The 71,285-nt window shown below is 44.6% G+C and overlaps 3 protein-coding genes across 4 annotated transcripts in view; 2 read left to right on the plus strand and 1 right to left on the minus strand.

Moving 5' to 3' along the window:
* The first annotated feature begins 5,843 nt into the window (after positions 1-5,843).
* PLEKHF2 (pleckstrin homology and FYVE domain containing 2) lies at positions 5,844-43,626 on the plus strand. 2 transcript variants are annotated; one of them, XM_050941317.1, is made up of 2 exons: positions 5,844-6,220; positions 42,463-43,626. In XM_050941317.1, the coding sequence occupies exon 2, from the start codon at positions 42,477-42,479 to the stop codon at positions 43,224-43,226; it is 750 nt and encodes a 249-aa protein (XP_050797274.1). In that variant the 5' UTR covers positions 5,844-6,220; positions 42,463-42,476; the 3' UTR covers positions 43,227-43,626. The 2 variants fall into 2 exon arrangements, with proteins under 2 accessions (XP_050797274.1, XP_050797275.1); XM_050941318.1 differs by lacking the exon at positions 5,844-6,220 and adding an exon at positions 41,266-41,369.
* Positions 20,688-22,196, minus strand: LOC127045316 (uncharacterized). The gene is made up of 2 exons (XM_050941323.1): positions 21,970-22,196; positions 20,688-21,276 (listed from the first exon to the last, which is right to left on the minus strand). The coding sequence occupies exons 1-2, from the start codon at positions 22,163-22,165 to the stop codon at positions 20,747-20,749; spliced, it is 726 nt and encodes a 241-aa protein (XP_050797280.1). The 5' UTR covers positions 22,166-22,196; the 3' UTR covers positions 20,688-20,746.
* Positions 43,627-46,127: 2,501 nt separating the features above from the next.
* LOC127045320 (uncharacterized) overlaps positions 46,128-71,285 on the plus strand; it is a 25,420-nt gene continuing 262 nt past the window's right edge. Inside the window, exons 1-2 of the mRNA XM_050941330.1 lie at positions 46,128-46,418; positions 70,890-71,285. The exon at positions 70,890-71,285 is cut by the window's right edge and continues 262 nt beyond it. Coding sequence (XP_050797287.1) covers positions 46,226-46,418; positions 70,890-71,285 — 589 coding nt within the window. The 5' untranslated portion in view covers positions 46,128-46,225. The remainder of the gene's footprint in view (positions 46,419-70,889) is intronic.

The raw sequence follows: 71,285 nt of genomic DNA on the forward strand, positions 1-71,285 counted from the left end.
TTGACAACATGTTAATTTTAGCAGTCTCCTTCCTCATTGTGATAGGAAAGAGCTATCTCCCTTACTCACTAATTTGATGACTTTGCTTACCATTTATGTAAAAGTAACTTCAATGTCTCTGCCCAACAACCAGGCTGGTCAGACAAGCAAATACATTTCTTTGTCTAAAGCAGACTTGGCTTATACATTGCTTGCAAACAAACATAATTCTAGCACATATTTATAACTCTTTGTACACTCCCTGTACACATGGCTGACTTAGAACAACGCTTCTTCAGCTGTCGTCCCCTAGTGCCCCAACTCTACTTGTGCTACATTGATGACATCTTCATCATCTGGACCCATGGGAAGGAGGAATTCCACATTGATTCAACAATTTCCACCCCAATATCAACCTCAGCCTGGACCAGTGCACACAAGAGATCCACTTCTTGGACACTACAGTACACATAAGCGATGGTCACATAAACACCACTCTGTACCAGAAACCTACTGACCGCTATACTTACCGACATGCTTCCAGCTTTCATCCAGACCACATCACACAATCCATTGTCTACAACCACATTTGCTCCAATCCCTCAGACAGAGAAAAACCCCGATAGGATCTCTATCAAACTTTCTTAAAACTACACTACCCACCTGGGGAAGTGAAGAAATGGATTGACAGAGCCAGAAGGGTACCCAGAGGTAGAGTGACCAGATGTCCCGATTTTATAGGGACAGTCCCAATTTTGGGGGCTTTTTCTTATATAGGCACCTATAACCCCCCACCCCCTGTCCCGATTTTTCACACTTCCTCTCTGGTCCCCCTACCCAGAAGTCACCTACTACAGGACAGGCCCAACAAAGAAAGTAACAGAACACCACTAGCCATCACAACTAAGCCTACAGCCCCCAACTAAAACCTCTCCAGTGCATCATCAAGGACGTACAACCTATCCTGAAGGATGATCCTTCACTCACAGACCTTGGGAGACAGGCCAGTCCTCACTTACAGACAACTCCCCAACCTGAAGCAAATACTCACCACCAACTACACACCACACAACAGAAACACTAACCCAGGAACCAATCCCTGCAACAAACCCCATTGTCAACTCTGTCTGCATATCTATTCAAGGGACACCATTATAGGACCCAACCACATCAGCCACACCGTCAAGGGCTCATTCACATTCACATCTACCAATGTGATATATGCCATCATGTGCCAGCAATGCCCCTTTGACACGTACATTGGCCAAACCGGACTGTCTCTATGCAAAAGAATAAATGGACACAAATCAGACATCAAGGATTGTAACATTCAAAAATCAGTAGGAGAGCACTTCAATCTCCCTGGACACTCAGTAACAGACTTAAAAGTCACCATTCTTCAACAAAAAAACATCAAAACAGACTTCAACGAGAAACTGCAGAACTGGAATTAATTTGCAAACTTGACACCACCAAATTAGGCCTGAATAATGACTGGGAGTGGCTGGGTCACTGCAAAAAATAAATTTCCCTCGGTTGATACTAACACCTTCTTGTCGACTGTTAGGAATGGGCCACATCCACCCTAATTGAACTGGTCTTGTTAGCACTGACCCCACCCCTTGGTAAGGCAATTCCCATCTTTTCATATGCTGTATATTTATACCTGCCTACTGTATTTTCCACTCCATGAATCTGATGAAGTGGGTTATAGTCTATGAAAGCTTATGCCCAAATAAATTTGTTAATCTCTAAGATGCCACAAGGATTCCTCATGGTTTTTACACCACACAATGATTTTCAGGACCAGTGTGTCACCAGTTTGCATGTGATACCTTACAGTACACAACACCTTTTAGATACAGATTATGACAACAGTGAGTTGGAGTACATTGAGTATGTTAGGCCTGACCAGTGTTGCCAACACAGAATAGTAAACCACCAATAAGCCTCTGTGTCACAGATGGACAAGCTGCAATTTCTGCAGCAAGGAAGTTGATAGCAATGCTGTATGACCAGAGCAAGAAAGAAAAGGAGACTCTCAGAGACCTGAGTTGCTTGTGCTGCCATCTAGCCACCAAAAAGGACTAGTCACTGGCCAAACTCCCATCATGTGAGGGCAATTTTGAAGATCATATCAAAAGAGCATCTTGGCAAACAAAGATTTGGAAGTCTTCGCATACAGGCAAGCCAGATATTGGATCACCATTGCAACATGGATGGAAAAAAGTGGATGTCTGCTGTTCACCCACTAATAGAAGTACAATGTGGTAGAAACCTGGAACCAGATACTCACCTGATATGAACTGACCCACCTCCACTGAAGTTGGGGAGGAGCTGCTGGGGCTCCAGGGTTCCCCCCATCCACAGTAACTGAAAGTGTGGGGTCCCCCCTACCGCTGGCAGCAGGTTGGAGCTGTGGGGTCTACCCCTGGCAGTTGGCAGCTGAGGGGTGTCCCCAACTATGGCAGAGGCTTGGAGCTGTGGGGGTCCCTCCGCTACTCACAGTGGTGGCTTGGAGGGACAGGGGGCCCCTTGTGGTGCTGGCTGGGGACAGTGAGGGGGCCCCTGCTTTCCGCAGTGGCTGGGAGTTGCAGGTGGGCCCCACTGGCTGACAGCAGGTCCAGTCCTGCCACCCCGGGGCTGAAGCAAAAATGTCACGGAGGTCTCTGGAAGTCATTTTGTGACAAAATCTTAGTCTTAGCAATAGGTGCACACTCCCTGAGCAGCCTCCCTAATTCTGCCCTTCCACCTTAAGCCCATACAGCATAACAGACCAGGTTTCACTGTGGCCGCTTGGGCCAAGGTAGAATTTGTTCCTTTTAAAAAAAAAAAAAATGCAGTCATCTTTAAAACCAAGGCTCTGGGGGAGAAATACTAAAAACTTCCCTTTGGACACTCCACCAGTTAGTTTCTTAATTTGGATTGTTCTTAGATGAAGGATTTGGAGCCATTTCTTTTCTGCCAAAAAGCCAGTAATTTCACAGCCCAATAATTAGGTGAATATGAAAATTGGAGAACCCAAACCCTACTGTCTTCATATAAGTGAAACCTTCTTAATGAACCAAAAATGTTGTTGCTGTTTGTCTGAGTTTCTCTCACAGCATAAACTTGTACATTTTGATGTTGTGTCATTAGGCTGTGATACAATGTGGTCAAATCTGTGTATAACATAATTATATTGCAGGAAAAATATTATCAGCTCCCAAAGTGTTTCATAGGCTTGAAAAAGCAATTTCAGGGTCTGTGAACATCCTCTACTGCTTGCACAATTTACCCTATAAAAATAGTGAGGTGCTAGAAATCTTAGAATAGGTGGTAACCCTACAACCAAGGGATTCGCACAAATGGGTTGCCTAAAACAGTGGTTTTCAAACTGCGGGTCGCGATCCAGTACTGGGTCACAGTATGTAAGGCACTGGGTCACGGTCGCTCTGGTAAGCACCGCGAACCGGGCCATTAAAAGTCCTGTTGGCAGTGCTACCTGGCTAAGGCAAGCTAGTCCCTACCTGTTCTAACACGGTGCGCCCTGGAAGTGGCCAGCAGCAGGTCTGGCTCCTAAACGGGGGGGCCAAGGGCTCCATGCACTGCCCCCACCCCGAGCACGGGCTCTGCACTCTGACCAATGGGTGCTGGGAGGGGGAGTGGTGCCTTCGGGCGAGAGCCGCACAGAGCTGCTTGCATTCCTCCGCCTAGGAGCTGGACATGCTGCTGGCCGCTTCTGGAGCACAGTGCAGTCCACGGTGCCAGGACAGGCAGGAAGCCTGTCTTAGCACCCCCGCGCCGCTGCTGACTGGGAGCTGCCTGAGGTGAGCTCGTGCCTGAACCCTGTGCTCCAATCCCCTGCTCCAGCCCTGAGCTCCCCACAAACCCAGAGCCCCTTCCTGCACCCCAAACCCCTCATCCCTGGCCCCACCCGAGCCTGCACCACCAGCCCAGAGCCCTGACCCCCTCCCATACCCCAACCCTCTGCCCCAGCCCTGAGACCCCCCAAACCCAGAGCTCCCTCCTGCATCCTTCATTCCCCATCCCCCTAGAGCCTGCACCCCCAACTCAGAGCCCTGACCCCTCCCACACCACAACCCCTGCCCCAGCCCTGAGCCCCCCCAAACCCCTCATCCCCAGCCCCACCCCAGAGCCCTGACCCTCTCCTGCACCTCAATCCCCTACCCCAGCCCAGAGCTCCCTCCCACACTGTGAACCCCTCATTCCTGGCTCCACCTCTCGCCTCCACACCCCAACCCTCTGTCCCAGCCCTGAGCCCCTCCCACACCTCCACCCCCTCATCCCCAGCTCCGCTGGGTTGCGGGCATCAACAATTTTCTTCAACTGGGTCGCCAGAAAAAAAGATTGAAAATGTTGTACTGAAAAACTTGGGTAAGCAACTCAAGTAGTCATTTAAAACAGGAGAAAAGGATTCTATTGGGAAAATTAGATCCTTTTGCAGCATTTTAGTATACAGGGAGCAATACAATAGCTCAGGTTGGCGAGCTTTTATTCAAAATCAAAAATTTTCAGGACCCCTTTCCACTTTTTACTGTGACAGTAAATTTATCATTGACAACAGTGATCTGCCTATATAATCTGTGTGTGTTTCACAAGGTTGACTGACCTTGATGTGGAAGGATAAGGATGTGCAGGAAGTGAGGGAAGATGATTTTTTTTTGCATTACATTTGCAATAAAGTTTGCAATGCTTCATGTCCCACCCACTCCCAGTTGCCTTTCATGATTCTCCCTGGGGGCTGCTCTCCACCATCAGCTGAGAAACACTGCAATATATCATGAGTTCCTAGCTTGGGGACTGTGACTAGCTGTAAGGGTTATGCAACTACTCTCTGCCTTTCACATATTGCAAAATGGGAGGAGGGTGCCAGATAGATCCTGGCTAGATGAGAGCAGGATCCCAGTATGAAAAAGGCTGAAAACATTGCAGTTGATGAAGTGTGCTGAATAGTTAATAAATATCAGCCTCAAGAATCTTACAACCTAAGGGTTCAGCTTGTAGAACACATAGAATTGTGTGAGTGCTTCACAGAACAATTATTTCAGGGAAGGTGGCTGGATCACAGAAGCTTTACTGAAGAGGGGAGGGAGGTTGGCATAATTTAGTATTAGGCTGTTGGAATTGTATGCGCTGAAATGCAAGGAGTCTGAGTCTAGATCTAGAGTTGGCAAAAGACACAAAAAGAGCAGTCAGAAGAGAATCACATGGAGATCAAAGAAAGCAGGAGGAGATGACAGAGCTAAGAGCCTCATTAGATTTAATGAGGAAGAAGCCTGCATAGAAGTGAAGCAAGGGTAAGATGTGGTCAGAGGAGAAGATGCAGATGAGGTTTAATTTTGTCTTGTTTATCAAAATAATCCACTTTTTTCCAAAGTTTAGAACTGACTGAAGTTGTTCACACTGTTTTTATTTGCTCCACACTAACATCGGGTTGGGATTCAACTCAAACTTGACATTTTTCCAGGTATGAAGAGTCATCTCGTGAGCTGTGGGAACAACGCGAAACACTGTAAATAGTTCATTGACTCACCCGCATCAAGAGGAACCCTCCCTAAAGGAAAGCTTTGAAAACAATAAGTAAGAAGTTGCATCAACCAATTAGGAGACTTGGGGTAAAGTCTGCACTGGAGGAGTCTTTACAAGTGAGGGATCTGGGGAAGGGCAGCTCTGTACAGGGGATTCTCTCCAACGAGTGTAGGGGGGACACCCCAGAGAGTGAAGGGGTTTGGGGGCAGGAAAGTTTGGGGATGGGGACTCTCCCTCCAGTGACGTGGGGTGGGTGGAGAGTCTCCAGAGAGTGAAGGGGCAGGGCTAAAGGGGGGACTCGGGGGTGGGGGGGGAGGCAGGTTTGGGGACTCTCTCTCCGAGGGAGGGGTGCACAGCAGGCAGGTCTGTGAAGAAGGCAGAGACTCTCTAGTGAGCGTGGGAAGAGAAGTTGAGTCTTTCGTCCACTCCCCACAGCTCAGAGCCCGGTGGGAAGTTCCTGAGTTACTTCGTCCCCAGCCAAGGGCTGCGAAGCCCTACCCCTCCCCTCCCAAGATGGCGGCGGCCCCTCCCCTAGATCCCACGGGCTGGGGCGGGGCCCCTGGAGCCCGTCCTCCCGCAGCTGCGGCCAGGGACTGTTATGTGTGAGCGCGGCCGGGTGGGCGTGGGACGCGGCTGGCAGTTAGCAGGGGCGAGCGCAGCTGGGGTCCGAGTGGCGAGAGCTGCGCGCGCCGGGCCGCGCTCTGCCTGGGTGAGTAGCGCGGCTGGGGGTGGCGAGTCTCGTGTCCTCGAGGCATTGGCAGGCTCGGCTGCGGCAGGAGCCAGGCGGGCGGCGGCGGGCAAACTTTCCTTGCGGGCTCCGGCTGCTGCTCCGCGGCCATGTTGGGAGCCCGTGTCGCCGGGCTGGCGCAGGAGCTGCCCCTGTGGGGGTGGGCAGGGTGCGACCCCGTCTTCGGGCGCGGGATCTCGACCGACAAGCTTCGCCCGCGGGAGTTTGCTCCTGGGGGAGGTCGGTGCGGTGGGGACGCGTTTCCCCCGCATCTCCGCAGGGCAAGGTGCCGGCGCTGGCCCCAGCCCTAGCCCCGTGCGGGGTGGCAAAGGGGGGGCTCAGTGCCCATCCCGGGCCGGTGGTTACTCACCCCTAGCCCGGCTGCAGGCAGTGCCAGCGGGCGGGACTCCAGTCCTGCCTCCCCGTACGGGGCGTACGCGGGGCCTGGAGCCCCTGCTGCCCTGCCCGGCTGGCGCGTGCGGCGGGCCCGGCCCCGGGGTTCCGCGCAGTGGGGAGGCGAGTTTTGGGCTGCGGGAGGGAGGAGACTCCCTGTAACTTGGCAGCATCGGTTATGGGAGTGGATTGTGACTGGAGGGGAGCGAGCTCCCTTGTATTTATTGTCGTGTCGAAAGGACCCTGTGGTTGTGGCAGCCGCGGGTAAACCTCAGTCGCTGGAACAGCGTTGGGCCCATAGTCTTTAGTTGTCTGGTTTTGTTGTTTAACTTCACTTATAAATCGCCCTGTATTCAAACTGAAACCCCCAAATCCTGGGTAATTGTGGAAATAAATATTTGGGTTTAGGGATTTATTTGGGTTTTGTGCACCGTAGTTTGCAGGACAGGTGTTTTTCTTGAAAAAATGATTACTTTGGGTAATCTTGTTTTTAGTTTTTATTTTTTTGGGGTTGTGACAGTCATGTAGGGATTGCATCTCTTTTAAAGTATCCTGCTAACTCTTTAAAAATAGAGTGCTTAAGTATAGTGTGTAAAATTCATGATGCATGTTGCAACTTATCCTTTCAAGCAAATATATGTTCTATGACTCAGTAAATGCCAGTTGCCAGAAGAGGGATTTATTTGGAGCTGTGTGTGCCTATATATATCTATATATATACAGTGCCTATACAGACCAGCCTGCAGCCTGGTGTGTATGGACAGACCCCTGTGCAAATGTGGAATACCCTTGAATTCAGTGGGTCTCCATGTGAGTGTGGGGATCTGCCTGTGTGTCATGTTGCAGCATCTGGGCCTAAGCGCTATATAAGTACACGGATAGATGTTGGCTGGTCAGATCGGTATGAAGTTTCCGTTAAACACAATCCTTAATTGGTACGCCATTTATTGTTACTCTCATCTCCTGTGGGCTTCCATGAAGACATTTGAATAAACATAGCAAATGGAAGATAAGTAATCAAATATTTATCACTACTTAATTTGAGGACTTTGCACAAATGTGATCTGTTTAAAGTTGCTTTCAGTGTTGTTGTAGCCATGTTGGTCCCATAGATTTTAGAGACAGGGTGGGTGAGGTAATATCTCTTATTGGACCAGCTTCTGTTGATGAAAGAGACAAGCTTTCAAGCTACACAGCTCTTCTTCAGGTCTGGGAAACATCTTGGGGCTTTTCTTCACATACAGTGCTACAGCAGTGTAGCTGCAGCACGTTCGTGAAGATGGTCTTAGGCCTACCAGAGAACTTCCACTGTTTGTGTAGTTTAATCCACCTCCCTGAAAGGCGGTAGCTATGTTGGCGGGAGAAACTAAGTTCCACCTTGTATTTAGTTATATTTTCCCAGACCTGAAAAAAGAACTCTGTGTAGCTTGAAAACTTCTCTCTTTCATCAACAGAAGTTGGTTCCATGAAAGACTTTTTCACCCACCTTGTCTTTTTATTTCATCTAGGGCAGCTACTTACCTCTAATCAAATCTATGAATAAATGGTTAAATTTAAAGAGGTTTGAAACAGTTTGATAGGATTACTAAAATTTTTTTTGTAAAACTGTCTGAATCTTCCGTTTGTCAACATGACTAAGTATGTTAGCATTTCTGTAATTTGTATGTTGAAGTGTATATTTGATCTATTGAAACAGTCTAATTTTAAATGTGATGCGTTATTCCAAGAGTTCTCAAACTGGGGGTCAGGACCCCTCAGGGGATCACAAGGCTATTACATGGGGGGTCACGAGCTGTCAGCCTCCACCCCAAACTCTGCTTTGCCTCCAACATTTATAATGGTGTTAAATATATAATATATATCTAAAAACATTTGTAAGGGGGGTTGCACTCAAGAGGCTTGCTGTGTGAAAGGGGTCACCAGTAGAAAAGTTTGAGAACCACTGCGTTATTCTGAAAGCAATTCTTAACAATTATACATTTAAAATAAGCCAAAAGAGAGAATATTACTTTCAGTTGCTTTTTTCTCTTTTGGTTTTGTGAATACTTAGTGATATTTTTCTATGTTCTGGAACAATGAATTGCACTCCTAGTAAGTACTACTTGGCTAATTTTTTAGTCTAAAATGTCCCACTTTATTTAGAAATGTGGCTGCTGCCCAGCTACTGATTTTAATCCTTGACTTCATAAGTATTTTTAGTAAGCAAAGCTACTGCACATACCTGGAACTATGGATTAAGGATTTCTTTAATACCTTGACTAAATTGACATAGTAGTCTAGAAGCGTCATAAGACTTCATATTCATTAAATTTGCTTGGTTACTCTAGAGACTGATGTCTAATACTGCCAAATAAGTTATTTGAGTCTGTAATGCATCCAACATTTTAAATTAAAACAAGATGAATTAACACAACTAGGGAAGTGAGACTAAAATTAAACTGACAGATTTTTTACTACTTCCTCCCTTTTCCCAAATAAGAGATTCAAATACTTGCTCAACTTCAAGTTTTGTGCAGTTTAATTGGTTATTGTTAGTGATGGACTTCAGAGATGAGAGGGGAAAAATAGCAGAAAATGTGGAAATGGCAGAAGTACTAAATTACTTTTGTTTCAGTTTTCACCAAAAAGGTTAGTAGTGAATCTAATATAGAGAATGCCAATGAAAATGTGGTAGGATCACTGGCTAAAATAGGGGAAAAAACAAGTTAAAAATTACATAGGCTATGTCTACACCAGAGACCTTACAGTGGCACTGCTGTACTGATGCAAGGTAAGATCTCCCATGTATGTAGTTCTCCTGTTGGCATAATTTAACCACCCCCACTGAGCGGCAGCAGCTATAGCACTGGAAGAGCATCTCCCACTGATGGGGCGCTATCCACACCAGCACATCTGTCGGGGTAACTTATATCGCTCAAAAAAGCTTTACTGACACAAGTGCTAGCGTAGACATTGCCTTAGACAAATTAGATGTCTGAAAGTTCCTAAGGCCTGATGAAATACATCCTAGAATAGTCAAGGAGCTGACTGAGAAGATATCTGATTACACTGCTCTACAGCCAAATGCTTCTGAAATAAATGTAGTCCAGCTTTACTAATTCTGGGTCACTGAGAATGAAAATGATGCTTAAAATTGTTAATTGGCTCTAGTTTTCAAGATATGCTATTGGGTCAGTATATACGACCCTTGACTTGGGAACGGCGGAGGATAAGTGAGTTATAAGGGAAGGGATTTCAATTTAAACCAGAAATGACTAAAATACATCTTTGACTGGATCTATGAATAAATCTATGACTGGGTTTGGACAGTGCTTGCTTTTTAGGCAAAACAATGAATGATGCAATCTGAAGCTGGTATTGCGTCCTACATGATATGAATTGCATCATGTTATTCCTAGAAGTCATGGATGATGCAATCATAACGAAGCTTACATCACTCTGCTGAACAAATTTCCCTATATCAGCTCTAGAAATCATACAGTGTGGTGCTCGCTTATTTGTCAGTGTTTGATTTTGCAAAGGGACACATTTCTGTTTAGCCAAAGTGAGCAGAGATGCCTCGTACTTGTGTGAAGAGTGCAGATAACTTCTGCTATGTTTGTGGTGAAGTGACTTTTGCATCACAAAAGCGCAGTATAATCACTGTGGTTAAGAAAGCCTATCACCTTTATTTTGGTTGCAAACTTGGAGATCAGGACAAGAGGTGGGCCCCCCCACATATGCTGCAACACTTGTGCAAGAAATCTTCGCCAGTGGTTGAACAGGAAAAGGAAATCTATGCCTTTTGCAGTGCCAATGATTTGGAGAGAGCCAACAGATCATACCAGCAATTGTTCCTTCTGCATGGTGCCTCCAGTTGGGAAAGGTGTGTCAAAGAAGAAAAAGTGGACTGTGCATTGTCCAAATGTTCCATCAGCTATACGCCCAGTACCCCACGGAGAAGGACTGCCGGTTCCTGAGGCACCAGAATCATTCTAACTTGAGTCAGACGAGGAAGAGGATGAAACTTCTGGTCCTGAACCATCAATGTCACAGGACCCACATTTTCTCCCATCCTCCTCCTCTGAACCACACTTCATAACACAAGGTGAACTGAATGACCTTGTCAGGGATTTGGAACTACCCAAGAGTAAGGCAGAGCTGTTGGGCTCCAGACTACAGCAGTGGAATCTCCTGGCAGGCTATCAGGGCAAATGGAGCCCATCAATGCTTGCAGACTATTGCTGGACAGTGACAAGAGATGCTCTATTTAATGAATACGAGAGACAAGCCAAGAAGCGCCGAGTAGACACTGAATAGGACTAAACTATGTACATAATAGTTTTTTGCCTTTTGTTTCATAATAAATTTTATTTATATAACCCTTTTGCTGATTTTTAAAGTGTTGCATAACAGGACAGGTGAAATATTATCATGTAAAGCAACCATAAACACATGAAAAGACCTAGGTTTACAATTTATGATTAAAACTCTACTCTCTACACAATATACATAGACATAAAATGTAAAAACTTAAAAATATCTTAGAAACAGTAGCCAATCAGTTGTTTTAATTGTCATATTTGAATTCAGCACATCAGAATACATAATAAATCACATTTTATCTCCGAAGCAGACGACTTCTCAAAAATTGTAGACCAGTGTTATCTTTGAAATGTCATGGAAGACCAGAATGGTTCCAGAGGATCGGAAAGGGGCAAATATTGTGCAATCAATTTGCTAACACTTAGAAGATGATGATGTGATAAGTCAGCGTGGATTTGTCAAGAACAAATCATGTCAAACCAACACAATAGATTTCTTTGAGAGGCTTAACAAGCATTTTGGATGGGGGCAGCACTTGATGTGGTATATCTTGACTTTAAGGCTTTTGATAGTGTCTTGCATTGATCTTCTCATAAACAAACTAGGGAAATGCAATCTAGGTGGATCTACTATAAGGTGCATAACTACTCTCTGGGAATAGTTTTCCAACCAGTTATCAGTGGTTCACAGTCAAGCTAGAAAGGCATATCCAGTGGGGTTCTGCAGGGATCAGTTTTGGGTCCGGTTCTATTCAGTATCTTCATCTATGATTTATAATGGGAGAGAGAGTGCACTTAAAGTTTGTGGACGATACTGAGCTGAGAGGGGTTGCAAGTGCTTTGGAGGCTAGGATTAAATTTGAAAATGATTTGGACAAACTGGAGAAATGGTTTGAAGTAAATAGGATGAAATTTGATAAGGACAAGTGCAAAACACTCCACTTAGGAAGGAACAAACGTGCACACACAATGGGAAATGACTGCTTAGGATGGAGTACTGTGGAAAGGGATCTGGGTTCACAAGCTGAATGAGTCAACAGTGTAACATTGTTGCAAAAAAAAGCAAACATCGTTCTGGGATGTATTAGCAGGAGTGTTGTAAGCAAGACACGAGAAGTAATTCTTCCGCTCTGTTCTGCACTGAGTAGGCCTCAACTGGAGTATTGTGTCCAGTTACGGGTGTCACATTTCAGGAAAGATGTGGACAAATTTGAGAAAGTCCAGGGGAGAGCAACAAAAATGATTAAAGGTCTAGAAAACATGACTTAAGAGGAATGATGGAAAAAACTAGGTTTGTTTAGTCTGGAGAAGAGAATACTGAGAGGGGGCATAACAGTTTTCAAGTACATAAAAGCTTGTTACAAGGAGGACAGAGAAAAATTGTTGTTTTTAACCTCCGAGACTAGGACAAGAAGCAATGGTCTTAAATTGTAGCGAAGGCAGTTTAGGTTGGACATTAGGAAGAACTTCCTGTCAGGGTAGTTAAGTAATGGAATAAATTGCCTAGGGAGGTTGTAGAATCTCCATCATTGGAGAATTTTAAGAGCAGTTTGGACAAACACCTGTCAGGAATGGTCTGGATAATACTCAATCCTGCCATGAGTGCAGGGGACTGGGGTCGGACTAGATGAACTCTCGGGTTCCGTTTCAGTCTTATGATTCTATGAGGTGTATGTTTCTTTGAACAGTATTTTTCATGGGTCTCATTAGTATGTGGTGTTGCTACAGATGATCTATAGTGCTTGGGCACAACAATATGAGAGAGCATCTTTAGCTCTGAAGTTAAACTAACTTCAATTAAAGGTTAACTCTAAAAGTATAATTAAAGAGTGGTTAAGGAGTTGAGTGCAAAATGAGAATCTTATTTCCGTTATGACTGCCCATATGAATGGCTTCCTGTACTCTGGGTCGACTAATTAAAAACTGTATATTTCCAGGAGTTTGTTTTGAGTATTACAATTACTGGCTCTAAATGGCATGTATACTGAATCCAGCAGTCCATGGTGTGCTGAATATGAATCACTAATTCCATCAACCCTATGTTGTTTTTTTTACATGGAAAATATCACATGGCTCTTAAAAGGGTGTGATGGGACTTAGTCTCTGTCACCTGCAAGTAAGGGATAAAACACCAGTTAGTTATGCTGTTCACATTGGGGTGGCTGATTATTGCCTCCTGGTGAAACTAGGCCTTATAAGTAAACTTCGAGTATGTCTACATAGCAAAGATAAACCTGCGGCTGGTCTGTGCAGTCGACTCAAGCTCAAGGGGTCAGGTTGTGGGGCTGTTTCATTGCTGTATAGACTTCTGGGGTTGGGCTGGAGTTGTAGCTTGGGTCAACGTGTCTTAGGTCAAGTTACCGTGGGGTCTACGCTCGGTCGACTTCCCTTACTCCTCTTGTTGGGGGTTGAGTACAGGAGTCGACTGAAGACCGATCTGCAGTCTATTTGGTGGGTCTTTACTAGACCCGCTAAATCAGCCACCAGTGGATCGATCTCAGAGCTTTGATCCTGGCTGTAGTGTAGACCTGCCCTGAGTGAGCACTGCCACAAAGGGTTTAAGAGGTTAGTGTTGCAAACAAAGCTAGGCAGATGGAGCCACTTAAATTCTAAATCAAAACTGAGCTGTAGAGGCTTGGCATGAGGAGGAAATTGGATTAGTTTCTTCCCTTGTGTCATTCAGAATTGAGAAGGTAAGATTTTTTTTTTCTAATATGCATTGATGATAGGAATATTGTTCATTCTGTAAAAAGGACTGAATTCCATTTTCAATTGAGTAGTGGGCTGGGATATAAACTTAGGGTTACATACTTGTTTGATTAACAGTCAATCTCTCACTAATGCAGTGGTCCCCAAACTGTGGGGTGTGCTCTCCAAGAAGGGCCCAGAGAAACATTCAGGGGGGAGGGATGCAGTGGGGTCCAGGTCAGCCCTCACAAGGACAGGGGAGGGAGTACCCCCCAGCTGCAGCTCCTGGCCATGGCCCCAGCTCTGGGTTGGCCTCTGGCTCATGGCTCGCGCTCCAAGCTCTGGCCCCATTTCTGGCCCTGGCAATCGATCGTGTAACCCGGGGTAGGGGTGCAGACTGGGCAAGGGGAGGTGTGACTGAAAAAATTTGGGGACCACTGCACTAATGTCAGTGGGAGTTTGTACAAAGATCCGGGGAGAACCAACCTGGGCTTTATCTAGTAACTAAATTTTTATTTATTACCGTTTTTCAATATCTTATTTTCACATTCAGCATAGATTCCAAGGCCAGAAGAGACCATTAATCATCTAATATGACCTCCTGTGTAACACCGGCATAGAATTCCCCCAAAATAATTCCTAGAGCGTCTTTTTTTTTTTTTTTTTTTTTTTTTTTTTAAATCTAGTCTTGATTTAAAAATAGCCCATGTTGGAGAATCTGCTATGAATCTCAATCAGTTGTTCTAGTGGTTAATAGTGGTTAATTACTCGCACTGTTTAAAATTTAGGCCTTATTTCTAGTCTGAATTTCTGTAAATTCTCTTTCCTTCCTTTGCATTTTTCTCACTGTAGCAACTTTAAAAATTTCACCCATCTGTCTAAGGTGATCAGCAATGAAATAGTTAATGATTTATATTGTTAAGCTAAATTATAACTTTTAACACACACCAGTGTGATTAGTGTTGGTGAGGTGGCTCAGGGCTTCGCTCATCTGAGCCAGTGTTTCAGGTTGTCTGCAGACTTAAGAAGACAATGATAGCTCTGATACACATTTTCTTTTTTGCCATAGTTACCTGGATTCAAGCTAGCTTGCATGTAGTTTTGGCTGTGTAGCCATATCCTGGTTGTGGTGAACCCTAGAATTCCCTTAGGCCTGGTCCACACTACAGCTTTAAATCGATTTAAACAGCGTTAAATCAATTTAACGCTGTACCCATCCACACTACAAGGCACTTTAAATCGATTTTAAGGGATTTCTGTACTCCTCCCCAACGAGAAGAGTAACCCTAAAATCGATATTGCTATATTGATTTAGGGTTAATGTGGACGGAAATCGACGTTATTGGTCTCATTCTTTTACTGAGCTACCCAGAGTGCACTGCTCTGGAAATCGATGGTAGCCTAGGACCATGGACGCACACCACCGAATTAATGTGCCCTAGTGTGGACGCGTTAAATCGATTTTATAAAACCAGTTCTATAAAACCGGTTTTAATAATTTCAATTTTATGCTGTAGTGTAGACGTGGCCTTACATACAGTAAACTGCTGTTCAATCTAAAATGCTCAGAATGAAGTCCTGCTTTCCCATTGAAAGAAAAAGAGCAGTATTGTAAATAACTACATTCCATGGCAACATGCTTTTCATCTTTTCATTGACTTCAGAATAATTTAATTACTTTATATGATTTGTAAAAGCAGTAGCGATATCCAGTTAGGGCACTGTTGTCAACTGTATGGACAGGTAAATTAAATTTAATTTAATTCTGATTAAATTTTCAGAGTTTTTTGTTTGAAAAGAGAATAAAGATTGTTACACGAAACTTGCTTTTGAAATGGAACAACCTAAACTTAAAAAGTTGTCCCTTTTTTCTTAAACAAGTACAAAAATGTATAATGTGTTGTTGTATTACTTGTGCTTCAAATAATTTAGACAAGTAGTTGTTTTAATAGTGATGGGGGAGAAAAGGGATATTTGTAGAAAGTGTAGAAGAATATATTTATCACACTGAAGAATGTTGTAATGTTTTTATAAGTCATGATAATAGCTGTACTAACAAGTCAAGTCTTGCAAATACTTATTCATATGAGCACTCCTGTTGAGGTAAATGGGACTGCTTGAATGAGTATGAAGTGCTTACTTGGGGACTTGCAGAATTAGGGCTGCAATTTTGCACAGTAATGTTCTTTTTGGTTAAAGTGTTAATCAGGGTTTTATTTAAATCACTAGTCAGGAAAACTCGATGTAATCATGGTTTTCTACATAGAAGTGCTTTCTTGTTGGTTGTTATAACCTTAAAACATATTATTCACAACTCAGATGTAGGTTTCATTTTTAGAAGGTACACACTGTACATTTTTAAACAGTAATTTATTTTGAAAACTTTTCAGATTAGTTTTACAGCTATATCAGAAAATGAATGATTGGTTATTTCATTTACCAATGGTAATTGAAGCAGATTGTTCATCTCCCAATGACTTCATAAATATCTCCAATTCAACAGGTTAATCATTAATATTTGGAGGATTTTCTTGCTGTGCTGTATTAGGAGGAGAACATCACTAGACAGACATTTAAATTGTTTTATTTAACTAAAACAACAATGTTAAGTATTCTGGATTTTTTTCTTCAACAGCAAACATATAATATTTTAACACAGCAAGCATATGTCCCTCATGTCTCATTTATCTCTGGACTTCTCCTTGTCCAGCTCTATTCCGCTCCCGAGCAATCTTCTATTCATTGAACTTTTTGAAACTTTGCACTTTTAGAGAGGGTTAAGGGATTGGCTCTGTGTACACAAATTTGCGGAGGAGCAATAGAGTTGAGGTCTGTTATTTCACACCTTTATTTTATTTATAAATAAACATTTTTGCTGTTAACAAGCATGTTACCTGTGGAGACAGAAGCCTGTGGAACCCCAGAAGACTGGGTCCCTAATCCATGAACTACTGGAACTCATTTACAAAACTTTTCTTAAACATTACATGAATATATTGTCTCATACTATAGAATTAATATTTCATCATGGAATAGGGATTATCTTTAAGCTATACTGTATCTTAATTAAAACTATCTTTAGGTAGGTTTTTTCCTCAAAAAGCATTTTATAAAAAAAAAGATTTAAATAAAAAAATCTGATGTTTTTATTTTTATTTATTTTTATTTCTATCCACCCTGATGTTAATATTGTTTTGAGTATTTTTCTCCTGCATGGTCTTGATAGTCTTTAGTCTCAGTAGTGTTAGAGTAAATAATTAATTTCTCTCTAGCGTATTTGTTTTCACTTTACAAACAAAGATACACTCATCTGTTGAGTTTTAAAAAACTTTCTTGAAGTGCAATACTTCATTTTATAAAGGTAGTTGCTTGCGTGGAGTTTCTTAAAATCTGTAGGGCTCATTATCTAGCATGTATTTCAGTAGAATGTACCATGACTTCTGCATATTGTGTAAAAATGGAATTCAACCTCTGAAATTTGTGGACTTCAAATACTGGGGTTTTCCTTTTTCATACATAGTAATTTTGAGGCAAGACATGGAAAATAGTTTACTGGAATATTAACATATAGCAGAGGTTCTCAAACTGTGGTCTGTGAGCTCCATTCAGGTGGTCCGTGGATAGTTCCCTCTAAAGTATGCACCTAGGCAACTGCACACCTAATTAGTGGAGCCGCGCAGGTGTGGCTCCACTAGTTAGGTGCCTGGACCCTGGAGAAGATGCACATGTAAGGTGAGGTGATGGACTTGGGGGGTTGGGGGTAGATGGGAGGGGGCAGTGGGGTGAGAAGAGGGGGTGAGGGGAATTTGGGATGTGCAGGGCTGTGGTGGCCAGAGAAGGAGGCAACTTTCCCCAGCTCCAGGGCTGCAGCTGACAGGGACAGACAGCCATCCTCAGCTCTGTGGCTGCTGTTTGAGGGCTAGGTCCTCTCCCGCGCTCCTTCCCAGACTCAGGTTGCACGCTGCTGTGGCAGGGGAGAAAGAGCACATCCATTGTATTAGAAAGGTGAGACTAGTGATATTAAAATATAAGTTGTGTGCTTTTATTTGTAGAACAAAATAAGGTTTTTTTTTATATAGCGCTTTTATCCAAAGCGCTTGCCCATAGTTAGCTAATGGTACAAACAACATTTGGAAAGATCATTAAGTGGTCTGCCAAGACCCTCAGCAATTTTCAAGTGGTCCATGCACCCTGACCACCACCCCAACTCCCCTGCCCTCTATCCAACTCCCCCTCCCCATTCCCTGCCTCCTTACTGCGCTGCCTGGAGCACCAGTAGCTGGTGGTGCTACAGCTGCGCCACCCAGAGCACCAAGACAGGCAGCCGCGCTGCCCAGCTGGAGCCAGCCATGCCACTGCTCAGCACAGAGCACCAGGTCAGGCCGCGGCTGTGCAGCTGCACTGCCTGGCAAGAGCTTGCAGCCCTGCTGCCCAGAGCATTGCATCAGTGGTGCAGTGAACTGAGGTTGAGGGGGCTAGCCTCCTGGGCCAGGAACTCAGGGCCTGGGCTGGAGGGTCCCGCAGGCCAGATGTGGCCTGCGGGCCGTAGTTTGCCCACCTCTGCTCTAGTGACAAGTTTACTAAAAATCAGAGAAATCCCCTTTCCTATAATCGTCTAACAAAAATGAAATAAATGTAATCAGAGTGCAATCTAAAACTGTAGACATAGTCTGACAAACAAATTATTGCTAGTGTCAAGATGTTGAGGGTGCTCAACAGCATGAATCTCATTGCCATTGGTGATGGAGCATTTTGAGTACATTCTGTGGAAATGGGAGGTGTAGGTCTCTCCTCAGTTGCATCATCCTTCCTAATACACATGCCTTTCCATTAATGTAATGAGTTATTTGCATGTGTTAAGTGGATGAGAGGATGAAATGCAGGACTCTTATGCTGCACTTCACATCTTGGAACTTTTTTGAACTTCTTAGAACAGAAGAAAACGGTGCAACATATTATACAACTAATTGTGTAAAAAAGGAAGTTAACTTACCTCTAGCCTTCCTGATTTTGTAATATGGGAAACAAAACTTGACACATTTTTCCTTTGCCCCTCTTCAAGTGTCATACGGAGTGAGCAGGACAGACTCAACTCTGTGAGTATGGTTGTGTTATGTATTTGATAGTATACAAGCACACAGGAAAATAGTCCTGCTCTAAAGACTTTCAAAATAATTTGAAATAGGACACAGCAAGTGAATGATAGTAAGAAATTAATATGATTAGGTGGGCTAGCTGTGTGCGCATGTCCTGAAGGTTCAAAATTATTGAAGTGGGTTTTCGTTTTTGTCTAAATCGCTGACCTAGCTATCATTAGCTGTCAGTGTTAAACTCCCACAGACTGACTTTCATTGTACACCTGTGCTGGAAATCTGTATATGGAAGTGATCTTAAGACTACTCCTCTTAGGGTATGGCTACACTTACATTTGTGCAGTGCTGGGAGTTTCAGCTGTGTTCGTACAGCTGTGTAGGACCAGCGCTGCAGTGTGGCCACACTGACAGCTACCAGCGCTGCAGTGTGGCCACATTTGCAGCATTTGCAGCTCTGTTGGGAGTGGTGCATTGTGGGCAGCTATCCCACAGAGCACCTCGTCCCATTTTGGCGCTGTGGCTTGTGGGAAGGGGACGGAAGGGTGTGGGTCTTTCCGCTTCCTGTTCCAACGCCCCGTGGTGCTTTGCTACACATTCCAAGCAGTTTGGCGCCATTGTGAGTCTGCAGCGCGATTTCTGTTACAAATGGAGCCCGAGCTGCTGAGGACCTTGCTGATGAATGTTGCCAGCACATCACGTTTGGCGGTGGAGCTATTCCTTCAGCTCCAAAGTGACAGTGAGGAGTCAGACGATGATATTGATTCGCCTGACGTGCAAGACACTAAATTGCTTGTGGCAGTAACGGACGTGCTCTGCACCGTGGAACGCCACCTTTGGGCTCGGGAAACGAGCACTGAGTGGTGGGATCACATCGTCCTGCAAGCCTGGGATGACGAGCAGTGGCTGCAGAACTTTTGGATGAGAAAAGCCACTTTCATGGCACTGTGTGCTGAGCTCGCCCCCACCCTGCGGCGCAGGGACACGAGATTGAGAGCTGCCCTGCCAGTGGAGAAGCGGGTGGCTATTGCAATCTGGAAGCTGGCAACTCCAGACAGCTACCGATCGGTGGCGAACCAGTTTGGAGTGGGAAAGTCCACCGTTGGAATGATGCTGATGCAAGCTTGCATGGCCATTAATCGCACCCTGCTAAGAAGAACCGTGACTCTGGGGAACGTGCAGAACATTGTGGATGGCTTTGCACAAATGGGTTTCCCTAACTCTGGAGGGGCAATAGATGGGACGCATATTCCTACTCTGGCACCACCCTACCTGGCATCCGAGTACATTAATTGCAAGGGGTATTTCTCTGTGGTTTTCCAAGCGCTTGTGGATCACCGTGGGTGTCTCACATTTACTCAGGATGGCCTGGAAAGGTGCATGATGCACGCATCTTTCGGAACAGTGCCCTGTTCAGGAAGCTGCTGGCCGGGACTTCTTTCCCAGACCGCAAGATTACAGTAGGGGACGTCGAAATGCCCATTGTGATCCTCGGAGACCCCACTTACCCCTTAATGCCATGGCTCATGAAACCGTATACAGGGAAGCTTGACAGGAGCAAGGACTGGTTCAACTACAGGCTGAGCCGGTGCAGAATGACTGTGGAGTGTGCTTTTGGCCGTTTAAAGGGTCGCTGGAGGTGTCTTTATGGGAAGCTAGATTTGGGGGAAAGCAGCATCTCCGCTGTTATATCCGCGTGCTGTACCCTCCATAATATTTGTGAAGGGAAGGGTGAAACATTCAGTGAGGAATGGCCCTCCGAGGTTCGACCCCTAAAGGCTGAATTTGCACAGCCAGAGAGCAGGGCTACTAGAGAGGCCCAGCAAAGGGCTTCAAGGATTAGGGATGCCTTAAGGGAGCAATTTGAGACTGAAAGCCAACAGTAATGTTCGGTGCCTTTGCAGTGCCCGTTTTTCCCTTGGGGTACTGTATTTCTCACTTTCTGCAATAATAAAAGTTTTAAAAGCCAAGAAATCATTTATTCAAAATACAGTACATAAAAGGGCAGGGGGGCAGGGTGGTGGACTGTACATTCAGAGGTTTAAATATGTCCTGCTTGGATTGCTGTTTAATGCCTGCTGCACTTCAGGATTAATATGCTGCATCGTGATGGGGGTTGAGTGCATAGGGTAAGGGTTGTAGTTCTCAGGGCTGGTAGGTGAACGTACAGGTGTTGGGGGCAGCTGATGGTAGTAAGAACCAGGCTGCTGGAGAAAGGTGTTTTGTGCAAACACTGGGGAACAAGGGAGAGAGCTTTGGGAGGGGTGGGGGTTACCACGGTACTGATCTGCCTGCATGGCTACGAGAGACTGCATACAGTCCATTTGGCGAGCCAGGAGGCTTATCAGCTGCTTTGTGCTTTTCTTGGTAGCCAATTCCTTTCTCCTGCTTTGTGTGTGCCTCCACTCATGCATTTTCTCTCTCCAGTCCTGCAGCCTCTTACTGTCTCTGACGTACTGATTCATAACTGCTTTGATCAAATCTTCTTTTGATTTTCTAGGATTTTTCCTCAAGTTCTGTAGTCTTCGCGCAGGCGGTGATAGGGCTGGAGTATTCAAGGACACTTAAAATAACAGAAATAGAAACATTTAATACAGAGGCTACATTGTTTGTTATCACAGTGAAGGAGTTTGTAGACTATTTGTAGCATCATTTACACATACCAAACATAGCACAGAGAGGCCACGGCAGCGAAGGCATGGCGAGCAATGGGGTGAGTGTTTCTGCCGCGACTTCACCTGGGAAGGGGAACTGCCTGAGGGCTCACTGCGGTTTCTGTGCATTGGGGAAAGCAGAGAGCAGCTACTTGGGGACCTGCACTAGGGAAAGCAGAGAGCAGAGACCTGCCCTGAACACACTATCCCTACATTTTCAACAGGATTTTCTACTGCCAGATATATCACTGCTGCGTGTTACCTGGGAAGAGAGGGAGGGTCTTCTACAGCAATGTGGATTCCGCCTTTGTCCCTGTGCAGCTTGCCTGTGTACAGCAATGGTCCCCCCACCCCTCGCGGCACAGTTGCGCGGACGAGTTAGTCTGACCGGGACAAGGACCACGGTGGCTCTCCCTATAAACTTGCGCAAACACATTGGCCACGCTCTGGCTGCAACTTTTGAAGAGATTACCGAGGCCAATTACAGAGATGTGATAGACCAAATCAATGGGCTTTTCCACATCTAGGCATGCATGCAGGCAGCCATAACCCCCACCCTCCTCTCCCAAAACATTTCCATCCTAAAAATAAAATCTCCTTACCGGGAACACGCTCCTCTGCTTCTTCTTCACCAACAAGTTCCAGCTGCTGCGACTGGCTAGCCTCCTCCTGGCTTGAGAAGAGCTCCTGGCTGCATGCCTCCTGGGACTCCAGGGTGTCTCCCTCCGCCCCAGTAGCCTCACTCTCGGCTTCCTCTACACCCTCCCCCAGTTGTCCCTGCTCTGAACTCTCCATCATGCTCCTCGGATTGGCAGTGGGGTCACACCCAAGTATGGCATCCAGCTCCTTGTAAAAACGGCAGGTCGTGGGGGCAGCACCTGAGCGGCGATTTCCCTCACGGGCTTTGCTCCTTTACCTTTACCCTGCACTGCTACACGTCCCGTTCATGGCCCCTTAGCAGCAAGAACTTTGATATCTGCCCATAGGTATCATAATTTCTACGGCTGGAGCGCAGCTGTGATTGCACAGCTTCCTCACCCCAAATACTGATGAGGTCCTGCAGCTCGGAACTGTTCCATGCTGGGGCTCGTTTGGGGCGTGGAGGCATGGTCACTGATTGATTGCACTCCACACCTGGCTGAGCAAACAGGAAGGGGATTTTTAAAATTCCTGAGGCATTTAAAGGGCGGGTCACCTGAGCCCAGGGCAGTGGAGTGTGAAACGATGAGCAGAGTGGCTGAAAAGGTATGCTGGGATAACTCCTAATATCCTGGAGGCCAATAAAAACGCTTTTGGTGTCCACACTTGATGACCAGCGCTGCATCACCAGCGCTGGAATCGCTGCACCCCAGGCAGACCAGGTGTACAGCCAGTGCTGCAACTAGGGAGTTGCAGCGCTGGCCGTGCTTTGCAAGTGTGGACACAGAGTGAGTTACAGCGCTGTAATCCCATCACCAGCGCTGCAACTCTCCAGTGTAGCCATGCCCTTAGGTCACAACAGTGCTCCTAGTCTATCTCCTGAAAAAACAGCTTATAGTCACAACTACCACTGTAAAAGCCCCTTATGTTGGAAGCCAAGGTAAGAGGCATTGAAAGCATTGTTGTTAGAGCTACTCTTTCAGTTGTTGTGAATAGTTGTGGCAGCTGTTGGGGTGTGTGTGAAGGACTGGAAGTCCCTGCAGTTACTCGATAGGCTGTTTTTGAGCTTCTTGATCAAGATAGAGCAGTACAGCGGTTGGATTAAGTCTTCTAAATGTTGCTAAATGTTCTTATAAGTAGGGATTGTGAAGTTTTGTGGTTGCAGCACTTGGACCTCTGCCAACTCACTAAAGTGAGGCATTTAATGGTCTCTGTTCAGCGGTCCAGAGTGAAAAATCATATGTGGTATGATACCACTGGCAGTCTGTACACTGAAATCATGACAGAGCTATCTATTGACCCCTTGCCTACCCTGGAGGAGTTTTCCATCTTGTTCAGTTGAACTTCGGGGAGCCCTGGTCTAGACAGGGCTTTTGTATGTAGACCTTTGTTTTTACCTCTGCTTTCAATAGGCTTAACTAAAATGGCAGTCAAATGGGATTGGCCATGGGAACCTGTTTACGTTATGGCTCTCACCAGGGGCGGCTCTAGGTATTTTGCCGCCCCAAGCACGGCAGGCAGGCTGCCCTCTGCGGCTTGCCTGCGGGAGGTCCCCAGTCCCGTGGATTCGGGGACCAGCAGACCCTCCGCAGGCATGCGCCAAAGGTAACCTGCCTACTGCCCTCGCGGTGACCAGCAGAGCGCCCACCATGGCTTGCTGCCCCAAGCACGCGCTTGGCATGCTGGTGCCTGGAGCCGCCCCTGGCTCTTACTGATGATTTAGTAAAAAGAAGAGGAGATGAATTCATGTTAGCACTGATAGATTTTTTGGTACCCATCCTTGGAGTAAACACTGCCACAAAATCATGTCCACACTACAAGGTTAATCAATACAAAGCGAGTAAATGGAATGCCCTGGTATCACATAACACTGCTTTGAAAGTTCTGCAACAATGCTTCAACAATATTCCAACCCCGTTAAGCAGATGATTAGATTAGCCATGTTGGCCATTTTACAATATTGTAGAAATACTGTACTGTGGCTGTTTTTGAAAGTAGAAATATTTTTTATACTGGTTCCGCTTTCTGTTACTGTTTGCAGCTCAAAAGAGACTGATCCCACCAGATCAGAAATGGAAGTTAAAATTGTGTTTTTAGAGCATTCTTGCTACTGCATTTGGGCCCAGTTTTGATCTGTGAGAATGTGTGGAATCGTGGGACTGATATGGTGGTAGTATCCTCTGATTATCATAGAGTTTTGCACCTTGAGTTGGTATGTGAACGGCAAGACACTTGTACACTTAAATTGACATGTGCACTGAATTATGCCCAAATCATTGTGTATTCATTGGTTTAGACATGCCCTCTCAACTTGCACTTCGCAGTGTTCTCACTATGTGAATTGTGGAACTGCCTGAACGGCTAAATCAGTTCTTCAGCGAATTATTACTGTTTACCAGGCTACACCTCTCTGTTTGTAACCATTTCACGACTCTTATCTGATCCGGCTATAACAAACATGGTTGAATTTTGAGGACAAAGCAGCTTCATCACAAAACTATGTTGAACCAAGTCAGGTGAGTCATGAAATGATTACAAAAACACTCTTGAACTTGTAGTGTGGCAGAGCGCTTACTGGTAAGCAACATTCTTTTGTCACAGAGTTGAGTTAGTCTTCCCTAGCAATCCCATGTTTCCTACAGCATAGTACCAGAGTGCAAGCCCAGTAAAGAACATCAGAAGTGTATGTCTGAAAATCTAGGCAATTCACAACATTGAGAGAAAGTAAGGTTCTCTGCATTATATTAATGTAAACAGCTGTATTGTTTAAAGTATTCCTTTACTATTAAATTATTATGGATTAGATGTCCGTTCAGGTGTCTGGGAAATGTGTTCTCTTGGCGGTAAAGATTAAAAACAGTCAAGTATTTTATTTTTAATATACAGGAAGCTTAGTTGAAAGTAGGTGTGTGTAGTTTAGAAGTGCCAAAATAAATAAGCATCTTCCTTGTATTCTAGATACCTGATTTTTGTGTATGAGTGGAATGAAAAGGTTTGTTTTAATAAGCATTTGTATAACATGGTACTGTAGAGAGATTAAAGACACTGTTCTTGCTTCAAGCATACAAAGCAGCATTATCTTTTACTTGGTTCATTTGGGACCAACTTCTGTTTTTCAATGACTTGGAGTCACTGAAAGCCTTTAATACGTTTAGTCAGTTTCTGACGTGAAGTACACGAGGGAAAACATAATTTGATTAATCTTTTACGTAAGAGGTTTTATGGTAGGCCTTATATTAATGGGTGACTTAGACGTACAGTAGAACCTCAGAGTTACTAACACCTTGAGAATGGAGGTTGTTATTAACTCTGGAATGTTTGTAACTCTAAACAAAATGTGATGGTGGGTTCTTTCAAAAGTTTACAACTGAACGTTGACTGAATACAGCTTTGAAACTTTATCATGGAGAAGAAAAATGCTGCTTATAACATCTTAATTTAAATGAAGCAAGCACAGAAATAGTTTCCTTACCCTGTCATTTTTTAAGTTTTCCCTTTATTTTGTTAGTTTACATTTAACACTGTACTGCTCTGTACAGTGTGTGTTTTTTTTAATGTGGCCTCCATGGCCTGATTGTGTACTTCCGATCCCAAATGAGGGGTGTGGTTGACCGGTCGGTTTGTAACTCTGAGGTTCTACTGTATTTGTATTGTATTTACATTATGTAACTAATTATGATGTTAACTGTTATATATATCAAATCTGATTTAATAAATGCTTACAAAATAAGTCTGGTAACATTTGTAAAGATATTGCAACATCTAGATTGAATTTTTTTTATTCTACGGTTCAGAATGTTATGGCCACTAGTGCAGTGGGTCTGAAACTTTTTTTTTTTTTACTGGCGACCCCTTTCACATTGCAAGTCTCTGACTACGACCCCCCTAATAAGTTAAACTTATTTTAGGATTTAAAACAAATGTTTTGACTATGGATTCCCTTTCCTTAGCCATATATTATAGCAACATTAAGGCTTGTGTTCTGCAAATACGCATTTGGGATGCCATCCAACTTGAAGCAAAAGCAGTGAAATTCTTTCCATTGAATTTAATTTGAGTTGGATCAGATCCATGTGTAACAAGGACGGGAGCACTTGCATGTGTTAAGTTGATCAGTTGCACAGGAGTTTGCAGCATTAGGTCTTAATTTGCAAACTTTCCCAAAACTGAGCTGAAATTACCTGATGCTGTTTCATAAACAAAAAGTCTACACTAGTCACATGTTTTCCAAATATGATGGTGGAGGGGGTTATGTAAATTTGTTTGTACATTTCCTGGTTCCAGATGGCTTCACTAACAGTCTTGAAAGATAATATTGTGAGCAAAATTGTTCAGATTAAAACTTCTAACTTATTCAGAGAAATTTTATGAAACTGGAAAGCAATTAAAATAAAGTTCAGTATAAAAGGCATATCGTGTGTACATATTTGCACCATTTAAAGTGTGCTGGACAGGTGCAAAATGTGTATCTGAAAACTGACTTTAATTTTCAGGATTCCTCCCTTCTAGACCTTAAAATTATCTACTTGCCAATGGAGAGTAGGAAACGTGTTTTTTTAAATTCAACCGCCTCATCACCTCATTGTTCATAGTTCTGGTTATCCAGCTAATTTTTAACATTCTTCTGTAACACCAAGACTGAGTTGTCTGTGTGCTTCTTGAGTCCAGCTCTCACATCCATAGAGGAGCACTTGGTAATTTAGTGTGTATTTGAACTTTCAGCAGCTTTGGAAGTTGTTGAATATGTTTTTTCCCCCCAAGCTGTATCCTTCTCTTAATTTCTTCGTCAAATTTTCCATCTGATGTTAGGCTTCCTAGGTAGGGGAAATTTTTGCTTATACTACCATTTCACTGTCGAGATATCAGTGTTGCCTACCTCATGCATAAATATTTACTTGTTATATTTTTTTTCCTCCTAATGTTGATTGTCATTCTGTCTGTCTTGCAAGTATTGTTCACAGTAATAAGTACACCTCTACCTCGATATAACGCTGTCCTTGGGAGCCAAAAAATCTTACCGCGTTATAGGTGAAACCGTGTTATATTGAACTTGCTTTGATCCACTGAAGTGTGAAGCCCTTCTAACCCCAGCGCACTGCTTTACCGCCTTATGTACAAATTTGTGTTATATCAGGCAGCATTATATCGAGGTAGCAGTGTATATTCTGAAGTTTTTCCCTAGTTGAAGTTATGAAGACTGGGCCACTGGCATATTTTATGTTCATGTATATGCCATTGAACTGTATGTTCTCTTTGGTGTCTTATACAATTTCCCTCATTATACCTTCTAACTATGTATTAAATAGTTGCAGAGATAGGATGCATGCTTTTCTTGATGTTGCAATACTCAATTCATAGTTTGTTTGGCTTGATGTGATTGGAATAACAGAGACTTGGTGGGATAACTCACATGACTGGAGTACTGTCATGGATGGATATAAACTGTTCAGGAAGGACAGGCAGGGCAGAAAAGGTGGGGGAGTTGCATTGTATGTAAGAGAGCAGTATGACTGCTCAGAGCTCTGATATGGAACTGTAGGAAAAACCTGAGAGTCTCTGGATTAAGTTTAGAAGTGAGAGCAACAAGGGTGATGTCGTGGTGGGAGTCTGCTATAGACCACCAGACCAGGGGGATGAGGTGGACAAGGCTTTCTTCCGGCAACTAATAGAAGTTACTAGATCACAAGCCCTGGTTCTCAGGGGAGACTTTAATCACCCTGATATCTGCTGGGAGAGCAGTATAGCGGTGCACAGACAATCCAGGAAGTTTTTGGAAAGTGTAGCGGACAATTCCCTGGTGCAAGTGCTGGAGGAACCAACTAGGGGCAGAGCTCTTCTTGTCCTGCTGCTCATAAACTGGGAAGAATTAGTAGGGGAAGCAAAAATGGATGGGAACCTGGGAGGCAGTGACTATGAGATGGTCAAGTTCAGGATCCTGGAAATAATGAGGTCAGTTCAATCAGGGCAATTTCTCCTTCCTTGGTTTTCACACCTCAGCTGCTAAAGAGTAGCTCATCCTCCCTGATTGAACTGACCTCATTATCTCCAGACTGATTCTGGCCTGCATATTTATACCTGCCTCTGGAAATTTCCACCACATGCATCTGACGAAGTGGGTATTCACTCACAAAAGCTTATGCTCCAATACGTCTGTTAGTCTATAAGGTGCCACAGGACTCGTTGTTGCTTTTTACAGATCCAGACTAACACAGCTACCCCTCTGATAGAGAAATAAAGGATTTCAGGCACAACTGCTGTCAAGCTGGTATCTTTCTTAAGCACTAAGCTCACTCACTTCTGAAAATTAGTTACATGTGTGCTTAGTTTGCTCTTAGTTTAGTTTTCCAGTTACTGTTGTATTGCAGCAGCATTTCTTTCTAATATAGCACTCCTTTAAGTAAAACAGTAAAATTCCCATTATCTGAACTTCGTGGACAGCACCAGATACGTTTGGGTAATTGAGAGTCAGAACAGGAAGTCATCTGGTTCTTGGTTGGAAAGGGAGGACCAAACAGTTGAGTTTTCGATGACTAGGTTTCTGCTGTGTAACAAGATTATTGTCCCCTTCCCTCTCCTTTTCTAGCCAAATTACTTTTGGTACATTGCGCAAGCTTTAAAAGACTACAGTGACAGGCTGCCATGTTTATGGTAAACTTAGTATGTTACCTGAAAGCTATTGTTAGAATACTTTCACAGTGGGAGTTTGATAAAATGTTTTGGTGTTGCTCATCTTAAGAGAAGTTCCTCTTTTTTTGTCTTTTTGCCCACTCCAGTCTGACTTAGTGGTAGAACATAAGAACGGCCATACTGGGTCAGATTAATGGTTCATCTAGCCAATGTTCCTTCTAATTTTTTCCATCCATGTATGGAATAAATGTTGTGTGTGAATGTGGACCGCTAGTTTGAATATTTTTTTTAAAAGTTACCCCAGGGATAATTACTCCATCCAGGACAGGGTAGGCATTTTAGAACTCAGTACTCAAAGAATTAAATGTAAATGTAAGAGAGAAATAAAAATTATGAAATGCATAGACCAGTCCAGAAACTAAAATAACACACTTTGAAAGAATAAAATTACAGAGAATATATGTGCATTGCAGGAAGTACCAAGAAGTAGTAACAACAAAAATAATAGTATGTGTTGGTGTGCTCTGTGTGTGTGTGAGAGAGAGACTGTGTGTGCTGGCTACTGGGGAAGTCTCTGAGAGATGCTGTGCGCTGTCTCGTTAAAGCACTTTCGCTTGCCACGGGAGGGCTCAGGAGGCTCATTCAGACTTCAGATCACAGCAGCTCTCCTGCTCCTGAGTCCTGTTCTCCCCCATGGAGATGGGGTCCGTGGATGGGAGGGAGGCAGTGTCATGGTATAATTCCCCAATCTGAACCTTAGAGTCCAAAAGTTGGGGTACCAGCATGAATTCCTCTAAGCTTAATTACCAGCTTAGTACTTGTAGCGCTGCCACCAACCAGGAATTTCAGTGCCTGGTACACTCTGGTCCCCCCCAAAACCTTGCCCGGGGACCCCCAAGACCCAGACCCTCTGGATCTTAACACAAAGAAAGTAAACCCTTTCCCTCACCGTTGCCTCTCTCAGGCTTCTCCTCCCTGGGTTACCCTGGAAGATTACTGTGATTCAAACTCCTTGAATCACAACACAGAGAAATCAGGTTTGTTTTCCCCCCCTTCTCTCCCCCCTCCCAGGCATTCCCTCCCTGGACTATCCTGGAGAGAGAGACAGATTCAAGCTCCGTGAATCTAAACAAAGGGATTCCCCCCTTCCCCCGCTCCCTTCTTTCTCCCTGTCTCCCGTCACTTTCCTGGTAAGTACAGACTCAATTCCCTTGAGCCTCAACAAGGGGAAAAAATCAAACAGGTTTTAAAAAGCAAAACTTTTAACTTCTTTCTTTTTATTATCTCTGTAATTTAGATGGTAAAAGTTACAGGGTCTTTCAGCTTAGACACTAGAGAGAAGCCTCCCCCCAGCAAAATACAATTTAAAATACTCCCAGCAAACTACACATTTGCAAATACAGAAAACAAAAGATTGTAACCACCTTTCTGCTTAATACTCACTATTCTGAATATATAAGAGACTGTAGCAGGGAGATTGGCAAGAAACCTGGTTGCACGTCTAGTCCCTTTCAGGACCCAGAGAGAACAAAGCAAAACCCAAAAAACACAGATAAAGGCTTCCCTCCACTGAGATTTGAAAGTATCTTGTTTCCTGATTGGTCCTCTGGTCAGGTGTTTTGGTTCTCTGTTTGTTAACCCTTTACAGGTAAAAGAGACACTAACCCTTAACTATCTGTTTATGACAGGCAGGAGGACTGTGAGAAACAGAGGTTGTGTGTTCTGGCTGTTGGGGGAGTCTCTGAGACACCGTGTGCTGTCTCTCTAAAGCACTCCCTCACTGCGGAGGGCTCAGAAGGCTTGTTCAGACCTCAGACCACAGCAGCTCTCCTGCTCTTGAGCCCTGTCCCCACTTCCCTGCTCTGCAGAGATAGGATACAGAGGGGAATGGGGACACCCTGATAGCAGCACTCTTCTCTCTCCCCCACTCTGCACAGCCAGCAGGAGAGTCTCAGGAACAGCTGGCCCTGGACTCCAAGGCAGAGGACAGGAGCAACATGGCTGTAAAGCAGCAGGGGGAGGGGAATGTGAACATATGCTGCAAGATGTTCGCAGCTCTGCTAATGAAGTGCGTGGCCCTTGAATCACTCCTGGGTGGCCGCCTGACTGCGCAGCTTAGAGGGAACATAGCATCTATCCCACTCTTCTGACAATGGCCAATGCCAAGTGCTTTGGAGGGAATGAAAAGAACAGGGCAATTATCGAGTGATCCATCCTCTGTCATCCACTCCCAGCTTCTGGCAGTCATAGGCTAGGGATCCTTGGAGCGTGAGGTAGTGTCCCTGAGCATCTTGGCTAATAGCCATTTAGGGATCTATCCTCCATGAACTTGTTTTGATTCTTTTGTGAACCCAGTTAGAAGAAACACATAGGGATCAAAGTATTACTTATATGGTGCCTAAACTATGAGGTCGATTGGGTCCTAAGTTTTTTAGGCTCCTAAAAGTTCCTCAAGAGACCAAATTTTGGCATATGTATGACAGTGTTAATGTGCTTCAGGAGACATGTTGAGTCTTCCTTACTTAGAGGAGGGTCACCATGTTGCAGGATTTTGGGGGGGTGATTGGAAATAAGTCACGGAGGTGGCAACTTCAGGTTTTTCTCCCAGTAGGAAAAAAATAATCCCCTATCTTCAGTTTCTTATTCAGGAAGATGTGCCGCAACAGTAGCCTCATCAGACTTATCATGTGAAGCTAACTTTCACCCTTATCTATGGTTTTTCAGCCCCTCCCCTCCCTCTGAAACTTTGTACCATAGCTCATCTCAGGTCATAACATTTCTGGGAAGCTGGTAAAAAATGAGAACTTAGTTATTGGCTGAAGTCCTGGTCCCGCTGAAGTCAACGGCAAAACTTGAATTCAGTGGGGCTGATATTTCACCCTGTTTAGAATGTCTATGGGTTTTGGGCTTATATCGCCAAAATGGCTTGGTCTGCCAACTCCATGTTAATTTTGTTGGCCTTTTTGAGAAATGCCTTTTTTAGTGTGGCTTGGTTTTTGTGGAAGAGTGGTTAGTGGGAAGGGAAATTAGAAGTATAATCAGCATTAATCTCCAAATTGAGTGCTAGTTTTCACTGCAAAATTAATTTAAGTCCCATCCTCACATACAAACCCTTAATTTGAGTATGATGATGCTCTTAATTCAAGTTGGCTGACTCCCAGAGGGTTTACACTACAGCTCGAGTTAGAAAACACCGCTGTGTGTAGCCTAGCTGCAAAACCCTCCAGCTAGCTTACTCAAAGGAGTTAATTTGAGTGCGGATAATGTGTTTTCATTGCAGTTAACTCCTACACTAAAGCAACCAAAATAGGGGTGGTCAGGAGCTCATTAAAGCAGGGATATAAATAGTGAGCACTGGATAGCTTGTGGAAGGGCCCTGAAATAGAATAGGAAGAGTTTTCCTTGTCCATGGCAGGAAGTAAGGAGGAATTGGAGAATTGACAATATAGTAAGATTGCCAAAGAGAGTTCAAATTAAATCTCTTTTTTGCTTTTGTTACTCCATTCATGACTCCCAGTACATGGGTGGGAGAGGTAGCTCAGTGGTTTGCACATTAGCCTGCTAAACCCACGGTTATGAGTTCAGTCCATAAGGGGACCACTTAGGGATCTGGGGCAAAATCAGTAGTTGGTCCTGCTGGTAAAGGCAGGGGGCTGGACTCAATGACCTTTCAGGGTCCCTTCCAGTTCTATGAGATAGGTATATGTTGGGGCCATGATGAAGAATTGCTCTATGCAGAGCTGTGTGTAACTTCAATTGTCAGGGTACAATATCCTTGTTCTTTATCATTCCTACCACCCCCAACTGTTGTTTGTGGATATAGCCTGGGTATGGCTCCTAGAGAGCTGCAAAGATGGTAATGTAGTGGTAGGAGGCTTTATGAAATGCTAATGTAGACATAGCCATCATGACTATTATCAGCAACTTAGAGTTAAGGCTAAAACCAGAAGTTAAACAGCAGGATGCTCTATAGATCAATAGAGAGACAAGCCTGCGTTTTCTGCTATTTGTTTTTGGGTATGTCTACATCTACAATTTTGCAGCGCTGGTTGTTACAGCTGTATTAGTACAGCTGTATAGGGCCAGCGCTGCAGAGTGGCCACACTTACAGCAACCAGCGCTGCAAGTGGTGTTAGATGTGGCCACGCTGCAGCGCTGTTGGGCGGCTTCAAGGGGGGTTCGGGGAACGCGAGAGCAAACCGGGGAAGGAGACCAGCTTCCCCGCGGTTTGCTCTCGCGTTCCCCGAACCCCCCTGCAAACCGCAGGGAAGGAGACCTGCTTGCTCGGGGGTTCGGGGAACGCGAGAGCAAACCGCAGGGAAGGAGACCTGCTTGCTCGGGGGTTCGGGGAACGCGAGAGCAAACCGCAGGGAAGGAGACCTGCTTGCTCGGGGGTTCGGGGAACGCGAGAGCAAACCGCAGGGAAGGAGACCTGCTTGCTCGGGGGTTCGGGGAACGCGAGAGCAAACCGCAGGGAAGGAGAACTGCTTGCTCGGGGGTTCGGGGAACGTGAGAGCAAACCGCAGGGAAGGAGACCTGCTTGCTCGGGGGTTCGGGGAACGCGAGAGCAAACTTCAGGGAAGGAGACCTGCTTGCTCGGGGGTTCGGGGAACGCGAGAGCAAACCGCAGGGAAGGAGACCTGCTTGCTTGGGGGTTCGGGGAACGCGAGAGCAAACCGCAGGGAAGGAGACCTGCTTGCTCGGGGGTTCGGGGAACGCGAGAGCAAACCGCAGGGAAGGAGACCTGCTTGCTCGGGGGTTCGGGGAACGCGAGAGCAAACCGCAGGGAAGGAGACCTGCTTGCACTGGGGGTTCGGGGAACGCGAGAGCAAACCACAGGGAAGGAGACCAGCTTCCCCGCGGTTTGCTCTCGCGTTCCCCGGACCCCCCTGCAAACCGCAGGGAAAGAGACCTGCTTGCACTGGGGGTTCGGGGAACGCGAGAGCAAACCGGGGAAGGAGACCAGCTTCCCCGCGGTTTGCTCTCGCGTTCCTCGGACCCCCCTGCAAACCGCAGGGAAAGAGACCTGCTTGAAGGAGAGGCTTCCTCAGGTATGCTGGGATACCTGCTTATTCCACAGAGGTCAAGAAAAGCGCTGGTAAGTGTCTACACTTGATTACCAGCGCTGGATCCTCTACACCCGAGACAAAACGGGAGTACGGCCAGCGCTGCAAACAGGGAGTTGTAGCGCTGGTGATGCCCTGCAGATGTGTACACCTCCTAAGTTGCAGCGCTGTAACCCCCTCACCAGCGCTGCAACTTTGTGATGTAGACAAGCCCTTTGACTCTTGCTTGACAGAATTAAGCTTCAATTTCTTGTTTAAATGTAGACTAAAGGATGAACATGAACTATTTTGACGATATTTGTTGCTTGCTTATTTGGTTGATTTTAACCTTTTGGGATGTTGAGATGGAGAAATGAAAATACTTAGTTCTAGTATATAGTAACTATCAAAACTGTTTTGTGGCACACAAACAGCAAAGGTTCAGAGTCCAGTTATTATTGAACTAAAATCTGTGTGAAATACTAAAGTGTGTAAAGGCAGGGAATTGCTTTAATCATAAGTACAGCTTGTGTAGTGTTTAATATAATGAAATTTACAGATTACAGCAAGATACTAACTTAAAAAAGTCATGATAATACAAGCAACCGCAATAAAATGAAGCTTTTGCTCAGAATCTTCAATTAGAAATGGTCTTAAAAGGTGTGTGTAAAGATCTGATAAAGTATTTTTGCACTAATAATTTATCTATTTTTATATTCTTCAATAAGGCTGAAATACCAAAAGGCTTGTAGGGAGGAGGTAACTAACTTAATGCACTCAAGGAGCATCAAGTAAAATCAGTGTTGATGTCTCATCGTGTTACTCCTGAGGGCATTCTGCAAACTTTGTTTGTCAAATATGGAGGGTCCAGCATGGCATTGGGTAGCAGAGGCCACTGGCTGCGCAGAGGTGGGAGTTCACTGTGCAGCTCCCCCACCCTCAGGACATGGACTCAGCGGTGAGGCTGCACCCAGTTGTGACAGAGCGCAAGGACCGGGCCTAGCCCAGAAACACCCTAGGGTTCTGTGCTCCCTGCCAGGTGGGCTCAGCAAGTCAGGATCCAAGTGTGGAGGGGTTTAGTGTGGGGGGATCCATGTGTGGGTTGAGAGGGTTCTCTGTGGGGCAGTGTGGTTGTGGGCAGCTCTGTGGGGGACCTGATGCACAGGGGCTTGTTGGGAGGGTTCTGGGTTCATGGTAATAGGACTCTGCAAGGAGGTCCAGGTGAAGGTGGTTGAGCTCAGTGAGGGGAATAGAGCTCAGGGGTGGGGATCCAGGTGCAGCTGGTTGGGGCTCAGTAGTTTGCGGATCTGGCTGGGTGGCTTGTTGGGGTGGTCCAGGTGCAGATGGAGTGGGACTCATCAGGGAGGGTTCTAGGTTCTGCCCCACAATGATTTACCTCTCTGCAGGCTGCCCTGGGCACCCGATACATACTGCTGGGGAGGGTTGTGTGATCACTCTTGTGGCTTCCCTTTGCTTCCTTGTCCGAAAGTCATTTTTTCTGGGGTGGAAGCAAAGAAATCTGTGGGGGACATAAGTTCTCTGCATATGCAGTGACACATAATTCCCCTAGGAGTAATAACGTACTGTGAATTCAGCTAGTACTAATATATAATACTTGTTTCACAGGAGTGTTCAAGAATGGATGCGTAGCAAAATGTGGGTTGATTGCATTTGTGTTCAGTAATTGTTACCATATGAGTTAGGAGCAAGAGAGGAGGTTTGAATGAGGCAGAATTTGTGGCCAGTCATTTTGTAAAATAAAAATAGATCCATAAGTCTAAAAGAGATTTAAAATACATTGTCCAGTTTCATTTTGTTTTTCTGTCGAAGGGATAATTTACAGTATGTTGTTCAAGAGAACCATTATTGCACCAAGGTAAGAATATAGTGAAATGCTACAATGGCTCAGGTTAATGTGTAGGATCAGAATTGGTTTGGACCATGATAAACACAGTATATCAAGATTCAAAATGTTCCTTGACTTTCACAGCTACAGAACTTCTGCCTTTAAATCTATTACGTTCTGGAGATCGAGCCATTTTTTGTATAATGTGATGGCTAACACACTAGTACTCTTGTTTATCTTGATTTATGTATTATGGTGCATTTAGTATCACTTATCAACTGATCCTTCAGACAAACTTGCTTTTTGTTTTGGTATGCGTAGCCTCTTGTTTGAATTCCCATGAAAACTTTAATTAAAGTTGCAAATGTAGATCAGTTGAATTAAAGATGAAGAATCACAAGCATTGGAGCATGAAATAAAGAATTAAAAAGCAAGTTTATACATAAGATATTTAAACGGCTGTTTAGCCTGTCACACTTGAGAATTAGCATTTTGATCCTCCACAGGGACTCTAATAAAATGTATTTGATTATGAAAGGATATGTCTGCAAATTTTAAACTGAAGCATTTTAATTAACCCTGTTGCTATGGGGAGAAGTTGGTGGTACCATGTCCAACTGTCTCCCACTACTTCCCCTGCATCCTCAAGAACGTAGGACTTTCCATCCTCGATCAGAGCCCAGGTCCATCTAGTCTAGCATTCTGTCTCCTACAGTGGCCAACTTCAGATCCTTAAAAGGAAGGCGTAAGAACCCCAGAGTAGGTGGATATGAGATAATCTGTACTCCACATCAGGTCTGATCCTGTTCTTTCACAGTTGGAGATTGGCTTAAGCCCTGAAGCATAAGGTTTAATGTCTCTTATGCAACACTTTAATGGATATTCTTGATATCCATAAAATTATCCAATCCCTTTTTAATCTTGCAAAGTTTTTGGCCTCAACAACTTCTTGGTGGCAGTGAATTCCACAGGTTTATTATACATTGTATGAAAAAGTATTTCCTTTTATTGGTCTTTAATTTCCTGCCATTGAATTGAATATATCCTTATTTTTGTGTTGAAATGCGGAGAACCTTTTCTATATACCATTCATTATTTTATATACTTTTATCATATCTACATCTCCCTTCCAAAGTAACATTCCGATCTTTTCGATCTTGCTTTTTTCCTTGCCTTCCATGATCTTTGTCACCCTTCTTTGAACCCTGGTATTTCTGCAATATCCTTTTTTGAGATAGTGAGCAGTATTGCACATAGGATTCCAGATGAGACCAAACCATTGACTTAAATAAAAGCCTTCTCCGTATTATTCACCATCCCATTCTTTTTGCAACTGACTGTGGTTAAAAAAATAAAAACGAACAGTTGCATGCTGAGCAGAGGTCTTCATTGAGCTTGGTACTATGATGCCTCTGTCCCTTTCCTGAGGTCATAGTTAATTTATAATACTGTACAATGATAAAGTTTTACCTCCAATGTGCATTACTTTGCATTTATTTACACTGAATTTCAGTTGTTACGTTTCCTGGTGTGAGCTGGGAGTGTTTTGAGCAGCCTGTTGGCCTTCTATGCAGTTGTAGAGGAGAGGACAACTCTGTTTGAGTGCCTGCTTCCCTGCCGGGCTGTGGAAGCCTCATGGAGGGTAGATAGGTCTTGTGGGGACACAGGATGGCTCCCCTCCCCCACAGAATTTGGGACAATCCAGGAGAGGGCGCTAAAGAGAAGTTGAGAATTAGCAACTAGCTGTAGTGCGGGGAATAGGTGGAATGCAGCATGTGCCAGCCATTCCTTTCAACCCCCAATATTCCTCGTCCTCCCCTCCAGGAGCTGAATGGAGGGAAGCATAGCAACAGAATATGGAGGCTCTGCACCCACTGGGAACTCTGCCTCCCTGCAGGAGGCTTGTGTGTTTTTTTTTTTTGTTTGTTTTTTGTTTTCCCCTTGTGTCACTTGTGGGCTGTTAACTTTGGAGTCTCTATCTGTCTTTGGTATTATCTAAAGCTGGAGGTTGCACTGGTTTACCTTAAATCATCTTAGTTAAACTAGTGACTACTGTTTCTGGACACTTTTTTTATATCTGTTATAAACAGGTTATGTTAAGTTGGCCTGCACCTGTAAACTTAGAGAAATTGCATCAGGTTAGAGCATGACCTGGACAGCATTTAGAAACTAACGCAACATTTAAACACCACTTAGCATTTGGTGTAAATGGGGGTCATCATCTTTAACATTACTGAATGCTAAATTGTCTTCAATGTTTTTAATTCTCAAGACTGCTCAAGGTCATGGTTTAATATGATATAATTCTTAGCTATAGACAAGCTCAATAGGTTATAGTCAAGAAACCACTGTCTTGTTTTCAGGCTGCTTCTGCCTGTGAAAGCTGTTAGCCATATCAGAGGCACTGAAGATGTCTGTCTTTAGTTTTGGGAAGAAACCCCCTACATTGTTTTATGTCTGGAAAAATCTTGACTGTAAAAATTAGAAATGTTTTGAATGAATTCTTAAAGCCTGCAGGAATTGGCTACATGTCACTGCAAAATGCAAGGTGGAAAAAATTGTTTAGCATAAGTAGTTAGTGCACATTGTAAGAGACCATTTGAGGTAGAGTGGCTAGTTAACACCTCTGCAGTTATCCGACAAAAAGAGGGAGTTAGTGTCTATCAGAGTATGAATTTCAGGCCTTGGCTACACTGGCACTTTACAGCGCTGCAACTTTCGCGCTCAGGGGTGTGAAAAAACACCCCCCTGAGCGCTGCAAGATACAGCGCTGTAAAGCCTCAGTGTAATCAGTGCTGCAGCGCTGGGAGCGCGGCTCCCAGCGCTGCAAGCTACACCCGTAAGAGATGTGGTTTATGTGCAGCTCCGCGGCAGCGCTTTGAAATTTCAAGTGTAGCCATGCCCTAAGCTTTCAGGGTTGTCTTTTGAAAGTATTCAGGTTTTCTTTGAGGATGAGGACTGATAGGCCAGATATAGAGTGATCACTCTGTGAAGTGTTCACCCACAGGTGATGTGGTGTGTTTTGTCTTTTATAATTTTCCTATGTAAATTCAATCAAGGGTGTAATGATTTTTTGGTTTCACCCCCTAAGGCCTTGTCTACACTGCTGCAACTCTCTCACTCAGGGGTGTGAAAAAACACCCCCATGAGAGCTGCAAGTTTCAGCGCTATAACATGGCAGTTAGACAGTGCTACAGTGCTGGGAGGCACTCCCCTTATGGAGGTGGTTTTTTTGTTTGTTGTTTTGTTTATTTGTTTACAGAGCTCTCAGCACTGGTGCTGTGACTGCACAGCCACATGAAAGCACTGCTGCAGCAGCGCTTTAACGTTGCTAGTGAAGACATGCCCGTTGTTGTTGTTGGGGCCTTTGGTACACTGGATGAGGTACACCACATGTGTAGGACCCATGAATCTTGAAAAATGTGTTTGTGGGGAATGTTGAGCATTGTAGCAATGGAGATATGTCTGCAGGTTTTGCATCTGTTATGGCATGGTCTGGTGCCACTTTGAGTTGGAATGAGCTTGGAGACTTTCTTGAACCCTCCCACTTCTTAGAGAGGTTGGAGAGTTGTTTGAGCCAGCTCATGAGAAGCAAGCTGCTCCCTACAAACCAGTACATGCCAGCTCAAAGCGGCACCAGACCTAGTCTGCTGCCCTCCATAACACAGGCCATAGAACTTCCTGTACTGAGCCCAGTAACTTATGGTTTAATAACAAGCTATAGGTGGCGTCACTAGAACCCATGTTCTGGAACCCATACATCTTAAATTGTCTTTTATCTTTAATTACCCTGGTTAGAATTTTCTCTTTAAGTCACTTTGAGAAGCTATCCTATTAAACTTTACCAAAAAAAAAAATTGCTGAACAAAGTACTTTTTACAGATCTGCTAAAGTCTTGTGAACTGGATCAGTGAAACTATGCTGTGTTCTTCAGTGGGTTAGTTAAAGCATGCAGCCACCTGGGCACAAACTATGAAATGTATAGAAGAACAAGTTTTGTTCTATGTATTTTTATAGCTTATTTTGTACCCAGTTGGCTGTATGCTTTAGTAATGTTCGCCTGTGAACTCAATAGATACTCTTTGGACCAAATCTGTGACTAACTTCTGTTGCTTTGTAAATTTAATTATAAATGGCTGCTGGAATGAACATGCCTCAGCTTTGGCATCTAATCATTCACAAAAGGTTGCTTATTACAAGTATACCATTAAGCAAGAGTGGTTACACAACTAACTCTTACACAAACAAGAAATTTATCCTGTTTTTCAACAATCTGCACTGGTGATTTTTGATCCTCAGACAGCAGCTAACAATCATAACAGACTTATTGGTGCCAAACCTCATTTGCATCACATCCCCAATACTGGCTGTCAGGCAGGGTATAGTCAAGCTGCAGGCAAGATACAGTCAGGCAGCAAGCAATCCTATTACTTGTTGTTGCTAGTACTTCTCCGGAATGTAAATGATCTTCATGCTAGCAGTTGTGAAGCTGATCACTTAGGCCTCAGCTACGCTGGCGCTTTACAGCGCTGCAACTTTCTCGCTCAGGGGTGTGAAAAAAACACCCCCCTGAGCGCTGCAAAATACAGCGCTGTAAAGCGCCAGTGTAAACAGTGCCCCAGCACTGGGAGCACGGCTCCCAGCTCTATAAGCTAATCCCCTCGGGGAGGTGGAGTCCCGGCAGTGCTGGGAGAGCTCTCTCCCAGCGCTGGCGCTGCGACCACACACGCACTTCAAAGTGCTGCTGTGGGAACGCTCTTGCGGCAGCGCTTTGTAGTTTCGAGTGTAGCCAAGCCCTTGGTTTGACAAACTCTTACATTTTGAATTCTTCTTGTGACAGAGGTGTACTTACTGCTTCGGTTTAGGACACCTCAATGTCACACATCTGGGAGGTGTGGCTAAAATTAATAACTGTAGGTGGAACTTAATACTGAACAAGAATTGTCTTTGGAGTATGGGTGCATGCCACACAGTAATTCAATCAGTATGTTTGGATTCCTTGAATATGACTAAAACCCCAAATTGTCCTATTTGGGTAAACTTGAATAAACAAAAGAAGGTGAAGAATTAAATACTGAAATATTTCATTTTAATGTCTCAGGCATTTTTGGATTCAAAATAATGTGAGATAAGGTGGAATTGTAGTAGATCACGTTACAGGTTAGTAGGTATAACTTGCATCGCTCAGGGGTGTGAATAAGCCATCCCCTGAGCGACACAAGTTAGTTACATCAGCCTAAGGGCTGGTGTGGAACAGCACTATGTTGGTGGGAGAGCTGCTTCTGTTGACATCGCTACCGCTTCTCGGGGAGGTGGTTTTATTCTGCTGACAGAAGAGCTCTCTCCTGTGGGCAGAGAACATCTTCACCAGGTACTATAGTGCTTCTAGTATAGACTAGCCCAGAGATGCCATAAGAGCAATTACTGCAGTATTTAAACCTCAAAAATGGGTCACTGAGGGATTATAAAAGCTTGTGATAAATGTAAACAAAAGCCAAGAAACCTCTCTTGTCATGTACCTTTTTATTTTTTGGCCTCCTCTGGAGCTTGTTGCTGTAGTATGAGGCCCCCCACCAGTGAGAACCAAGGGCAGTACTCTGGTGAAAAGCCCAGCCCACTGAAGCTAAGATTTCTGCTGGTATACTGTCTTTGAGCCCAATTTAGGGAAGTGGGGCTCTGTTTTTTTTATATTAATCTCTGGCTAGTAGGTGTCCATAAACTTCTACCCAACCACCTTTCAGCAGCTGAAAGAGAAGAGAGGCTTTCTGTTCTCCCTCTTCAGTGTCTTTGTTGTGATGAAAGGTGGGAAGAAAACAGGTCTCCACTCACCACCTGTTTTGAGGAGGTAGGTCTTCTCTGTATAAAATGCCAGTACTTGCTTTTGTTCAGATCTTTCCCAAGCATCAGCAAAAAGACAAAATTCTTGAAAGTCTGCTGTTGACCTTAAGGTTCTGAATAGCAACTGTGAAACTAATCAGCCTTCGCTTCCTTTTTTCTGCCTGTTGGCAAAGCTCTGAACAATAGAAGATGCACTGAAAAACTATCCGCAGATGCATGAAAACACCTTTGCAACAGTTTTCTTTTTGTTCATATTTGAAAGACTACTATATCTGTGCAACCATAAAGGCTAGAAACTTTTTTGAGCACTTCAATTCTGTGGAAATTGATTGATTAGAAACCTATCCTCACCAAGACAAACTTCACAGTGAGGAGTAGGCAGGTGTAGAATTTTCAGCCCATGACTGAAATGTATGTACAAAGCAACTTAGCAATATTCTATATACGTGTAAGATACTATGTACACTTATATACTATATATATAACAATACTAGATACACTTAAGAATTAAGATAATGGTTAGCTATATTAACAATATTTATGCTAGTTTGTCCTCTGTTGTTCCTGTTGGTGTTAACTCAATTTCTAAACAAACCATCAGTTGTCAAATTTGTGAATGTTAGAGCTTGCAAATAGATCAGAGATTCGGAAATATAATCTAGAGAACAGGTACAGCTCAGGAGTGGCTGTGCAAGTCTTTCTATGTTGGTCTACCAATGGACATTTATCCGTACCTGGAGAAGGGACCACCTCTAGGAGTAAGGAGGGTAATTCAATCTCCTACCCTGTCTCCTAATATTCTCAACAAGGTTGCTATTGGTGTTGTTTATGGTGGTGGTTTTGTGGTGTGGACACCTGTCCCTTGGGAACTAGACAGATCAACTTTCTTTCAGATAGCCTACTAAAAAGGCATCCATTGATAGAAACTTTTAATTGTTACTGACCTGAGCAGGATTTTAATGAAAAAGTGCTATCAGTTAGCAGTGCCTGAAGCCATCAGTCTTGTTAGCTGTTTCAAGTAATTTGTTTTACTAAATTATTTGACTATAGAATGCTTTTGTGACTCAGTCTTATTCTAACAATATTAATTTTTGTTTTAGGATACCTGTAAAAGATGGTGGATCGCTTGGCAAACAGTGAAGCAAATACTAGACGAATAAGTATAGTGGAAAACTGTTTTGGAGCAGCTGGTCAACCTTTGACTATTCCTGGTCGTGTTCTGATTGGAGAAGGAGTGTTAACAAAGCTGTGTAGGAAGAAACCTAAAGCAAGACAGTTTTTCTTATTCAATGATATTCTTGTCTATGGTAACATTGTTATCCAGAAGAAAAAATATAATAAACAGCACATAATTCCACTGGAAAATGTCACTATTGATTCCATCCAAGATGAGGGGGACTTACGGAATGGATGGCTTATTAAGACACCAACAAAATCTTTTGCAGTTTATGCTGCCACTGCCACAGAGAAGTCTGAATGGATGAGCCACATAAATAAATGTGTTTCTGATTTGCTTTCCAAAAGTGGGAAAACTCCCAGTAATGAACACGCAGCTGTCTGGGTGCCTGACTCAGAGGCTACTGTTTGCATGCGTTGTCAGAAAGCAAAATTTACACCTGTCAATCGTCGTCACCACTGTCGCAAATGTGGCTTTGTTGTATGTGGACCCTGTTCTGAAAAGAGGTTTCTTCTTCCCAGCCAGTCCTCCAAGCCTGTGCGGATTTGTGACTTCTGTTATGATCTTCTTTCTACTGGGGAGATGACCACTTGTCAGCCCACTAGATCAGACTCTTACAGCCAGTCACCTAAGTCCCCTTTAAATGATGTATCTGATGATGATGACGATGATGATAGCAGTGATTAAGGACCAAATATTATTTTCAGGCATTGCAATTGGTGTTTTGAACCATAAAGAGCTGCTTTTTGGGGAAACCTGTAGCCAGACTCCTCTGAAATTCTATTCTAGCCATAAAATTTGCCTGAGTATCTTCAACTACAATGTGCCTCATATGAATGTTCTAGACAATAGGCTTTTCACTCTTCTGCAGGGATAGACTGTTGCAAATATATCAGATAATTTTCCAACTTCTTATACTTGAGTTATGTCTAGAGTAGACTTTTTGTTGAAGATTGGAAAATTCAACATAGCTTTCTTTATTTAACAACCATGCTACATTGTTTGATAGTGATACTTTATCATTTCTGGTTTTTTTAATATGGGAAAATAAACATGCATGAAACTATGATAAATATATTTTGGTTAATTCTATCAAATGTTAGCTTTTTCTAACCATGTTATGTAATGATAAATTGAATTTATATTTCGTAACACATATTCATACTTTAAATGTCACTATTTTGGGGGGGGGGAATTGTTTTGCATTTATTTATGACAAGCAGTGCCTTGTAATGATTGTGGTGTTTCAGGAAGAAACAAACCTGTTGCATACTATCTGGCTTTGCATGGCACAAATATCTGAGAAATTGATGGTGCTATTGAAAATAATTGCTGTGGTAAAATAAGGTTTTGGAAAGCACATTAATGTATTCACACCAATGCAGTGAGTGACTATGGCCCCAATCATGTAACCTAAATCTGTGATGGCAGCCCCAGTAATGTGCAAATTCCCACAAACCTGAGTGGGCTTCCACAAAAGTTGTAGAGGCTCACTCACATGCATCAAATTACAGGGTCATTATCTCTGGTGGATAAATTTAGTCTGATCTTCTCCACATGGTTATACAATCTTATTTCTCTTCAAAATAGTTCTAAGATTTCTTGCATTTTTATATTTTATAGGTATCAGAAATAGTAATTGGCAAGTTCATTGTTAAATTTTGACTGGTTTAACATTTTGTTCCTGAAATTCATTAAGTTGTTCTGAATTGCTTCCCAACACAACACTAATTTGTTTGTTTCACATTAGCGGGAGGTATTTTTAGGTAAAGATTAGAATTTATTTTTAAATAAGCTAGTGTGAAAAATTTCTGACCAATCTGTGAACACCTTTGCAAAAATGGCTCTTCTTTATACACAACTGACCTCAAGTTAAAAGGAGAATGCAGATTAGTTCCTTTTAAACATATATATACTCATGACCAAGAAAGCTGTAACTAAGTTACAAAATGGTCAGTGCAGAAAATGTCTAACAGTTCGCTTTACTTTTATCAAGTTATTTTCTACAGAAGTGTGATATTCCTATATAAATGTAAAAGTTAACTTTGTGAAGATTTGTAAAATCCTAAACATGTTGACATTTCTATATTTTTATAATAGTCAATTTTTATGTGAAAAAACCTGAAATAATTGTATGGGAATATAGTAGCAACTGATTTTATAAAAAAAAAAAATGTTAAATTTATATATAGATCTTTGTTTATTAAGTGACAGTTTCTGCACTGTTGCCTTGGCTGGCAATAATTGAGTTAAAAGTATTTATTGAATAAACAGTCAATGCTGCATATTGCACTAGTCTCCCAGTCTGTACATTGTAACTGTTATGTTTTTAGCAAAATTACAATGTAAAGCAATAATTCTCAATTTAGTATCCAGCTAGCTAAAGAGTGCAATTAACATAAGAATTGCTATAATTTTAAATTGAACAGAGACATGCTATTTTCTTTAAAAAGCACGAAAGTAAAAAGTTTGATCTGCTTTAAAATAAATATTGAAAGGGGGGAAACGCTTTATGTAATTAGGGCTTACGGAACAGGGGTACTCATTAATATTTCCTGATAATAAATGGGGGAGTGTGCTTAAAGGATAGCTGAAATAAATCAGTGTGCTCATACCTTGATTCATAGGAAACAGTGACTTGAAGAACTAAGGAAGAATGTTCTGAGGAGTATTTTCATGCAACAAATCTTACCTTTGTGCTTATGCAACAATATTTCTGTTTCAGAAATGGAGACTAAATTTTATTAGCTTAGTTTTTCTATAGAAACATAATTCAGAGACTTTCTGTGTAAATATCTGTGCTAATGATTAACAATATAATTGATATACTTTAGTTTTCTTTTCTTAAGCTGTGATACAAAATTAATATTCATTTGCCCTGTTTCAGAATTCCATCCTTTGTATATCTTTTCAGTATGTTTGTAAGTTGCACATACGTCTTCAGCACTTTTTTTTTTTTTCTGGGAGGAAACATTTACATTTCTTCCTAAGGCCATGGCTACACTACAGAGTTGCAGCGCTGGTGAGGGGGTTACAGCGCTGCAACTTAGGATGTGGCCACACTTGCAAATCACGGCCAGCGCTGCAACTCCCTGGTTGCAGCGCTGGCTGTACACCTGGTCGAGCCTCGGGTGTAGGGATTCCAGCGCTGGTCAGCAAGTGTGGACACCCACCAGCGCTTTTATTGACCTCCGGGATATAAGGAGGTATCCCAGCATACCTTAGAAGCCTCTCTGGTAATCATGCACACTCCACTGCCCTGGGCTCAGCTGACCCCTCCTTTAAATGCCCCGGGAATTTTAAAAATCCCCTTCCTGTTTGCTCAGCCAGGTGTGGAGTGCAATCAATCAGCAACCATGCCTCCACGCCCCAGACGAGCCCCAGCATGGAACAGTTCCGAGCTGCAGGACCTCATCAGTGTTTGGGGTGAGGAAGCTGTGCAAGCACAGCTGCGCTCCAGCCGGAGTAATTATGATACCTATGGGCATATATCACAGTCCTTGCTGAGAAGGGGCCATGAACGGGACGCGTTGCAGTACAGGGTCAAAATAAAAGAGCTGAGGAGTGCTTACTGCAAAGCTCGTGAGGAAAATCGCCGCTCAGGAGCTGCCCCCACAACCTGCCGTTTTTACAAGGAGCTGGATGCCATACTTGGGTATGACCCCACTGCCAATCCGAGGACCACGATGGAGAGTTCAGAGCAGGGAGAAGTGGGGGAGGGTGTAGAGGAAGCCGAGAGTCAGGCTACTGGGGTGGAAGGAGACACCCTGGAGTCCCAGGAGGCATGCAGCCAGGAGCTCTTCTCAAGCCAGGAGGAGGCTAGCCAGTCGCAGCAGCTGGAAGTTGCTGGTGAGGAAGAAACTGAGGAGCGTGCTCGGGGTAAGCAGATTTTTATGTTTTGGGAGAGGAGGGTTTGGGTTATGGCTGCCTGCATGCATGCCTGAACGTGGAATAGCCCATTTATTTGCTCTATCATGTCTCTGTAATCTGCCTCGGTAATCTCTTGAAAAGTTGCAGCCAGAGCATGGGCAATGTGCTTTCTCATGTTTATCGGGAGAGCCACCGTGGTCCTTGTCCCGGTCAGGCTAATTTGTCCAATCCACTGTGCAGCGAGGGGTGGGGGGACCATGGCTGCACACAGGCAAGCTGCATAGGGGCCAGGGCGGAATCCACATTGCTGTAGAAGACCCTCCCTCTCTTCCCAGGTAATACGCAGCACTGATATCTGGCAGTAGGAAACCCTGTTGAGAATTTAGGGATACTTGAGTGCAGGGCACCAGGTTCGCGGTCCCCTCCTAGCCCCGCGGTGTGCTCCAGTCTCCCCACCCCCCCAGCAGGCAGCCAGCCCCGCGGTGCCCTCCGGTCTCTCCCCCCACCTCACCAGCAGGCTGGCAGTTACGCGGACCGCCCCCCCCACCCCCCGCCAGCAGCTCGCCGCCTTCCTGTTCACTACTGTCCCCTGTGCAGGACACCTGCTACCTCCTGTGTCCAGTGCAGATAAACCCCAGTGACCCATCGGTCAATTCCCCCTCCAGGTGCAGTCGGGGCAGAAACACTCACCCCATTGCTCGCCATGCCTTCGCTAACACTGGCCTCTCTGTGTTATGTTAGGTATGTGGGAAGGATGCTACAAAAAGTCTAAAAGCTCCTTCACTGTGTGATGATAAACAATGTAGCCTCTGTGTATTACATGTTTCTATCTATGTTTTTTTTAGTGACCTTGACTAATGCAGCCAGATCACCAGCCTCACGTCGCTTGCAGAACTTGAGAAAAAATCCCCGAAAATCAAAAGAAGAATTGATCAAAGCAGTTATGATTCACTACAACAGAGAAAGTAGGAAGACGCAGGAATGGAGAGAGAAAATGTATGACTGGAGGCAAACAGAAAGCAGGAGAAAGGTATTGGCTACCAAAAAAACCTCAAAGCAGATGATAAGCCTCCTGGCTCGCCAAACTGACTCTTTCGAGTCTCTCGTAGCCATGCAGGCAGATCTGTACCGTGGTAACCCACACCCCTCCCAAAGCTCTCTTTCTTGTTCCCCAGTATTTGCACAAAACACCTTTCTCCAGCAGCCAGTTTCTTATTACCCCCAGCTGCCCCCAACACCTGTTCGATCACCTACCAGCCCTGATAACTACAGTTCTTACCCTGTGAACTCCACCCCCATTACCCTGCAGCATAGTAATCCTGAAGTGCAGCAGACATTGAACAGTAATCCAAACAGGACATATTCAAACCTCTGAATGTACAGTCCACCACCCTAACCCCCATGGCCTTTTATATACTGTACTTTGAATAAAGGATTTTATGGCTTTTGCAATACGTTTTATTATTGCAGGAAGTGGTAAATATTGTACCCCAAGGTAGAACAAAGCACAGCAAAGGCACCAAACATTACTGTTGACTCTCAGCATCAAATTGCTCCCTTAAGGCATCCCTAATCCTTGAAGCCCTTACCTGGGCCTCCCTAGTAGCCCTGCTCTCTGGCTGTGCAAATTCATCCTCTAGGCGTCGAACCTCGGAGGTCCATTCCTCACTGAATCTTTCACCCTTCCCTTCACAAATATTATGGAGGGTACAGCACGCGGATATAACAGCGGAGATGCTGCTTTCCCCCAAATCTAGCTTCCCATAAAGACAGCTCCAGCGGGCTTTCAAACGGCCAAAAGCACACTCCACAGTCATTCTGCACCGGCTCAGCCTGTAGTTGAACCGGTCCTTGCTCCTGTCAAGCTTCCCTGTATACGGTTTCATGAGCCATGGCATTACGGGGTAAGCGGGGTCTCCAAGGATCACAGTGGGCATTTCGACGTCCCCTACTGTGATCTTGCGGTCTGGGAAAAAAGTCCCAGCCCTCAGCCTCCTGAACAGGGAACTGTTCCGAAAGATGCGTGCATCGTGCACCTTTCCAGGCCATCCTGAGTAAATGTCAGTGAAACGCCCACAGTGATCCATAAGCGCTTGCAGAACCACGGAGAAATACCCCTTGCGATTAACGTACTCTGATTCCAGGTGGGGTGGTGACAGAATAGGAATATGCGTCCCATCTATTGCCCCTCCACAGTTAGGGAAACCCATTTGTGCAAAGCCATCCACAATGTCCTGCACGTTCCCCAGAGTCACAGTTCTTCTTAGCAGGGTGCGATTAATGGCTGTGCAAGCTTGCATCAGCACCATTCCAACGGTGGACTTTCCCACTCCAAACTGGTTCGCCACCGATCGGTAGCTGTCTGGAGTTGCCAGCTTCCAGATTGCAATAGCCACCCGCTTCTCCACTGGCAGGGCAGCTCAATCTCGTGTCCCTGCGCCGCAGGGTAGGGGCGAGCTCCTCACACAGTCCCATGAAAGTGGCTTTTCTCATCCAAAAGTTCTGCAGCCACTGCTCGTCATCCCAGGCTTGCAGGACGATGTGATCCCACCACTCAGTGCTGATTTCCTGAGCCCAAAGGCGCCGTTCCACGGTGCTAAGCACGTCCGTTACTGCCACAAGCAATTGAGTGTCTTGAGCGTCAGGCGTTCCAATATCATCGTCTGACTCCTCACTGTCACTTTGCAGCTGAAGGAATAGCTCCACTGGCATGCGTGATGTGCTGGCAACATTCATCAGCAAGGTCCTCAGCAGCTCAGGCTCCTTTTGTAACAGAAATCTCAGAAATCGCGCTGCAGACTCACAATGCAGCCAAACTGCTCGGAATGTGCAGCAAAGCACCACGGGGCGTTGGAACAGGAAGCGGAAAGACCCACACACTTCCTTCCCCTTCCCACAAGCCACAGCGCCAAAATGGGACGAGGTGCTCTGTGGGATAGCTGCCCACAATGCACCACTCCCAACAGCGCTGCAAGTGCTGTAAATGTGGCCACACTGCAGCGCTGGTAGCTGTCAGTGTGGCCACACTGCAGCGCTGGCCCTATACAGCTGTACGAACACAGCTGTAACTACCAGCGCTGCAAAACTGTAAGTGTAGCCATGGCCTAAGTTATTTCTGCAGAATGTTCTTGCACCTACACAAATCCATCATTACCTGTTAACAAAATTTGTACTATGCTGTACTGATTCCTAAAGCTGTAACCAAACTGACATATAAAGGGGAAAAATCATTGTTTCATCTGAAACTAATGTATAACAGTCAAAGCTTTTAGGGAACATGAAATGTTTTGATAAAATGCATATTCCATTGTGGTGTTTCAAATAATTTTAAATTCTTGTACTTTCAGACTCTTCAAAGGGCTCAATACATGACTTGTAAATTTGTTTTTGGTCATATCTACTTACTTTACTTACAAATATATGGTGTAGCTTCAAACCTGTACGTGTTAGTTCTTCTTTAACTGCAGGCCTTCAAGAGTGACAAAGGGTACAGCAGTAGCATGGTAAACATGAGTAGTGGAGCCCTCTATGCTGATCAAACAAGAAATGAAAATTCAACAGTTCCCAGGACTTTAACCGGAGAGGAGCTATTTCCTGTGTACCTGGTTGCTGTGCAATGGAGTTGAAAGTGCTGTCCAGAGCAGCCACAGCAGAGCACTGTGGGACACCACCTGGAGGCCAATTCATTCGAATTACACAACATAGTGTCTATACCAGGGATAGGCAACCTATGGCACATGTGCCAAAGGCGGCGCACAAGCTGATTTTCAGTGGCACTCACACTGCCCTTGGTCCTGGCCACCGGTCTTGGGGGCTCTGCATTTTAATTTAATTTTAAATTAAGCTTCTTAAACATTTTAAAAACCTTATTTACTTTACTTACAATAGTTTAGTTATATATTATAGACTAGTAGAAAGAGACCTTCTAAAAATGTTAACATTATTACTGGCACGCGAAACCTTAAATTAGAGAGAATAAATGAAGATTGGGAACACCACTTCTGAAAGGTTGTCGACCCCTGGTCTCCACTATACCCAGGTCGATCTGTGGATGTCAGATCAAGTGCTACACCTCATGCAGAGGTGGAGTACAGAAGTAGACTTTACAGGTAACTTAGGCAGAAGGGACTCGCTAGTGTAGACAGGTACATTATGAGATCCACTTAATGCTGGTTCCATCAACTTAAGTTTGTAGTGTAGACCAGGCCACAGTAATAGCATACTTTATTTTCCTGCCTAAGTAAATTAAATGCAAGTAGGTTCAGTTTCAGAAGTGGCTAAATCTAATACATTGGTGGGGAGCAATTAATACAAGGGATCAAAATTCACAAATCAGAATAGGCAGAATGTGGATTCATAAATGATTTATGTAGTTAACCAGATTCACAGTTGAAAATAAGACTAAGCAAGAAATGAACAGTAGCAGGGTGCACTGATTTAAATCAGTGGTTTAAATCAATTTTAATAATTAAAATCTATTTAAATCAAGGCTTCCTGATTTAAATCGTGTTTTGCATTTGTACTTTTTAGGTATTTTCCTAAAGAAAGGTTGATTCTTGTTAGTTGTTAGTGATTAAAATGTTGATTTGCAACTAAATATAGCAAAATTTGCACTAAACTTGTTGCTTTTTTGCTAACCGGGAGGATACACTGTATCTATACATATTTTTTTAAGGAATTATATAGTTTAACACACACTTATTCAGATTCTCAATTTTTATTGTGTTAGAAAGTGGTGAACTATGCAGTTTTTTTATTAGAATTAGATCTTTTACTTATGGTTTGTTCAAGCTGTGGATAGAAATTCAATTAAAATGCACAAAATGTCATTTTAATTTTTTAAAAAACATGCTGGATACAGAAGAGAATTTATCAATACATTTTTACATTTAAAACTGATTTATTAAACCAAGGAAGTACTGTTTGCGTAGTTAATAGGGCTGTGGATTAATCACAGTTTTAATTGCACTGTTATACAATAGAATACCAATTAAAATTTATTACATATTTTGGATGTTTTCTACATTTTCATATACATTGTATTCTGTGTTGTAATTGAAATCAAAGAGCAGCCCATTGGAGCTAGCTGGTGGGGGTTTGGAACCAGGGTGGACTGGCAGCCCCCCATCAGCTCACACTCCTCTAAGTTCGCTGTGCAGCAGCTGCCCAACAGGCTAGCAGTTGCAGCTGTCCCTCCCCCCACTGCCATGTGCTGCTTCTGCCCTCTGCCTTGGAGCTGCTCTCCGGAACCACCTGCACCATCTCCATAGAGCGAGGAGGGAGAGGCACGACAGAGCTTGCTGGCAGGAGCTGCTGTCTCAACTTGCTAATCTATTTAAAAAGGCAATATACTTAAAGTAGAGTCAGCGTACTTAAAGGGGCAATGCGCAACACACACACACACACACACAGCAATATACTTAGAGTAGAGTCAGCGTACTTAAAGGGGCAATGCGCATCTCTCTCTCACACACTCACACTCTCTCTCTCACACACACACACACACACACACACACACACACACACACACACACACACACAGTGTCTCTGTCTGCCTTGCTGTCTCCCCTCCCTCCATTTATGCTGCCTTGTAGAGTGTGAGGCTACATTAACAACAACGTGTTAACCCTTGAGGGCTCAACCGAGTGCTAGTTCATCATTTAGGAACAAGGCATTCCCTGGGGAATATCCCACCCTCTGACTCCTTCACCTCAACCAAGCTTCACAATCATCATCACTGTGTACCAGTATTAAATTGTTTGTTTAAAACTTATACTGTGTGTCTGTCTCTATATAAATATAGTCTTTTGTCTGGTGGAAAAAAAATTCCCTGGAACCTAACCCTTCCTCTCCCCCATTTACATTAATTCTTATGGGGATACTGGATTTGCTTAACATTTCACTTGCATTTTTCAGGAACATAATGTTAAGTGAGGAGTTACTGTATATTTTTATTACAAATATTTACACTTTAAAAATGGTAAAATAAAGTGTTGTTCAATTCACCTCATACAAGTACAATCTTTGTTCAGAAAGTGCAACTTACAAATGGAGATTGTTTTGTTTTTGAGGGCAGTTGTGTAACAAAAGAATGTAAAACTTGAGAGTCTACAAGTCCATGCAGTCCTATTTGTTGTTCAGCCAATTGCTAAGGCAAACAAGTTTGTTTACATTTACAGGAGATAATGCTGCCCTCTTCCTATTTACAATGTCACTAGAAAGTGAGAACAGGCATTTGCATGGGCACTTTTGTAGCTAGCATTGCAAGGAATTTACGTGCCAGATATTCTAAACAATTATATGTCCCTTCATGCTTCATCCACCATTCTAGAGGACTTGCTTCCATAGTGATGCTGCTTGTTAAAAAACGTGTTAATTAAATTTGTGACTGAACTCTTTGGAGGAGAATTGTATGTCCCCTGCTCTGTTTTACCCACATTCTGCCATATTTCATGTTATAGCAGTCTTGGATGATGACCCAGCACATGTTCATTTTAAGAATACTTTCACTGTAGATTTCAAAAAAAGAAGGTACAAGTATGGGATTTCTAACTGACACAAAGTTTAAGAATCTGAAGTGCCTTCCAAAATCTGAGGGATGAAGTGTGGAGAATGCTTGCAGAAGTCTTAGAAGAGCAACACTCTGAGGAAACTACAGAACCTGAACCACCAAAAAAGAAAATCAGTCTTCTGCTGGTGGGATCTGACTCAGATGATGGAAAATGAACATGCTTTGTTCTGCACTGCTTTGGAGTGTTGTTGAACAGAACCCATGAGCATGGACGCATGTCCACTGGAATAGTGGCTGAAGCATGGAGGGACATATGAATCTTTAGCGCGTTTGGCAGGTAAATATATTGCGATGCCAGCTCCAACAGTGCTATGCAAAGACCTGTTCCCACTTTCAGGTGATACTGTAAACAAGAAGCGGGCAGCATTATCTCCTGCAAATGGAAATAAACTAGTTTGTCTTGGTGATTGGCTGAGTAAGAAGTAGGACTGAGTGGACTTGCAGGCTCTAAATTTTTTTTATTTCTGAATGCAGTTTTTTGTACATAATTCTACATTTGTAAGTTCAACTTTCATGATAGAGATTGCACTACAGTACTTGTATTAGGTGAATTGAAAAATACTTTGTTTTTTACAGTGCAAATACTTATTAAAAAGTGAGCACTGTACACTTTTTAGTCTGTTGTAATTGAAATAAATATATTTGAAAATGTAGAAAACGTCCACAAATATTTTAATAAATGGCATTCTATTGTTTAACAGTGCAATTAATCACAATTAAAAGAATTAATCACTTGACAGTCCTAGTAGTTAGTGAATTGAACTGATCCTGGTCATAACTAGTAGATTGTATCCCTGCACCTAGATTTTATTCATAGATTGGAAGAAGAAAACAAGCTTTCCTGCTTTTCAGCTCCCAATTGGTGTCTGAACTTTGAATGAAATAGTCATTGAACTGAGCATCTTGAATAAAATGAAATTAAGAGACTATTCTGTCTGCAGCTGCAGAAGAGGCTAGTGCTGTCAAATGCTGTTTTATTACTTCAACCATCTCTGGTTCCAGATGCTTAGACAGTGAGTTCAGTGGTTTGACTTTCTTTAAAAATTGGCAGCAAACACAAGCTGCTAAATATATATATAAATTTAAATGATTATAATTTAGTAAATTTAAGCCTTAACATAGGTTGTCAATTTCAAATTTTAAATATTGTTTAAAAATACACTTGTATTTAATTTATAGAATCATAGGACTGGAAAAGACCAGAAGAGGTCATCTAGTCCAGTCCCATGCACTCATGTCATTACTAAGTATTAGAGGTTCTCACCCAGAGGTACACAGAGGTCTTCCACGGGGCACAGCAACTCGCCTAGTTTTAACAGGCTACATAAAAACTATTAGCTAAGACAGTACAAACTAAAATTAATACAATGACTTATTTATACTACTTTATATACTATATACTGAAATGTAAGTACAATATTAATATTCCAATGATTATTTTGTAATTATATGATAAAAATGACAGCAGTTTTTCAGTAATAGTGTGCTATGGCACTTCTGTATTTTTAGGTCCGTTTTAAGTGAGGTGAAACTTGGGGTACCCAAGACAAATTTAGACTCCTGAAAGGGGTATAGTAGTCTGGAAAGGCTGAGAGCCACTGATCTAGACCATCCCTGACATGTTTGTCTAGCTTGCTATTAAAAATCTCCAATGACAGAGATTCAGCAACCTCCCAGGGCAATTTATTCCAGTGTTTAACTACCCTCACAGTTAGGAAGTTTTTCCTAATGTCCCACATAAACCACCCTTGCTGCAATTGAAGACCATTGCTTCTTGTCCTATTCTTAGAGGTTAAAGAGAATGTTTTTCCCTCCTCCTTGTAACAACCTTGTATGTACTTGAAAACTGTTATCATGTTCCCCTCTCAGTCTTCTCTTCTTCTGACTAAACAAGCCCAGTTTTTTCAATCTTCCCTCATAGGTCATTTTCTAGACATTTAATCATTTTTGTTGCTCTTCTCTGGACTTTCTCCAGTTTGTCCACATCTTTCCTGAAATGTGGTGCCCAGAACTGGACACAATACTCCAGTTGAGGCCTAATCAGACACTTGTGTCTTGCTTACAACATACCTGCTAATACATCCCAGAATGTTTGCTTTTTTTTTTTTTTTGTGCAAAGTGTTATACTGTTGACTCATATTTAGCTCGTGAACCACTGACTCACAGATCCCTTTCTGCAGTATTCCTTCCTAGGCAGTCATTTCCCATTTTGTATGCGTGCAACTGATTGTTCCTTCTTAAGAACAAAAGCAAAGTACTCCACTTACTTAATTTCAGACTATTTATTTCTCCAGTTGTCCAGATCATTTTGAATTTTAATCCTAGCCTCCAAAGCACTTGCAGCCGCTCCCACCTTAGTATGGCCACAAACTTTATTAGTGTACTCTGTCATTTATCTAAACCGTTTAAATAAGAAAAAACACAGTTTTAAGTGAAAAAAAAGGTTTTATTTAAAAAGCCATGGATTTTTATCCATTCTGCACACTAATATGTTACTTTTCTGTGTTGGAATAGCATAAATGGAGTCACTGAAAAAGTTCATGTCTATATGCTTTTTGAAGTAATACCTCTTATTGACTTAGGTATTTGCTAGAAAATACATGAGTATTCCTAGTCAGTGATACTGAATTTTGTTCACCTCTAAAAGTGGTGGTAGCTGGTTCGTTCTGAAAGAAAGCAGTAAATGACATCTCTTGTAACAAGAAATCAGAGAATATCTACTAATTTTGTGCCTTGAGCCAACCTGTCTAAAAAGCTGGTTTAGCAGTTAGTACATGCAGTAGATCTCTTCGCTTCATATTGTATATTTCCAGTTATTCACTTGCAGTAGGTTTCAATTGCTGTTTATCTGGTATATTCTTAATGTTGACTTGAAACAACTGGAGCCAGTGCCTGGAGCAACTATCCTTCAAGGCTCTCAATCAATTTTATTTATCAAAGGGAGAACAGATCCAGCATCTCAAATTTCAGAGATCATATTAAAGAAATACATGTCTACTAACTTCTAGTTGAGTTCAGATTATGAACCTTAGAGCTCTTGTAAGTGATAATGTATAAAGACATTTATAGAAGATCTAAAATTCCTGGTTCCCTTGCTGAAACTGTAAAGGTGAAGGAAAGAGGACATCTTATGTCTGTATGATTTTAAAATAGAATTTACCTAAAGGTATCTGTATTTAAACAACACTACCTCTGTAAGCTGAAAGCCCTAGCTTGAGGGGGAACATCAAATATGGGCTTTTCTCAAGTTATTATATACAAGTAGCTCATTAACTAAGGCAAATTTCATATGTATCTAACCAGTCACTTAAATTGCTCCATTTAAAAAAATGCTGAAGCATAGTGAAAATGTGGAAGTGAGTTTAATAAAGCTTGGGGCTCTGAGACGCTTGTGCCCTGAGATCTCTGCACATCTAACAGGCAGAGAAATAAGAGTTTGAAAATGATCTGGAGAAACACTGTAGTTTCTAAAGCTTAAATTTCATCTAGCAAATGAAGCAGCAGATAGTATTAAATATTTAGAAAGCAGAAACAGATTATGGTTTGTATTGTTGCAATTTTGCCTATAATATCTCTAAATTGATATAAACAGATGGAACTTGTTTCTAGGAGCAGACATTTTGTAAAGATTAAACATTGTCTTTCAACTGCAAGTTACTGTAGTACCTGCAACAAATTGGTTGGCGTGTTACTGCCCTTCATTTGTGTCAGAACTGCTCATTTGTATCCTTAGGCCCTCTATTGCTAACACCTACATGGGATTCTCCTGCAACTCAAACTGTAGCTCTGCTTTTGAAGCAGAGAATCTCTTCTCTATTTCCTCTGTTGCATTTAAGTTTTGAGTGGCTGTGATGTGTAGCATAGTAAACTGTGAAGTCTTGTCCTGAACGGACACATTTTATTACACAATAGCACTCTGTATAAAATGCTACATTTTAGTGTGTTCGTTCCATTTTTCAGATTGGTAATGGGGAATGTTCATCAAGGGCCCATTATGAAAGTTCTGAGTGATTTCAAAGGAGTGTTGAGGGTGCTCACTTACTGGTAAGATTGGGCCCCTAGTGCACATAAGCAGTGAGCTGTGGCAAATATTTTGGAACATAGGATCAAAATAGTCTATACTGTACCCAATCGAAAAAATGGGCTGATTCCCATAAAATGTAGTTTGATAAGGACAAATATTGCAGATCATGAAGGACTAAAAAAGTATGTAAATATAGAATAAATGAGAATTTTGAAAAGGCTCGGGGGTTTATAATCTGATAAATTGAATCAGCATTGCAATGCTGTTGCTCAAAGCAGATCCTGTATTGGAGTGTTTTATGTAAAACAAGCGAGCGAGCTTTACATAACTTACATGCCCTAGCTTTTCATTAGGATTCAGCATACTACCTCTTGATTTTTAAATATCAGTTTGACAAATGAGTTGGTATCAAAGGAAACAATAACAAGTTGAGGAAAATAAATAAAGGGAAAATGGGCCTCTTGGTTCCAGAGTAGATTGAGGGACACAAGTTGGGTACGTCTACATAGCAACTGGGAGGCAAAATTCCCAACTCGGTTAGATCTACATGAGCTAGGCTCTGCTCGCACTACTGTGCGAAACATTGGCAATGCAGTCATGGCTACACAGGCAGCAGGTTGGACTAGGTGCCTGAGTACATTCCCAACCAATCCCCTGGGTACAGATTTGGGCAGCTAGCTTGAACTGTGACCATGCCGCTGCAGCCACACTCCTATTTTTAGGCAGTAACTCAAGCAGATCTAGCATGTGTGTACAGTGTCCAAGATGCAAATAACACCCCTGGATGTTGTATAAACATACCCACAGACAGTTCTAATCGCCTAATGAATAATGACTGTGCATAGAACAAAATTCATAGGCTTGAGCTGCACCTGGGCATAGTTAGGTTAAAAATGAAGAGCAGTGTCATCACTAACAGACAACAAAATAAGTGAAGTGGGGAGAAAATTGAATTTCAGACACATCCATTTAAGAGCTCAAATTTTACACCTTGGCACTCTTGAGAAAGGTACTGTAAAGAGTGTTTCTCTGGTCGAACTCAGCCCTAAGAAGGGTCCCTGTGGGTCAGGATTGAGAGAGAATATTCTCAGGCCTGACTAGACAGCGTTTTTGTTTTTCTTTTTAAATCCCCAATGCTGTAGAATGATACATGATTGATTTTGTGTGTGTGTGTGTGTGTATGTATGTATGTATTGCAAGTTGTATATTTATGAACAGGTATATTTAGTATGATCTGCTTTGTGTTTTATTGTAATATAGATTCTACTTTCCTGCTGTAAAGTAGACCACTTGGCCTGACTATGACCCCCTTGCCACTCACCCCCAGGTGTTGGAAGGATAAGGGAGTTAAGTGACTATGAATGAACTAAGCCAAATGGGAAGGGTCTGAGTGTGATAAATACCTGCAGAGGGCCTTTGATGGACATCTCGTAAGAGTGTCGTACATGAGGCCCTGTTCTGAGCTTGAACCAGACTGAATTTTAGGCTAGATAGTAAGGTAATTCAGTTGATCTCAATTACCTTGAAGCATAAGACTAGAGATGCAAAGGCTTTATCTGTAAATAGCAAGATACTGAAGGGTGTCTGTTAACTTGATTAGTTTTTCTGATGGACCTGTGGTAAAGTTGGTAGCATGTTCAAAGTCATATACAGTGTAGCAGTAAATATCTGTTAAAATTAACTGGCAGTTAGGTTTTTAAAAATCATTTGGAAACTCTGCATAGTTGCCACCTACGCTTATGTTTCATCTTAGATATGTCCTGAGTGGGATTGGAAAAGGTGGTGTGTTTTTTTTTTTTCCTAGCTGCTTTGCACAAGATGTGATATTGCTACTATGCAGCTCTACTCTTTGGGCTTCTCACTAGCTCTGTGGGTGTTCTTGAAACTTCTTTTGATAGAGGTCATCAGCTGTGTGGAAGGGGAACCCGTATGTTCCACTGCTTGTGATCTACATCAGCTCTGCTTCATGTGGGGTTTTTCTTGGACACAGTTTCTGTTCTTGCAGTTTTTCAGAACTATGGCTTTGAGAGGAGCTGTGGTAATTGCTCCCTTCTTCCATATCCAGAGGTGATCCACCTGTGAGTTCTCTTCATAGCCTAGGCAAGTACTGACACTCTTCTGGAATTCAAGTTACATAAATGAGGCAAGATCCTATCTCTGACACACTGGCCACAGACATCCAACTAGTACTGGGATGGAGCGTGGGAACCATCTGGCATATAACGGACTACATCAGTGATAGAGGGGGGATTTTGGAGGAGGATGCCATGGCAAACTCCTTGCACTTGGAAAATGAATGCATTAGGATCTTTAACAACTGAAGGGACCAACATTTTAGGGTCATCTGAAAGGACCAACATTTTAGTGTCATCTGAAAAATCAGCACAGAAAATGGAGGGCCCTGCAGTTTTCTGTTGAAATAGAATGAAGGGCAAATAACTCCTGTGAAATAGATCCTGAGGACCATAGACTATTCTAGGGATTCTCTTCTGAAGCTAATGATACTATTTAAAACAAGATGTACAGTGAGGCTGATTCTGTAATAGTATTATCATTGAGCTCACACCTATTCTGACCTTAATGTTATAAATAACTTGGTACTTTGAGTCCTAGGATCTTAACGGGTAAGAAGAAAACAACTAGCTTCCATAACTGATGTAGGTGGGTGGCATTTTTTTAACAGTGGATGGGGGAAATTGATGGGCTGGTCGTGAAAGGAGGACAGTTCCAGTAGCAAGGGAAGGAGGCACTTCCCAAGGGATAATAGGTAGCTCCTTCCATGGGAGTCTCCAGCCAATCGCCTGTTTAGAGGGTCAGGAAGGAATTTTTTTCTCCCATGGGCCGACTGACAGAGGAACAGGGAGTTTTGGCTTCCTTGCAGCATCTGCAAGCCACAGTGGGTTATGTAGGCATGCACATGGTATCTAAGTAAGGTACTGAGATGGTGGTATCTACTTTTCACAACTCGTGACTGGTTTCCAGGGCATTTAAGAATAAAATGAACAGTTGGCAGAGGTAAAAGACCTAGGGTTCTGGTGATTGGGCCTTGGGCTCATGTGAGTGGGGGTGAGACCTTGTGGCCTTTGCAGGCTGAGGTCCCCACCCTGCTGTACCCTCTGTCAGTGTGAATATTGGAAATCAGAGAGAGAGCTCAGCCCTGGGAGGTAGGCTGGGTTATATGGTAAGGAGCCCTGTAAGCCCCATGCTGGAACCAGTTAAATGCTTTGTTTAGGAGAGTATGGGTGATGGGCAGGTAGTGCCACTCCTTTGTGTTAAATGTTGTGGCCTGTCACGTAGTTCCAGGCATGTCTGTCCTCATTTTGCTACTGTTAACATCAAATTTAACTGCAGCTTTTCAATTGTGTGAAATACTAGAGCAGGATGGAAAGACACCTATTGCTAAGTGAACTCTTCCGTCTCCCATTGAATTAAAATGGCGACTGTACAGTCATCTTTAGGAATAACCGTTGCAGCTTCTAGCTTACCCCTTTAAGTTCATAATGAGCAAAATGTAGAGAGCTGTGAAGGGAGTTTTTAGTATCCATCCAATTAAAATTAAATTCAGCAGTCAGACTGAGACTGAAAACCTATTTCTAAATCAAAATATGAATGTCCTCTTTATAGAGTGCTTTTCATCTGTATAATCCTAATGTACATAAGAATTGCCTCACTTTTAAAATTCACCAGTTATGTTGGCTGTACTGGCAAGAATGGAAATTAAGACTGACGAAGGGGGCTTAGAACAAAATACAGGGCTATTGAAAGTTGAATTCAATTCTCTTAATGCTAGTGGGGAGGATTTCAGAGGAGAGGTCATGGTAGCTTGTCTCTTCTCTATTGGAGCTATGCCAGAAGTGGGTGAAAGCTATGTTGAGCCCAGTGAGCTATGGCCTAGCTACCATGCCATTAGCCTAGTGGTATGAATCCAGGACTTGACTCCTCTTGTGGCTTTGAGAAAGTCGCCTTTCTACCTCAGCTTTGCCAAATGCAGAAGTGGGGAGGGGAGTTTGTGGTGGGAAATAATCCCTGTCTACTTCACAGGGTCTGTTTGTGAAAATTAGACTGTAAAGAGCTTTGAAAATGGAATTGCTGTTTTATATAATTGTAAGCAAGAAAAAAATGATCAATTGTTACTTATCACTCCCCCTCAGTTACAAAGATTTCCCTTCTCCCTCCCTCTTCCCGCCCCTGCCAAAGTGCCTTCCTTGGTGAAAGCTGGTATCCATGTTCCCACTAAAGGATATTTTTCATGGAGTTTCATATCAATCTTGGATTTAGAACTTTACAACGACAATGCTGACATCCTTTAGTGTATCACTGCCAAAGTGATGCAATAACTTGTGACTCACCCCAGCCTCCATGTGTGAAATGCTCGAAGGTTGCCTAATGCCTTTTTGTGTCTTACTGTTACATAACCCGACATATATCATGTTACCATTGTTTGTCCGTGACCAAAGAGATCACTACTTGGAGCACATGTGTTATGAACTGCCCATGTAATTCTAAGAAGACTTTCCTATCCAAGCTTAAGTGCTTGTTCTTTATGTCAAAAGTGTTTAATCTCTGCATAGGGATCCCGTGTCTAACATTCCAATTAACCTTCTCACTGTGACTTGCAGGGCTGTCACACTAGAAGTTTGACTAAACTGTAATAGCCCACTTTAATTGAATTAAGTATCAGAGGGGTAGCCGTGTTAGTCTGGATCTGTAAAAGCAGCAAAGAATCCTGTGGCACCTTATAGACTAACAGACATTTTGGAGCATGAGCTTTCGTGGGTGAATACCCACTTCCTCAGATGCATGTAGTGGAAATTTCCAGGGGCACGTATATATATGCTAGCAAGCAAGCTAGAGATAACTAGGTCAGTTCAATCAGGGAGGATGAGGCCCTGTTCTAGCAGTTGAGGTGTGAAAACCAAGAGAGGAGAAACTGGTTCTGTAGTTGGCAAGCCATTCACAGTCTTTGTTCAATCCTGAGCTGATGGTGTCAAAAAAAATCAGCTCAGGATTGAACAAAGACTGTGAATGGCTTGCCAACTACAGAACCAGTTTCTCCTCTCTTGGTTTTCACATCTCAACTGCTAGAACAGGGCCTCATCCTCCCTGATTGAACTGACCTAGTTATCTCTAGCTTGCTTGCTAGCATATATATACCTGCCCCTGGAAATTTCCACTACATGCATCTGAGGAAGTGGGTATTCACCCATGAAAGCTCATGCTCCAAAATGTCTGTTAGTCTATAAGGTGCCACAGGATTCTTTGCTGCTTTTAATTGAATTGTCTCATTCGAATTGGTAAGGCAGGCAACCCCAATCTTCTCAAGTACTATGTGTATATATATCTTCCTACTGTATTTTTCAGCCCATGCATCTGATGAAGTGGGTTTTAGCCCATGAAAGCTTATGCCTAAATACATTTGCTAATCTCTAAGGTGCCACACGTACTCCTTGTTTTTTTATGTAGGTGTAGTTAGCTGAATTTTCCTGCCCTCCAGGAACAATATTGCCCTTTGCCCTGCAGGAACTCATGACAATTCTCCCATAGGCCTCTAATCCCCCAGTGAGGTAGTAGTAATATCAATTTAATTTACATTACAGAAGTGCATGCAGGCACTGTCTGAGAGCAGGACCCTATTGTGCTACACACTGTACAAACACGTAGTTTTGTAAGCTCTTCAGGGACTGGGACTGTCTCTTACTAACAATGTGGAAGAAAGGAAGGAGTATCATCATCCCCTTTTTACAGTTGGGGAACTGGGCTACAGAGGGAGAAAGAGACTTGCTCAAGGTCACCCATGAAGTCTGTGGCAGAGTTTGGATCTCCTTAGTCCTGGATCTCCTTAGTCCAGCCAACTACCTTAACTCCAAGGCCATCATCCTTCCGCTTACTCAGGAGCTTGTGACTATGCAGCCTCTTATTTTCCTTCTTCTTTTCTATTTGACTGTAGGTGACCTGGCCTGCACTTATTGAAATAAAACGTATTTGCACTGAAAGTGGATCCTTTACTGTGAAGCATGGGAGGCTAAATTCTGCCCCTGGTGACTCCTATGCAATCCCATTAGTCACTAAAAGCAAAGCCCTTTATGCCAGGCTGGCTCAGGCACTAGAGCAGATACTCAGAATGATGCTATAGAAGAGCCTGGGTAGGTATTCTCCTCTGATTCAGAGCATCTCAGATTTGAGTGCTGGTGCAACCCCGTGTGCCAGGTCATAATGTCATGCACTCAAATTTGGCCCAACAGGAAGGGGCTCTGCCATTATGCTAGCTAGCTCCAATCAGGGGCCAAAGGGGGGCTTTGGGCCCTCTGCCCCCCTTGTTGTGCCCTGCGGACTTCAGGTTCTCAAAGGTGTGTGTGTGTGTGTGTGTGTGTGTGTGTGTGTGTGTGGTGGGGGAGGGGTAATGGTCCTTTGCCCCCTCCTATTTCCATCACCTATGATATCACCCAAGAGTTAGTGAGGTAAACTGAACGAGGAGTCCTTGTGGCACCTTAGAGACTAACACATTTATTTGAGCATAAGCTTTCTTGGGCTAAAGCCCACTTCATCAGATACATGCAGGTAAACTGCAATTCAGTGATGTAGGGTTTTACTCCAGACTTTGCTGTTTACTAACTGTGTGACCTTGACCAAGTTCATCTAATTTCTCTGCCTCAGTTTATCCCTTTGTACCCCAGACAGTTTGTTGTGCTCTCTCTTCTTGGTGGAGGCTGCTTGCTATCTACAAAGCTCTAAATGCTCTAAATCCCAGTTACAGCAGAGACTGCCTTTTGTCCCCATCTGACACCTATATTCGACACTACAGCTTGCTGTTTTTGAGTGGGAAGTGCCCAGGAGACCAGGCATTCTGGAATTTGCTATTAACAGAGGTATTCCTGAGACCGAGCCTGGCCAAGTTTAGCGTGCAATGGAAGAGGCATCTCTTTAGCCATGCTTTCTGCTAACTGCCTGTTGGACTTCCCTTGCATTTAGTCTGCTCAATACTGGGTTTACAATAGTGCGGTGGCACTGGGCGCCAGGGGCGGCTCTAGGGATTTTGCCGCCCCAAGCACGCCAGGCAGGCTGCCTCCGGCAGTTTGCCTGCGGACAGTCTGTTGGTCCCTCCGAAGCCGCAGGAGGTCCACCGAAGCCGCGGGACCAGCGGACCCTCCGCAGGCAAACCGCCGGAGGCAGCCTGCCTGCTGCCCTCGGGGTGCCGGCAGAGCGTCTCCCGCGGCTTGCCGCCCCAAGCATGCACTTGGCGTGCTGCGGCCTGGAGCTGCCCCTGCAGGACCCATGCTGGGAAGGGGCCCATTATAGACCCTTCTAACCCTTCCACACAGCCAGGATCTGGCCCCTCGCCCGTGGCACTCCAGCACCCAGGCCTTGCTGTGTGAGCAGCTCCCAGCAAGCAGGTCCCACTCACCTGTAGGGGCCTTGCCGTCCAGCAATCTGGCTTTTCCATGCGGGCTGGCAGGGCTGCTGGTTGCAGGGTCGGTGGGCAGGGCTGGTGCTTCCATTTCGGTCACCTAGGCGGTCGCCTATAGCACCAGGATTTGGGAGGGCGGCAGACTGCTCCGGTGGACCTCCCACAGGCGTGCCTGCGGAGGGTCCGCTGGTCTCGCGGCTCCGGGTAGAGCCAGTGTGCACCTGGCGGTTGCCAGTTTGTAAACCATATCCTTGCTCTGGGCTGGGTGGAGTGGGGCCATCCCCGCCCTCGCTATGCCCCATCACCTCTGGCCGGCTGCTCACTCTGGGGAAAAACTCCCCCATCCTCCACACCATGCCCCATTGCCCTCATGGGAGCCCACAAGAGGTTAATCCGTCCCTGAGTCTGCTGGCTAGGTTTTCCTGTGTCTATTCTTCTTAGGATCACTTGTTTGGTGCAGTGGCAGGTTCTAAAGTTTATGCTCTTATGGGGGGGAAATATTATTTACACCTAATCTTCAGGGCTGGATTAACCTTTTGTGGGCCCATCCCCAAACATATTTGTGGGCCCAGGGCCAGCTTAACCATAAAGCTAATAAGGCTACAGTCTTGGGTCCTCCTGTTTTGTAGGCCCTACTGGTCAGGCAGGGAGTCTGGCCAAGTGAAGAGGCAGGAGCGAGTGCGCTCCTGCAAGCAGGAAAGGCAAAGCAGCCCCCTGTGGCTTGGAAGGAGCTCAGCCAGCCTGCTACATCTCCCTGTGCTGCAGGAGCACACTGCCAGGTCTCCGGTTAACACTGATGACCGGACACCAAAAATCGGGTTACCATGGGAACCTGTGCCAGCTGTGGGTGCAGTTTGAGCAGGCATCATTCCCCAGCTCTCCCAACCCCTGATTTCTCCAGAGCTCTGCTTAGCTGTCAGGGAGCAAGAGTCTTCCTCTGTTCCTCTCCTCCACTGAGGCTGGCAGGCACTCCAGGACACTGCCTTCTGGCTTCTAGTGCCTGTCACCGTCGTCTTCTATGTGTACCAGTACTTTCACTTTTACAGTACCTTCCATCAAGGGGCTTCAGCTTTCTGATGCAGTGTTCAATACTGTATTGAACCATAGGCACCGACTCTGTGGGTGCTCCGGGGCTGGAGCACCCATGGGGAAAAATTGCCCTGCCCCGCCCCAGCTCACCTCTGCTCTGCCTCTGCCTCCTCCCCTGAGCATGCCGCATCTCCGATTCTTCCCCTAGGTCCCACTGTGAAACAGCTGTTTTGCGGCGGCAAGTGCTGGGGGGAGAGGGGAAAAGGGGGGAATGTCGCATGCTCCAAGAAGAGGTGGGGCCGGGGCAGGGATTTGGAGGAGTCCAATGGGGCAGGGAGGGGGCAGAGTTGGAGCAAAGACTTTGGGGAAGGGGTTGGAATGGGGGTGGTGCAGTGGTGGAGTCAGGTGGGGCCGGGGGTGAGCAGCCATAGGCGCCGGGAAAAGTTGGCGCCTATATATTGAACTGTACTAAAAATCAAAGAAATCCATTTTTTTCCTTTGATGTATTTTTCTATACTGGGATGCACAGGCAACCAAATTCTTTCCTTATGCTCAGTCTAGTTCCACAGGCCAACACATCTTTTTATTTTTAAGGGTTTGCAAGAACACTAGAAGAAGCTCAACACACAATGTTGTAGGTTTCTCTTATCTCTCTCCCTCAAGGATTTTATGACAGAAAGACTGGCTGAATAGGCTAAAGGCAGGTTCTGTCCATTTGCTGATTCTCTAACAGTTCAATCCATCATAAAAGTACCTCACATTTGATTTCTTTTGAGTTTCATTCCAAAAACGTAAAGCTAAATAAACCTGAAATTAGTCCTCATTTTTCTGCCCCAACTCAAACTAACTTCTTTCCCAAGTGGAAAATGTTGGGTAAGCATGGAATATTTTGGCAATTGATCTTTAATTATCGCCAGATAAGTATGCCCAGTGGTTGGTGATGGGATGTTGGATGGGATGGGATCTGAGTTACTGCAGAGAATTCTTTCCTGAGTGCTGGCTGGTGAGTCTTGCCCACATGCTCAGGGTTTAGCTGATCGCCATATTTGGGGTAGGGAGGGAATTTTCCTCCAGGGCAGATTGGCAGAGGCCCTGGAGGTTTTTCGCCTTCCTCTGCAGCATGGGGCATGGGTCACTTGCTGGTGCATTCTCTGCAGCTTGAGGTCTTCAAACCACAATTTGAAGACTTCAGTAACTCAAGCATAGGTTAGGGGTTTGTTATAGAAGTGGATGGGTAGGGTTCTGTGGCCTGCTTTGTGCAGGGGGTCGGACTAGATGATCACATTGGTCCCTTCTGACCCTAGAATCTATGAATCTATGTGATCCGAGAAGGGAATGAGAACACAGGCCAATTTCTGCTGGCACTTACACATGTGTAAACTGATTGACTTTGGGGAGAACAGATTTTTGCACAAGAATAGATTTTGGTCCCTTCTGCTTTTTCACACTTGGTATAAGCAGAATCTCATTCACTTTCTTCCCCTAAACTCTGAGCACTTTAAAGAAAAAAAGATCCTTAACAGTTCTTTTAAGATGCTGATTTTCAGTGAAGTCTTTTTGTTCTGGGGCCCAGAGAACCCAACAGAGAATAGCTCTGTTTTGTGAACTCTTGTTAGTCAGTCAAGAGCTGAAAGGCTTTAGATTAAGTTTGTTTACTGTTTGTATAGTGATTTTGAAGATCTAACATAGAACAGAAGTGCTGAATATGACTGGGCTGTTTTACTTCTAGCTGTAACCTTTTTCTTACAGAATACTTAACACAAACAAATGCAAATTGTAGGGGGCTGGTGCACACAGAACTCATGCTTAAAAAAACCTCATGTCAGAGCAGCTGATCACACAATCTAGAATAGATAATACTTAGTCCTGCCATGAGTGCAGGGGCCGGACTAGATGACCTCTCGAGGTCCCTTCCAGACCTATGAATCTATTCTATGATTCCAATTGTGGAGGAGCTTGGTGACAGAATGGCCTGAAGTGGTGAATCACTGGAGATTAACTACACAAACTACGTATCATCCCACAAATACTGTTTTCACATTGAACCCAAATATTAATTCATTGTCCTCAGTGCAACAGTGGGAGGCAGCTTTCAGAGCAAGACAGCCTAAGATACAATGCCACCCAATGTAATTTTCCCATTGCTACCTCCTCTGCTTCAGTGGATTTTACACCTGTGTGGTTTTCTTTTACATGATGAAAACTGGCTGCCTCTTTGTCTACACTACACAGCTTTTAGCGACATGGCTGTATCGACTTTTAGTAGAGCATACTTTTAGTAGAGCAGTGTAAATGCTGTTTGTTGGCACTTTGACAGACAAAATACTTCCACCCTCTATGAGCGGGGTTTGTGTTGTCCACAGGAGAATGCTTCTGCCAACAATGAGCTGTTCATACTGCCACTTGCCGCAGCAAAACTTTTGTCTTCTTGGGTGGAGGGAGAGGGGGCTTTTTTAAGCACCTGTGGACGACAAAAGTTTTGCTGTTCAAGCAGTCAGAGGGCTTGGCTACACTGGAGAGTTGCAGTGCTGGTGGTGGGTTTACAGTGCTGCGACTTACTCCCCGTCCACACTTGCAAGGCACATACAGCGCTGCATCTCTCTGGCTGCAGCGCTGGCTGTACTCCTGCTGTGAGTGAGTGTGAGTGTGGTCGCAGCGCCAGTGCTGGGAGTGAGCTCTCCCAGTGCTGCACGTAAACCACATCCCTTATGGGTGTAGCTTGCAGCGCTGGGAGCCGCACTCCCAGCACTGTGGCACTGATTACACTGAGGCCATGGCTACACTAGAGAGTTGCAGCACTGGTGAGGGGGTTACAGCGCTGCAACTTAGGATGTGGCCACACTTGCAAAGCACAGCCAGCGCTGCAACTCCCTGGTTGCAGCGCTGGCTGTACACCCGGTTGAGCCTCGGGTGTAGGGATTCCAGCGCTGGTCAGCAAGTGTGGACGCCCATCAGCGCTTTTATTGACCTCCGGGGTATAAGGAGGTATCCCAGCATACCTTAGAAGCCTCTCTGGTAATCATGCACACTCCACTGCCCTGGGCTCAGCTGACCCCACCTTTAAATGCCCCCGGAATTTTAAAAATCCCCTTCCTGTTTGCTCAGCCAGGTGTGGAGTGCAATCAATCATTCAATCAATCAGCGACCATGCCTCCACGCCCCAGATGAGCCCCAGCATGGAACAGTTCCGAGCTGCAGGACCTCATCAGTGTTTGGGGTGAGGAAGCTGTGCAAGCACAGCTGCGCTCCAGCCGGAGAAATTATGATACCTATGGGCAGATATCACAGTCCTTGCTGAGAAGGGGCCATGAACGGGACGCGTTGCAGTGCAGGGTCAAAATAAAAGAGCTGAGGAGTGCTTACTGCAAAGCCTGTGAGGGAAATCGCCGCTCAGGAGCTGCCCCCACAACCTGCCATTTTTACAAGGAGCTGGATGCCATACTTGGGTGTGACCCCACTGCCAATCCTAGGAGCACGATGGAGAGTTCAGAGCAGGGAGAAGTGGGGGAGGGTGTAGAGGAAGCCTAGAGTGAGGCTACTGGGGTGGAGGGAGACATCCTGGAGTCCCAGGAGGCATGCAGCCAGGAGCTCTTCTCAAGCCAGGAGGAGGCTAGCCAGTCGCAGCAGCTGGAAGTTGCTGGTGAGGAAGAAACTGAGGAGCGTGCTCGGGGTAAGCAGATTTTTATGTTTTGGGAGAGGACGGTTGGGGTTATGGCTGCCTCCATGCATGCCTGAACGTGGAATAGCCCATTGATTTGCTCTATCATGTCTCTGTAATCTGCCTCGGTAATCTCTTGAAAAGTTGCAGCCAGAGCGTGGGCAATGTGCTTTCGCAAGTTTATAGGGAGAGCCACCGTGGTCCTTGTCCCGGTCAGGCTAACTTGTCCGATCCACTGTGCAGCGAGGGGTGGGGGGACCATGGCTGCACACAGGCAAGCTGCATAGGGGCCAGGGCGGAATCCACATTGCTGTAGAAGACCCTCCCTCTCTTCCCAGGTAACACGCAGCAGTGATATATCTGGCAGTAGGAAACCCTGTTGAGAATTTAGGGATACTTGAGTGCAGGGCGCCAGGTTCGCGGTCCTCCCCCAGCCCCGCGGTGCGTTCCGGTCTCCCCACCCCCTTTCCAACAGGCAGCCAGCCCCGCGGTGCGCTCCGGTCTCCACCCCCCCCTTTCTAGCAGGCAGCCAGCCCCGCGGCGTGCTCCGGTCTCCACCCCCCCTTTCCAGCAGGCAGCCAGCCCCGCGGTGTGCTCCGGTCTCCACTCCCTCTTCCCAGCAGGCAGCCAGCCCCGCGGTGAGCTACGGTCTCCACCCCCCCTTTCCAGCAGGCAGCCAGCCCTGCGGTGAGCTACCGTCTCCACCCCCCCTTTCCAGCAGGCAGCCAGCCCCGCGGCGCGCTCCGGTCTCCACCCCCCCCCTTTCCAGCAGGCAGCCAGCCCCGCGGCGCGCTCCGGTCTCCACCCCCCCCTTTCCAGCAGGCAGCCAGCCCCGCGGCGCGCTCCGGTCTCCACCCCCCCCCTTTCCAGCAGGCAGCCAGCCCCGCGGCGCGCTCCGGTCTCCACCCCCCCCTTTCCAGCAGGCAGCCAGCCCCGCGGCGCGCTCCGGTCTCCACCCCCCCCCTTTCCAGCAGGCAGCCAGCCCCGCGGCGCGCTCCGGTCTCCACCCCCCCCTTTCCAGCAGGCAGCCAGCCCCGCGGCGCGCTCCGGTCTCCACCCCCCCCCCTTTCCAGCAGGCAGCCAGCCCCGCGGCGCGCTCCGGTCTCCACCCCCCCCCTTTCCAGCAGGCAGCCAGCCCCGCGGCGCGCTCCGGTCTCCACCCCCCCCCTTTCCAGCAGGCAGCCAGCCCCGCGGCGCGCTCCGGTCTCCACCCCCCCCCTTTCCAGCAGGCAGCCAGCCCCGCGGCGCGCTCCGGTCTCCACCCCCCCCCCTTTCCAGCAGGCAGCCAGCCCCGCGGCGCGCTCCGGTCTCCACCCCCCCCTTTCCAGCAGGCAGCCAGCCCCGCGGCGCGCTCCGGTCTCCACCCCCCCCTTTCCAGCAGGCAGCCAGCCCCGCGGTGAGCTACGGTTCCCCCCTCCTCCTTTCCAGCAGGCAGCCAGCCCCATGGTGCGTTTCCCCCCCCTCGCCAGCAGGCCGGCATTTACGCGGACCGCCCCTCCCGCCAGCAGCTCACCACCTTCCTGTTCACTACTGTCCCCTGTGCAGGACACCAGCTACCTCCTGTACCCAGTGCAGATAAACCCCAGTGACCCATTGGTCAATTCCCCCTCCCAGGTGCAGTCGGGGCAGAAACGCTCACCCCATTGCTCGCCATGCCTTTGCTTCCCTGGCCTCTCTGTGTTATGTTAGGTATGTGGGAAGGATGCTACAAAAAGTCTAAAAGCTCCTTCACTGTGTGATAATAAACAATGTAGCCTCTGTGTATTACATGTTTCTATCTATGTTTTTTTTAGTGACCTTGACTAATGCAGCCGGATCACCGGCCTCACGTCGCTTGCAGAACTTGAGAAAAAATCCGCGAAAATCAAAAGAAGAATTGATCAAAGCGGTTATGATTCACTACAACAGAGAAAGTAGGAAGACGCAGGAATGGAGAGAGAAAATGTATGAGTGGAGGCAAACAGAAAGCAGGAGAAAGGAATTGGCTACCAAAAAAACCTCAAAGCACCTGATAAGCCTCCTGGCTCGCCAAACTGACTCTTTTGAGTCTCTCGTAGCCATGCAGGCAGATCTGTACCGTGGTAACCCACACCCCACCCAAAGCTCTCTTTCTTCTTCCCCAGTATTTGCACAAAACACCTTTCTCCAGCAGCCAGTTTCTTATTACCCCCAGCTGCCCCCAACACCTG

This window comes from Gopherus flavomarginatus, chromosome 2, assembly GCF_025201925.1.
Source record: "Gopherus flavomarginatus isolate rGopFla2 chromosome 2, rGopFla2.mat.asm, whole genome shotgun sequence".
In the NCBI taxonomy this organism is placed as follows: domain Eukaryota; kingdom Metazoa; phylum Chordata; order Testudines; family Testudinidae; genus Gopherus; species Gopherus flavomarginatus.

What these genes read in the sequence shown, in the direction of transcription:
- LOC127045316 (XM_050941323.1), bottom strand. Translation starts at nt 22,165, where the DNA reads ATGATGGAGAGTTCAGAGCAGGGACAACTGGGGGAGGGTGTAGAGGAA. An exon ending in AGCAGAGGAGCGTGTTCCCG is followed by an intron (nt 21,277 to 21,969) that starts GTAAGGAGATTT and finishes TGTTATTTTAAG; the next exon opens with TGTCCTTGAATACTCCAGCC.
- PLEKHF2 (XM_050941317.1), top strand. Translation starts at nt 42,477, where the DNA reads ATGGTGGATCGCTTGGCAAACAGTGAAGCAAATACTAGACGAATAAGT.